Source organism: Haliotis asinina, chromosome 9, assembly GCF_037392515.1.
Source record: "Haliotis asinina isolate JCU_RB_2024 chromosome 9, JCU_Hal_asi_v2, whole genome shotgun sequence".
NCBI lineage: Eukaryota > Metazoa > Mollusca > Gastropoda > Lepetellida > Haliotidae > Haliotis > Haliotis asinina.
Window position 1 is genome coordinate 26011772 of NC_090288.1, and position 72089 is coordinate 26083860.

Sequence of the window (72089 nt, forward strand, 5' to 3'; positions counted from 1 at the left end):
TACTTGTTAAAGTAAGCATTGCTTCTTGAACACATTACTTTATTAGAGTGTTGCATGGCGACATAATATTTGAGTGTAGTACAAATACGGATAGAATGTCCAAGGTGACTCCACGAAAAGCAGTATAAATTAGAATTAATCATAAGGTGTGAACACCGACATGCCTCAAAGATATGCTGAAGCGAACACCTGCATACATATAGCATTTCCTGATATATACACCTATACACTTCTAACACCATCTGTGGCATATACCCACATACCTCTAACATAATCTGTAGCCAACACCTACATACATCTGACATAATCTGTAGCCAACACCTACATACATCTGACATAATCTGCAACCAACACCTACATACATCTGACATAATCTGTAGCCAACACCTACATACATCTGACATAATCTGTAGCCAACACCTACATACATTTGACATAATCTGCAACCAACACCTACATACATCTGACATAATCTGTAGCCAACACCTACATACATCTGACATAATCTGTAGCCAACACCTACATACATCTGACATAATCTGCAACCAACACCTACATACATCTGACATAATCTGTAGCCAACACCTACATACATCTGACATAATCTGTAGCCAACACCTACATACATCTGACATAATCTGTAGCCAACACCTACATACATTTGACATAATCTGTAGCCAACACCTAAGTGACGTTTAGAAGCTGCTATAATGAAGATGAACACCTTTTAATGGATAGACATATTATTAATTGTAATAGATGCAACGTTTCGATGTAGAGCCTATCACCGTTATCAAACTTGATCACATTAGCTTATATGGGACACATAGACATCTGACAAAAACAACAGCACAAGGCGAAGCGAAGAATGAATGAATGCATTTATCTCCTCCAAAAGATATTCGAAGATTAAATATATGTAACATCAGTCAGATACACATATGTACATATGCTGTTTACAAAGCACGGATATTTATAGTTTCGAAAGTATACATCAAAGAATCTTTTGGAGAATAGATATACATGTATATCGAAAAATGTAGTATGATGGTTTGCCATGCTGTATCTTCAAGGCCAGGGATTTTAAGTTTCGTAACACAAGTACAGGGGCATCTTCATCAGCAAGCATTTCAATTAATACATATACATCTACACTCGGTAGGTCAAGTAGTGTCACATAAAAATAATTTCTTTGGCTCATGACAGATTGACAATGTAAGATGCGGTTGGCAAAGCCTGCAAAAGCACACATTCCTCTGAGAATATGGCATTAGTCTAGGTAGACTCAGTGTTTGGTGGAACACGGCGTATCTGGACATATCTTCTCTTATGGAGGGTCTCAGTTTCCATTGAGCTTCTTCATAAGAGAAGATAGAACTTACAACTATTCTGCTCCAAGCTGTCTTTGACGGAAAAATACCAGTTTGCACATGACGTAATACATATTTCAGCACATTGTACTTTTTAAAGTACATAACAAAGTATTGCATATACTGCGTGAGTTAATTCTAAGATAAACAGTGATAAGAATGCACAGAAGAGAGTTTTCGTTGATGAACTATAAGCGGTGTAACATAATCTTCCAAGGAACAGTAGAATATTGTGCAGAAACCTAGGTTGGCACACACCTAATATGTTAACATACGTTTGTTGAACCATTGGATGCATTTAGCGAAATATTGTTGGGTATTTTCCACCAAATCGATATTGTTACCTTATAATGTAGTCATGGTTTCACAGCCATAAAAACTTGTAGGTAAAACCATTCTTTTCCTTATATTTACACGTGTAAAGGATGTAATTCAATACTGTTAAGACCGAATGAGCGCCATGAATTTATGGTTTGCCTGGCCTTTTGACAGTTATCGGAAACTCTGATACTGATAGACATTTACTAATTGAGGTCTTTCAAAAGGAGAATGAGATTGTTTTTGATGTACCCATTAATGCCGAACGCCAGACAGGGACCAACAAGTACCATACTATGACGTCTTTTGGTATCGAACTCGATATTTTCGCTTTCTCCGATAAGTGTACCGCTAACACAGTCTGTGTAGCAACCACATAAGTGCACATGCTGCAAAGGTGTACCGAAAAAGTTATTAGAAAAACCCATACCTCTGATGAAGGCAGCAGCTAGTGCCGACGTTACACCCGAGTCGTCATCATCGTCGTCAGCAACAACCCCAACACCCAAAGCACCTGTCATCAGAAATATGCAGTGAAGGAGTGAGCATCCAGGCCACCATGCAGCAACCATCTCAAACATGTAAATACACAGGAGGCAACACCAGTATAAAATGGGAATATATGACATGAGTGAGTGAGTGAGTGGGTTTAGGTTTACGTCGCATGAAACAATATTCCATCTATCTGGCGGCAGATCTATTTGATCCGGATCTTCACGCGTTTATATGACATGAAGAAAAGTACATAGTTTTGCACGTTTAACTGAATGGCCAATCTTACACAAACCTAGGTTAAAAAGTACGGAAAAAAATTGCCGGGGTGAAAAAGGTCGTCGGAAAAAGTCCCCTTTTTATTTTCTAGCAAGAACTGGACTGGACTTGAGACTACATTTCCACATACTGTTTTGGCGTGCTTGGAGTACACATTGACATTTAAGATCAGTTTAAAACCACCATTGTTGGTCTGAATGACTTAAATGATGGAACTGATACCGCCGTAGGATGCCAATACATGATTTATAGTAAAATCAGTTGTGAGTGTCTCAGTGTTGGTACCGGGAAAACATATTGCAGGGAGTATATATAACGCTTAACATATATGTATTCCCTACAGCATGTTTTCACTGCTACCTAGCTCTTGGTGAGGTGCTTAAGCTTACACACCGAGACACCTACGATTGATTTTACTACAGTTCTGTGGTCTGATCCGTGAGCATATCATGTTTATTAAGACTTAACAGATCAAAACTATAGAACTTCTTTGAGAGGAAGTGGTGAAGATGAAGATGAAGAAAAGCCAAATTCTATGGACACTTGTACCTACACCGAAACGTTATTGCAATGAACAATAAACAAGTTGACTATCCATAGAACTTGGTTTTCCAGCGATTTAAAAATTTAATCTGTCATTATAAGTCATTTCTTCGTGTATTTTGTTAAAACAATCTTGTCAAATGAATATAACTAGATCAGTTTTACTACAAAATGACTTTTTTACTAATGACTTTTACTGATACCTTTTTACTAAGGCATTTTTGCCAACAATCATTATTATCAGCCTTTAATACGTTTGAGTTGCTGGCAGCTGAAACAACTTGGACAGCAATTCAAGAAAAATGTTCTATTTGACATCCGGTCCACATTCCTGTCACGTGTTCATACGTGTTACCATATAAATGTGAATTATGGGAGATTTATAGTTTGAAACATTTGAGTTAAAACTCATGCATTAGACAAGATGCTAGCCTCTACAAAATTGTAATTAACTAGCAAATATAATCTTGGGGTGCATATACAACGCTCTTCAACTTACTCAGTGATGATCAGTGTTATAATCAGACCTTCCAGCTGACGGCGATGGAGTTTCAAGAATAATTGCAGAACACTGAATGCAAAAGACTAAGAATGTATGCGTGTGCGTTTGTGCGTACGCTTTCTTGTACTTATCTTGACACACGCCAGATGCACAGTGCCAGCCAGCCGAGACACCACGGCTGATCGGTGTCTGAAATGTCCCTCTAAAGCCAAGAAACAGGCTAGGTAACAAGTCCCATATTTTAACGTCATTTGAATTTCTGCAGCAAGGGTTCAATCCCCGACGTTTTTCTTTCTTGTCAGACACGTGTCCGCCTGACCACGGTGAAAGCCAGCAGTATTCCAAATGTGTCATGTATGCCTGTATATTTTATTCTTGACTGACTGTCATTGACTACAATAACGACCTCCAGTATTTGAAATTCTAGTAGATAAATTACTCCCGTGAAACCTGTCTCTCCCCACTCCAAAATCCCTTGAAATGCACTTTAATCATTTAAGAAATTTTGGATATATTAACTTGAGTAACTATTTGTTGACGATTCCATCAATAGGCATTAAGAAGGTCTATGGATAAAGGTCGTCACTTGTCAGGAGCAGGAGCGCATTGGTAGTCAAGATACCTGCCATGCTACAATAGTACTACATACCTAGTATTAGTACTGTCAGGATACCAGTGGGACGGTGCATGCCGACTATTGTCTTCCACTGAAACCTATAGAATAAGATAACATGAACAATATTATATAGCATAGTTTCCTAGACCGATAAAGGCGAAAGTAGAGGGACTGTCAGTAAACTATACTTATAACCACTACGAGTATAGCAGACTGTGGTTTCGACATGTGACTATACATATCGAAATGAAATAAAGTCCCTATGTAGTCGAAATGCTTTACCAAACTACGGCTTTAACGAACTAAAATGAGTCTAGCCTTTTGTTCGACACAACCGTGGTTTACAGTACCTCTGTAGACGATGGGAGGTAGTGTCGCTCCATGGCAGATAGAAACACTTGATAGAAACTCTACTAAATCACCTTCAACTGTACAGCCTTGAGCCAAGGACATTGTTTGTCATTCAGCAAAAACGGAACACGAAACCAAACCTTGCACGTTATGAATGATGGAGCTTTTGTTCAGGCTATGCCTCCGGGCATATGCTTCTATACACAACAAAGGGTAGACGTGTCATATTTCAAACATATTGTCCGTCAACAGCATACACAGTAATATTTCAGCCGTCTATACTCGACTGTTCATCTTACTTAGGTGGCATACATTCAAGAGATTAAACTGTGCAGCTCTGCAACAAAACATGAATATTTCTATCGTTGGATTATTGATGAAAACATTTGAGTATCACCCTTGTATGCATGTTAAGCGTTTTCGGGCGCTTAAGAAACATTCGTTGTCGCCTATGACTTAAACAGCTGTAAACAGTGAATTAAATGGACCATTATATACTAAACACAAACCACTATCTGAGTATTTACAATGTCGGTTTCCTATAATCCCTTTCTATATAGGGGAGTAAACCTGACGTAAACAACAGTAAACATATAATCCAACGACACTGGTTTGGGAGTTGTTCAAACAAATAAATATTTGCCCGTTACCTGCGTGAACACAACTGTCTGGTATACCTGTGTGTGGTAGAACCTTCGTTTTTCTAACTGCTTTCTGTCCTCATATTAACTTGGTGTTCTAGATGTACATTTCAACCACATGACAGAGAGCTGTATGACAACGAGCATGGAGACGGACCCTATGACTGACATGTCATGTAAGATAAAAAACAATGTAAGCGCCACGACCGGAAAATGACGTAGGACGTTGTCATGTAGGAGCTCATTTTTTGGCATTTCATATTTCTTTGCAAGACGACGGAATAAAGGGTTTATTGTTATGAGGTACGTGACATGTGTTTTTTTAAATTACTGGTTCAAAGTGACAGTAGATATTAGTATATTCCATGCATGAATTATAGAATAAAATACATTGTATGCAACATTAATCAAATATTCAAGTAATCCGTTAACGGGACATGAAATGGACTGATGCTTGCATATTACAGAATGTACTTTTAGTACAGACATCTTAATTAAGGAACAATCTTCATCTTCGAACAGAAGAGCATGCCATTTATAATTACTGTACATGCCATCTTTGATAGGCGATGTTCGTTATATTGTAGAATATATCTGTTGTATATCTGTTTGCCAATACGAATATTTAGCTGACAATTTCGTAACTATGGGTTTGATGGCTGTGTTCCTTTATTAAACTTTTCGCTTTTCATTAAAATATTTATGGAACATACAGATTTAATCATAATAACGTTTTTGCGTTGTAAATGAGAATCTGATTACGTTAACTTAAAAAATGGAATGACAATTCGTCAAAGGGTTAAAGATTGTGTACAAGCGATACAATGTCGTATATATAAATAACTCGTCAGTCACAATTACTACATTGAAATTTTACGACCTGTCAAATCAAACCAATCCCTTTGACGTGACTGTCACAAGATGAGAATGTGAATTATATCTCTGCGATAATTCAAAGTAGGAGGTTTATTGTGGGTTTTCCTTGCCAGATGACGTTGACAGGAATCAGCTGGAGGTACTGTACCCAACATGACGCTGTTCTTTATTGTGTAATAAAATGTCAGTTGCCGCCATGTTGGGAATGTGTATGAGGCAGGTGTAACAATGGCGGCATGTCTTGGGATTCCATTCCGTGTCAGAGCAGGTCTAATTGTGATGTTTATTTTAAAAATACTGAGAAATAATTAAACAGCAACAAACATTCCAGTCGAAAAAGAATAACAATTTTGAAAAGTGACATTATCATAAAAGCGCAGAAAAGACTCAGAACCTTCTTATCTGTCTGTGAAATGAATAATTGTCAATGGTAATTCTTTGTGTCAGATGACAAACGGGATTCATTATTCATCAGGCAGTAGTATATAGTCACTCCCCTGCAAGATTCGGTTAAAAACGTCATGTGCCGACAAAGGTAGTTATTAAAGGTCTTTGGCGTGTCAGGGGGTCTAACGTGCATGGGGTACATAACCATTGCAGCTCGTAAATTGTCCATTTCACTAACTCGGTGGTAAAACGGTGTGACCACACGCCATCAACGCACCTGTAGCCCCTGGCTGTCATCGACACTTACTGCCCACGTGACCTGTCAGAGTGCAATGTACATGTACATGTTTAGGTCGTGTGTTCAAGCAACGAATCTCATTATGCAATGGTCAAAGTACTGCACATTTTAGGCTAAATATCGATCCATACCTAACAACATTTCTCGTTATTCGGCCAACAAGAGCTAATATGGGTGGAGGTTATTCTAATTACAATAATCGTTTCATGTTTCTTGTAATTTAACATGAAAATAGTCACGTGAAATTCTTTTCTATATTCCAAGCATAAATATTTTGTGTTTTATTATGTAGCCTTTATGAGCAGTTAATATGGGTAACCGATATCATGTATAAACTATTCATTCAGATCTATAGAATATACAACACAGACATTATTCATATAGGAAAGTAGAACACATAAGTATAATAAGAAATTATACAGATGTTTACTGACAAATATATTTGGAGTGGCAGATATTGATTTAATAGTACCTACCTGATCGTTTCAAATAACTGAGCGTTCTGTAACAACTAAACTCCGGGAGAAAACTTTCTACATTACTTGACCTCGTGCTGTTTGACGCCAAACATGGCCGTTGTTTGTGACGTCACAATAGACCGTAACTTATTACTCTATCTCCTGGACAATAGCTTGACCAGTAACACCGAGTCCACTGTGGAATATGTCACAGGTGAGCTGGCTGCTGGACACCTTTCGTGTTACATCAACTGTGACGCATGTAGTATACTGCATGTGATTGGTTGAACGCTCTAGCGGAGGTGTCGCCCACAACCTTTCTACACACATCTATATATATATATCTTACGGTGCATGACGTGAACCATGTCTCAGGAAATTGTTCAACATTTTTATGTAATCAAGCATTTTAAACCAAAACATTAATGTGTGTTTGAAGCATATTTGTTAATAACACTAAGAAATTACACCTTGTAGAGATTAGAAACGTCTATAGTTTGGAAAATTTCAAATGAAACTTTCCTAAATGAGTTAATGGTTTCTAAACAACGTTAACATTGGCAAAATCATTCAAAGGAGAACAGCAAAATTTAGCAAGAGTCAACATCGGAAAATATATATACTAGTAGTAACTTCATTTATCAGTATAATCAGTAAGCTAATATTGCATTTAGTACGGGGATGGGGGTCACATAAATTAATAATGACATGAAATAATAGTATGAATCCTTTGTAGGAGGTAAGTCTAAAATATATCAGGAAAAGGTACCCACCTTTAAAATCGATTTTATAAATTTGAACATTATTTAGGAATTAGTCCTTTCGTTATTTCACATGAAACCGTGAAAACACAGTGCCGTGATACATGGAGAAAGGACGTGAGTCAGTCAGTCATAAGGAAAAGCTCACGGACACGTTTGTAGAAGTCCTAAAGGTTACATAGGTCATGGGTCAAGTGACCACGGTAAGGTAATCCATTGACAATATCGCCTGACATTGTCAAGACTGTCACTTTCCGATACTAGCAGGTAGCGTGTTGCCAGAGTAGGAAGTCATATACCCATGCTCAACTGTGTCCTGCTGTAGTGCTCTATTAGGGATTTAACCTTAGAGGCCCAAAATATCTAAACGTGACAACTATAACTGGAATAATTAGATAATTGAACATACAGACCGTCTGTCATGTCCTTCAACGGTAGAACGGATGCTCAGGTAACTGCCCAATAGTTGCCTCAAAAATGACCGCATTCACGGGCAAATGACCTCATGCCCTCCTCTCTCAACTTACACTGGGCACGCCATTGCTTTGTGTGAGTGCTTTAGGTATGTCATTTCACTGCCATAATTTTATTTAAGTTATTGTAAGTTCAAGTTCAAATTCAAGTGCAGTTCAAACAAAGCGACAGATACTTTAAAATGAAACTTAGTAATGCCATAAATTAAGAGCTATTGTCTGATTACCTGCGTAATTATAGAACTGAGCTTTAACCACTTTCGTCTGTAAGTTTATCTAATGCCAGGAGATATTTGGATAAATTTATCATTTCTTTTAAATTTCTGCTATCAAATATTTTCTTCAATGTTGATAAGTTGGGAAAATACGTATGTCTAGATGATAAATATTTCAGTCTAATAACTGGTAGGGCATCACATTTAAATAAGTAATGAAATTCATCTATTGCCGGTGAGTTGCAAAGATTACCTGTTCTGTTTTCTCTAGCAATACCACGCCAACGACCATTTTTACCGGGAGACTGTGATTACAGGTTCTGTATTTCAAAACAGGATAGTAAATATAAGGTGGGAAGAAGGTAGTTTTCAAATATGGCAGGAAATCCCTTAGGACTTAGGGTCTGTTGATACAGTCTCCACTTGTGAAACCAGCTATTGGCGTGCTTACATTGTTATAAAATACCAGACCGCACTTATCTAATAAATGATCAAAACCATTCACAAAGGTACTTTGTACATGTGCATAATTACAAAACAGGTTTTGTCATTTCTCCTGTATACCAGGATTATTAAATCTATGCCAAAACAAATAACACGCTTAGAGTTGTCCATAGACCATTAATGTGGGTGTAGAATTTCATAAAAATCAAGCTTTCATATGCCCAAGTTTCACATAAATTCTCGACTCGTCTTAGACACACTGTGAGCTTATGTTATATCCAGTACACCGTTTTACTGTAACTGATGTTTAACTTTATGATTATGATTATTATTATTATCATCTGTAGTAGCTGTAATCTTCCATGTGGTAGTAGTCTCTGAATCTGAGTCTCCTGTTTGGTCTCCCACCAATGCCAGTCACCTTCATCACAAACCGGCTCTATAGAGAGTTCTAGTATATCTATCACATTTTTAAGCACTATTTAAAACTTAGTGAAAACGTGATAGTTTTAAATATTGTGTGGTTGTTGATATACAATACTTACTCAGTATCCATGCAAAATCATTAAACTTGTTCCTAAAGTATCACGCAGTCAGGAGTCAAACTGGATGCATGTCTGACTCAACTGCAGCATGATTAATGCATTCTTGTCAAGGCCATTTGTTTGTGAGTAGCGTGATTCGAGGGCTTGCGTGAAAATGAGATACAGTTAAGTTGGCGGACATAATGGTGCTCGTGACTATATTTTTCTAATTAATTGCCTGAGAAAACTAAGTGCTGATGTAAAAACTATGCAGTTCGTCAGAATTGTTTTCTTTGTGGCGAGAACGATGACACTCGTGAATTCGCTGGGTCTTGAGGAGGCCACTTGTATCACGACAGTGTGTATGCTCCTTATATGGTTTGCTGTCAAGACAATGAAATCATTTATGTATAGTACAGTGTATATTGCAGTGTTGCCACCAAAGCTTTTGTGTCATGTAAAAGTTTGTGCCCCGAATATTCATTTTAATATGAAATCATTTTTGGCAATTTCCCTCAATCTTATTACCCTGATGATGATGTGTATGTGGACGAAACTACTCCTTTTTAATTTAAAACTATATATTCAAGAGAATGGACTAGGTACAAGTCATCCTATTTACAATGTTTACACGTAAAGGTGAAACAAACTATTTGCACAGGGATAGAAAGATATATATGCAAGGAGAATAAGACATCACAATAATGTAACAGAAGTGTTCCTACATAGTAGATGAAAGGCGAACACTTGTGGGGGTTTTCAGGGATTTATTCCAGCGCTGGTGTCATATGGGATATGGAGATCCCCTGCTCGCTGTCAGTTCAGATAACCGAACTAACAAAAAAGCCCTGAATGATAAAATATACATAAATTACTACATTTCCTTCATATATGCAATACATATTATGTTATGCATTCAGTATGATTTTCACTGTACTGTTGATACGTCTGATAACTGCCAATCATGCAGATTTAGGCAAAGACATGTACTCTGATCTTTAGTCACATAAATGATAATTATAATTACAAATATTTACAATCGCAATCTAAAATCAGTACCTCACCTCTTCTCAGGAACGCAGGCAGACTAGGCCAACAACAAATTAAGTATGCTGCTTGTATATATATAGATATACTTCATGCATAGCATTAGCGTTCACGTAAACAGTTAACTTACTGACTCTAATACACACATAAAATATGCACATAGAAACTAAACATTAGAATAAACATGTATGATACACATAACTGTATCATGCCAATCATAGAAGAGCTAATACATATACATATACTCACTATACATACATATACATGCTATATATACATGATACACCTAATAGCATCATGGCGGTGTAAAATACCTTACTGTTCACATAAACGCATGCCAGTATACTAGTGTACTGGTACAAAATACATGTACATAATATATTTGGTCTAAAATACTGAGTGTATCTGATGGAGCACTAATCCTTAAAACGATGAAACCTAACACATTAAATCCTAATAGCCCTACTGTAATTTGATATGAAAAGATCTAACTTACCCCGTAATGTGCTGGTGTTGTGCCCCAGGCGAAAGGCAGTACAAAGCTTTAAATATGACAAGAACGTGAAATATGTCAAATATAGAAACCCTGACAACAGGCCAAAGCAGAGATTGAACCTGACACAAATTACTTACTCTTAACAATAGACCCCCAAGCTACCTGCTGCAACTAACTTACCAGTGACTTAGTGAATCAGTGCAAATGTGTAATTAGTGTTAACACAAACCACTTCAGAAATGATTAAGTTTTACACCTAGGTTTTATACCTAAGTTTAAAATGATGATGTTTAACACATCAAAATGACATTTATTTACACACTGCAAATACCATAATACATTGAATGTATACATGTTTCAGATAGCCCTTACCCTTTCACACACCTTCATCTCTCGCCATCTATGTTTCTTAAGTTCAATGTTTCCGAAGCAATGAGACATCATTTATTAGCTTAAAGACAATTACTAAGTGATCTAAATTTTAAAAATCAAAAGATAAGCTACATAATTAGTGACAAACAATGTAAATATTGCTGCAGCATCTGTGTTTGTATATTTATCCACATGTTCACTCTTGCTGACTGAAGCTTAAACGAAATCCCCCCACATATAGATGACTTAATATTGATTAGAATATACGTACAGCATGTGAGTGAGTTTAGTTTTACGCCGAATTCAGCAATATTCCAGATATATTTATAATTATATATATTTGGCGGTCTGTAAATAATCAAGACTGGACAACAATCACGATTCAATGTTGATCTCTGTGAAGACACCTGTTCCTCCATAATATAAGATAAAAGTTTGTGTTTGTGCCTTGTCGATGTACGTGCAATTATTTAGTGTGTATACAGCAACAACATACACGATCTACAGGTGTTTGCCTATAACAACCATTTAATTACCAGGTTACGTCGCCAGGATATGGAGACTGAAACTAAATATCATGTCAGTGTGAGACCAGATTATAGACTCCACTATGAATATACCGACCTTGTTATAAGAAACAATTTGCTCACAGCTGAGTCATTGTACGGCAAGAAAGAGATGTATCTAAAAGTATTAGTTCCTACTTGCAAGGAGATACGAGTACAACCCATTGCAGTTTCGTACAACATGTACATGTATCAATGAACAATATATAAATAAATTCAATCTGTTTTGGTTGTAAACATGATTTTCATAAAAAGGTCACTGTGTCATAATTACCACGAACAATGTTTGCCATTCTATACTTTACCTAGGAGTTTTTAATTCACCCTAAACTTTTCATAATAGTTACACGTTCTTTCACCGAATGGACGAAATATATTGCAAAACAATATTTATTTTGAACTGTATCGCATTGTTTCTGTTGAGATTCTGGAGAGGTGCGTGACAATGTTTAGAATTACTGATGCTTTTTGAGTTCAGTGTAAAGAGGAATATTTTCGATTCTTCAAGATCGGCTAGAAAAAGCCTAATGCAGCATAGTATGGAACAGTTTGAAACTATATGAGGAAGTGCGTGATCATTTGTATCTCTGAATGGTCTTGTGACGTCAACGCTTTCTTAACTGCACTCGACGTTCAAAAATATCATCAGACGTATTAAAGGTTTCGGTGTCAAGAAAATGATGATAAAAACATCAAAAAGAGGGTTTGTCAAGGTGGTAGGAAATTATGTGGACCCACAGGGGACAGGTGTGTCTGTTGTTTGCAGACAGCAATGATGCTGGACTGGACGAGACAATCCAGTGATCGACATCATGAGCATCGATTTATCCATTTGACACCATGAGGATAGATCTACGCAGCGAGATTTCCTCATGTGTCCGGCAAGAGAGTGGGGAACATATAAACATGTGTTCAGTTCCAGTTCTCACAATCACGTCATGTGGGGTGCTATAACTTCAGTATATATTGGATTGTTATTAGTCACTCAGAGGTATTAATAACGCCGTTACGACAGAATGGAGATAAACATACTGTGTTGAAAAGTTAGTGATATATAACAAAAGTATAATAACTCTATTTTTATGTAGAGCTACTATAACTGAGGGTGAGGTTTAAGCAAAGATTTAGAGCTATTTTAATCTTGTTATATACCTCTCATTTTCCAAGGCAGTATGTTACACTAAGTAGCACTACGCAGATACCTACTGATCGGTTCCCAGTAAAATCGTCCGGATACACAAATCATGTATGCGGTATAACAATGAAATGTTCGTTTGTACGTTTGTATGTGTGTCAGTGTTCCTGGTTATAATCCACAGTATGAACTTCAAAGTATATATATACAAATGACATGTTCTGGCAAAATTACTGCCGACGTATGCAAATTCAACATGGTCTGTTAGAAACGCAAGCACTTTTTGTGCTGTTTTAATTTAAAGAGATTGCAAAGACTGCTTCTAAATTGAATAATAAGTATTAAATACTAGTGTCTGTGTATTTAGTGTTACCTATGTATATTTTTGTTCCTATTTTGTTGTCAGTTTGCTTGTCGTTTAACGTCGAAGCTATATTGCTATAAATAATCGACCCGACAAAGAAAACTTAGTGACAGGAATGGGACCGATCTACGCATTTAGATCCAGTTAGTCGCCTTTACGACAAGCATAGATTCCTGAAGACCATATCTCACCAGGATGTTAAATAGAGAGGTGGAGCATTAAAAAACAATGATAAAACACAAACAAACATGCACGCACGTACGCACTCGTCCCCACTCACATGTGCGCACATGGTAAGATCATTTAATGATATTTATTTTTTGTAACTGTGTCTACTCTCATCATACTAAAGTTATTCCGTTGAAAACAACACAAACCTAAAGTGCTTACTACTTTATTAATAATTTTTTCAGTGTGTTAAAAAATACTGCTTTTAGATGGTTTGTTTTTTTCAAAACTGGTATTATGTTTCCTAAAGGGTATATATAATATCAAAACCGGCTGAGCTTTGAAGCAGGGAAGGAAGGTTACAAAACATTATTCTTCCACCCGTTCTGCATTTGCAGTAGACTTTATCCGATCAAGATACATGTTGTGTAGGCAGTGCATCTGTTTGTCTACATAACCCCCGTGACTGATGGAGTGGATCCATAAATCAGTGAACGTATTTTCCCATAGACACCAGTGAAGACAAAAATCGGCCACCTATAGAGGTCTATATTATTTAATCTCCATTGTCCATCATATATATATATATATTCATAACAACATTGCTATGTACAAGCATTTAACAAATCCGGAAATTAATGATCAACAAAGAACATCCCGGAACCAACAGGCCAGATGAGCTTGATAACAACAAATCAGTGAACGCAAGTCAGCGTTGCCTCAGCCATTTTACAGCTATGTTACAGCCATGTAACAGTCATGTTACAGAAACATCTGATCTGTTCGAGGCGTCAGAAATAAGCAAAATAGCGGCACAGCAGGTATTTCAGATACTTTGCAGATATTCAGTGTGTTTTAGAATCGAATATTCCCCCGGTTCCACTTAATCATGTACATTGATGACGCACATACAAGACAACGTTCAGTTCGATGTGACGAAACCCTCAGTGTTTCTTTACAAGACTTCATTCCAGTCGCGTACTTTATTCAGTAAATGAATAATAAACAGATTTACTTTACAGATTACGAGATAGCTTACGTTCAGCACACAAAGCATGTGTTAGCACATGTATTAACTATGTTTTATAGATACCAGAGTTGTTTAGTATTCCGAGCTATAGATGTAGCCATGTCTGTGACGTCATACAGGACAATAGACGGAATGTCATATGATGCCATCAGTCACAGAAATAGAGGTTAAAATGTCTTCATTAAATATTATTTAGTTTACCCCACATAATAATCTATTTTAATCAAATAAAACAAAAATACATGCATATTTCTCTGATAAATAATTCCATAAAAACGAGAATTCGATAAATTATATAACAATGATTAAATAAATAGCGTTCAGAATCGTAACAACAAGGTTATATACGACTAGAAATGGTGAATGTGATATAAGGCACGGTGGTCGTTGCCTCTATTTGTGCAAGAGAAAATAAACCGTTCACAAAACCTGCATTCAGCAAAGATATTTAGCTGAACAGACATAGTAAAGATCAGCATATTGTACCACTATCCCGACCGACTAATTTTCCCATCGCTTGATTCAAACTGAAAGGGGTTTATTTTTTGCATTAGAAGTAATTTATCCCCGTTATAGCAAATTCAAAATGACAGTAAGCATGGCAACTACGACAGAAACTAGTCTATAGTTTGGCAGGGGAGATAACCCGCTTCCTTTTGTGCCCGGGGGATCTGCAAAAACAAAGTTAGAATTACTTAAGGCGTTTTTCGTTGCATGCCTTCGACAATTCTTTTAACTGAAACGGGTTGAAACTGTATTTGTGTGTCAACTGAAAATTCGTGTTTTTAGAGGTGAATGTACATCAATGCAGTTTACCTGTTACTGTAGCTGGATGTTCTTTGGTCGAATCACTTGTATTTACCGAAGCTGAGAACAATAAATAATGTGGATTAGATTTAATTCAATTCTTTCCTAAACTAAATCAGTGTTTCAGCCCATAATGAAAGCTTCTGAAGACAACAATAGTTTCATTAAATTACATATTTTTCACACTGTTATACAGGAATCAGGTTCCCACTTGTTTGTGCATGTATTAAGGCCAATATATTGTAAAAAAGGTCAGAGTAATATAAACGAATCTGCTAACATTTAAATGTGAAAACAATCAAAGGCAGTGTTATTCCAAACAGTAAATGTACTGAAGAATATATTTATCGTCGTTATCAGTTTTAATATTTTATCTATAACATATTTATTACAACCTGTTGAAATGTTATCCATGTCAATATCGAGTAATCTTGTCTCCTTTTCACGTCATGGTTTTAAACCAATGTCCACTAAATATTTCAAGGAAAGCAACAGAGCATTTACTAGGAACTGGATTTATAATTCACTTTCTGCAAAATAAACACTGGACTGTGTAAAGTATATGCGTTCACCTTTGCCAGCCAATTTGGACTTGGGTGTTGCTTTTGGGACATCTGAAAGTAATACAATGTTTTACATAGTCTTGTACATTGTCTTACAATATTACAATATTTAATATGCAAATGGTCAGTGTATCTTCGATAACGCAGTTAATGAGTTTCATTAAAAGTACTAAGACAATTCAAGAAATACATAAATCATTAATTTATGAATGGTGAATCTTTTATAAGTCAGTTAAATCTCTCTGATAAAACGAATGAGTTTCTTGTATTCTCAGAAAATACCTTTATTTTTCGCATTTGATGCTTTTGCTGGCTCGTCTGAAAGTATAACAGGATAAGCATCAATTACTATATATCTGCCACTGAACACAACACAAATCTACAGTGGCAAAATATTAACATATCAAATTCGGTTTATTTCTTGTGATATCGGTATGAAATGAAATACACCTGTTGGCAGGTGATAAGTCAGGTGCATGAATACTTTACGTGTTCTATCGATTTCGCCCAAAGCATCCACTGACATTAATAAAATATTCATATCCACCAAGAAACCGAATACCTCTCCTAGCTATAGATACGACCCGACTTCCACGAAATAGCAATGGTGCACTTAGTTGGAATACTCAAGATCCAGACACTGCAATGTGGGTACAGGTTTCAAGTTACACTTGAAGATGGCATCAAAAGGATTAAAGAGAAGTATCCTTAACAGACAGCAAATTACATAGATCTGCTGACTGTAACCAAGAATGTTGAGCGATGAATGCCCCGAGACATGAGAACACAGCAAATTTATTGATACACTAGGTTTCGAAATCTGTTATGGAGCCATGACCATCCAAGGACGCACAGCTTACCATTCATGGGTTGATGTTTATGCAAGCTGCCCTTCCGGACACTCATGGTGGGATCTGCCTTATCCCCCTTGGCCGCCTTGGATTTGTCTGTACCCGTCACTTTGGTTTTGGCATCAGTTGTTTGGGTGCTGAAAGCGATGTACTATATACATACTGTTTTAATGCAGCGAGAATTTATATTCATAATTTAGCAGCCATGTGACACACGTTATGGTTAAAATAAGGAAAACACCAGGTGGAATGACGGACATTACACTTGATCCCAAGTTACAGAAACTTTAGTATACAGATTCTTGGGTGAGAGAATTTCGGTGTATTTCTACAATCAAGACCACAACAAATGAACGAAAAACACCCAGAAAAAACAACAAAAAACCTCAAACAAACAAAAAGCAAACAAACCCACACAAGAACAACAAATAAAATAAAAACAAAACAAACCACCCCCAATACAAAAAAAACAACAGCAACAAATAACAAAATAAAACAAACATATTCAAAATATAAATATCCGAACGATAACAACAATAATAGTAATGAGACAACAACGAAAAATACGGAAAACAACAGCAGCACACCAACAAAGAAAACACACACGGGGAAGAAAATATACCAAAATCACAAAAAGCTACCCCCCCAAAAAAAAAGCAAAAACAAAAAACAAAAACAAACAAACAAACAAAAACAAAAACAAAAAAACCAAAAAACGAGCAAAAGAAAACAAAACAAAAAAACAAAAACAAATAATCCTTTATTCGGGTATTTATTCAAACTGAAATCAGTAATATAGTTCAAACGGGACGAAGTAGAACATGTACCCTTTATCTTTCTCAGTGGATACAGGGGTTTGGGCAGGTTCTGATGCACTATTCTGCTTTGTTAACGTCTTAGTGGAGGAAGGTTCCGCCGTTGGTGTCGGTGCTTGCGTAGTAGCGTCTTCCCCATACACCAGTGCCGTCACGGACAGCAAAACTGAAGCGACACGACAGTTCTTAAAATATTTTACATTTTTCAGGGCAGATGCAATTGTCAAGCAGTAATTTTAAAAAGTCATACCCTGCACATTTTTCACCCGTGTTATAGTGAGTATGGTTTTACGCCGCTTTTAGCAACATTCCAGCAATATTAGCGCGGGGGACACACAGAAATTGTACCAATGTGAGGAATGGTACTTAGGTCTTCGACGTGACGAGCGAACGCTTTGACCACTAAACTACCCCACCGCCCCCCTCGTGAACTAATTCAGACGGGTATCGAACGATTGAATCATGGGTAGATTGTAGAGGCTTCACGCAATAGTTAAAGGATCCGACAGACAAATAAGCTTAAAGGTGAAGCACTGATTAAGCTAAAATACTTACGTACTGCCGTGATGAAAGCTCTCATTGTCTCTCGGGCCTCAAAAAATGCCCACTCAACTGCAAGAACACACGAAAAGGTTTTGCTACATTTGCGGATCAAAGTGGGACAGAGTAGGTGTCATGGGCTCAATTCCTGGATTCGCCAATGTTCTACACCTACACAAATCAACATTTTTATTAATGAATAGTAATCGATGTAAAATACACATACGGACTCAGTGTTGTGTACATTTGTATACAAGAATCATTACTCCAAGATAAACATTCAGAATTAACATAAAACAGCAATGACACTGTAATATTGGTTACATATTATTATATAGCCATATATGTGTATAGAATACAACAGCAGTGCCCTCAATAGACACATGTCCGAAAATATATCGTATGTAAAGAATATTGAAATTGTTAGCATTAAATCATGAACTATGCAAAGAATAGAACAAGGTTAAAAAACTGTTTTCCACGCACAAATCTCTCCTTGCTTGTGATCACTGTGAGGATTACAATCTATTTGACGTCATGGCATGTCTTACAAACACAAACACATGGAGCTGCATATCTTTCTGTGGAGTACAAATCTGGTTCGTAGACAGCCTGCCGAAAATGCAACTACGGCCAGCGAAGGAAGATTAGATAAACCTCCTGCGCAGTCCGAAGTCACATCCACGGCAGCACAGGTTCTCCGGAAAGTCCATCAGTGATGCAGATGACTCCTTTATGACACGTCAGACTCATCAGAAACATGCGCACACTTCACGAGCCTTGTATAGCACACTCTCTATGGAATCATGTAATGTCCCCAAATCCAAACACTACTGCGTGATCTTAGCCAATGGAAACAATGTACGTTACTTTAAAAGAACAATAAATAGAGACATCAGACAACCATCTTTATCAGTTTTCACTGATACATGTCGTTCGCATTCAGTTTCCCATGTGTATTCTATGGGGAAATAGTGAACACTGTTAACAGATTTTTATGAACGGTTTCCATATCCCCAAACTGATACTTTGCACAATAAACGTATATACTTTGTGTATTCCCAAGAAACTTTGACAACCGTATAAAAATCAACAACGAAACGTCGATATAATAAAGAAGGTAAAAAAGTAAAGATCCGTAAAGTATCATACCTTCAAACTCTTTTTTTCTAACAAAAAACAAATAATAATAGAAAACACCGAAAACAGTAAGCTATTGTGACACATATTAAAGCAGCACGCCCGGGCAATTAAGGGTGTGTAACTTCTCCTACCTCGGTTGCTGAGACACCGCAGGTTCCTCTGTGCGGTCTTCAAGCCTTAGCTCCTGCGAAGCACCTCTTTCTAAGTGTCCCTCATTAGAAAATCTGACAACTACATCGCCTACCCGAGATTTTACACGGGTGGAAAGCCACGTGACACCCCTTCAACCAATCAGCTCATGCAACGTGAACCGTAAACCCAGCCGATTAGTAACGGATGTAACCGGAAACCTTGTAGAGGACCACAGGCAAGCTGGCATGCGTTTTCCTGGGTAGATTTATGGCCAAATGCTCGAGCGCTGTGTAAAGAACAGTCGGCTTTAGGGGTCATTATAGTTATTGAGACAAAGGATGCACCCCGAAGTGTACAGAAGCGACGAAGACTCTTTGCTTGCATATTTTATGAGGACAAATCGTGTCGAGGAGAAATGAACCCCTGTGCATGAAAAGAGAAAGAAACAAGATATTCGTAAAACAGGTGGTGATCCTGTCGATTGAAAATAACTGTTCTACAGCATTCTCAAGTCCTAGCTAAGTTTCAAATCTCCATGCACTTTCTAATGTATTATTTACAAAGGTTATCGGGTTCAACGCTGCTATTTTCCAAACGTCAATCATCTGACTTAAGAAACAGAAGTATGGAACATGCACAACCGACATACTTATAACGTCTGTGAATTTGAAACCAAACAAAGACTGGCATTATTTGTAAATTTCCCTTCGACTTTAAACTGATCGCATTGCTTTTTACGCAAACGCAGGTACGGAAATGTTAACCAGCAGTTACAATTGTGTTTTTCTTCTGTGTTCGAAATGTTTCACGTTATTGTCATTACTCTTTCGACCCACGTACCTAAAGAAGTTACAGAATGTATCTGTGCTTTTATCATTGGGGCACTCACATACTTGAGATATATGACACTTGAATTGTGCATCTGTGTGTCATTCAACTAGTACTTGCATAGTATATATATATATATATATATATATATATATATATATATATATATATATATATATATATATATATATATATATATATAATCATATTACCATATATACCATGTTCCGATGCTCGTCATGTTACGAAGTCAGAGCAAGGTAATTTTAGAAAAACGATTGGTCTCATTGCCTTCAGATATGTGGAAACAGTGCATATATATGCATGCACACGCTTTAGACGTATGGTTTTTGTGATTATATTTCTATTGTATTTATATAGTGAGCTTGATTATTTCCCTGTTTCCACTCAAAGCCTTACACACATTCCAGTAATTGTCTGTTCATATTTTATTCATGGCATACTTGCTAGCTGGCATTTGGATTTGATCTGATACCAAACAACCGAGAGAAACAAAACAAAAATATACTATGGTTTCTCAAATGTATTTGTATGATTTGACTGGTATTACAAACGTATTTGCTTTTAATCTATGTCACTGATAGTTAATTATGTATTCACTGTTTATATTATTTGAATTTTATGAAGAAGTTCACTTCATCCCTAATATTCCAAATACCAGTTATTAATTCATGGCTTGTTCAGAATATCGTCAGCAATGAAACTCTTCGAAATATATTTTCTTTTCCCTTTAGCAAAGTATAAAACATCATCACAATAAACCAAAAGGCAAGAACATCTAAGGTTTTCTTATTATTTCTGTCTGGTTCCTCTATGATTGTGCCAGACTATGTTTTAAAGTTTTGTTTTGTGATTTGGCTTATGAGCATAATAAACGTAACCTTAAGTGATGGTGCCACTGAAATTTATTGGATCTCCCGAGTCAACCAGTCCTTCGTCCTTCTGGTCACATGTGCGTACCACGGGGGCTGTCAGCAGTCATTTCTAGCATTCTTCAAAGATATCCGGGCTATTACTCTAACTATAAAAGTGAAGTATTGTCTACAAGAATATTATTTATCATGCTGGGGTTATTATTAATATGAAAAACATAATGGCATTCGATGGTTCCATAAAATTTGATTTAATTAATCATAATCAAATTTGAGACATCGTTTTTCCATCTCGGTATAAATCTGTCCAACCATTTTCATACATGTACTGACACGTTGTTTCATTTTCTTTACACATTGAAGCCAAACAAAGAAAAGGAAAACGGCAAAAGACATGTAGTAGAAACAAGGTATCAGTTACCAGGAGATAAGACGAACATATATTATTCATAATCTATGAGCGCGTTATTGGGCTTGTATGTATCAAATTTCTTCGAAACTCCATATTCTGTGCAGGTACAGTAGCAATGATGGCGACGGGGCATTTGCAAGTTTCAGAAAGAAAATACAGAACATTTTCTTTTTGAGGTTAGACTTTTCGAACCTATAACAATGTCAGCATGAATCTCGGTTTGGTTAAAACTTCCTGTTTAGAAGAACGTTATGGTTAATGAATGAGAATATTCACATTTATGATATCGTGCAACAAATGTTGTAATTAACATCATTGAATTTGTGTAGGAAATAATCATGGTGCTTTTCAGAAGTAACTAGAATCTATGGTTTTGATGATAATCATTTTACTGTGAGCAAAACATCACCTGGGCAGATAGTATGCCCTGTACATGACACGTGGAGTCTAAGCTATATTGATGAGCGCAGCAAGTTATTCCCTTTTTGTGGAACAATATGATTTTATAAATAGCATTTTTTGTATAAGCACAAAACAAATCTTGTAGAAATTGTATATTAACATCTGCCTATCTGCACATCATTGCACATATATTTACTATTTCATTAAGCCGATATTGAACCTCAACCTAAATACGTGGAACCATACTTAAGTGAATTTCAATATGAGGAAAGCAAACCAGGTGACACTGATGACACAGTTCAGGGTATTATCAGACATGTGCTTGCTTAATACAATCACAGGGATGTATCCAGGTAGGGAAGAACATGGCTGTGCACCATAAGTAGTAGAACAAGATAGTATTTCTGTTAACGCCAAGTATCTCTGTATCATCAACATGCATAGATAGTGTGTCTGAATTTGGTATGTGTATCTATGTTAAACTGCGACAGTTTGCTGATAATGAGCTTCAGTACAGATGTGCGATAGATGATATTTTACAATGTATATGCACATGTCTGCATGGTGGTGACAAAGAGCTCGATTTATGTACATCTGCACAAACACTTAATTACACTTTTATTTAAAGCTGGAACCGATCATCTTTTAATACCCTGTTCATATCCTAAAGCTATATTTGGAGCTGGGGTGTTAAAACATCGCGTTGTTAGGCATTATCAGGGGGATTTTGCAAATTTAAAATCTCACTTCATTACTGATACATAAATATTATCCATGAATAAATCTGCCGTTATATGTGTTATAGGTAAAAACTGTTAAGGCGATGCTAGAGAAGAATTTTTAGAATTGTAGTTTTTGTTCCTCACACTTTCGCTTATGTATATTTTATAGATACACAAATACCATCATTGATCGGTATTCTGTATTCGTGTAACTATACATCCAGACCCCAGCAACAATAATTTCGTTGCGTAAAATTCAAATAAAATCTTTTGAATCTTAATATTGGAGGACAGCAATGTTCTCTTGACAAAGTGTTGTACCTCTTAACTTATATTATGGCGTTTTTGGCCTTTACTACTGAATAGAATAACTGCCTGCCACACTCTGTTAGTGGGCTATGGCAATGACACATGCGCAAGCTAGGACTAGGACATGAAGCGGCAATATAGACACGCTCTCGACATATACGTGAAATAATGAGGTCCTAAACTTCATTTCACTTCCAACTTCAACAATGTATTGTGTGTGACAAGGACGTGTGTTCGGGTTAGTTGCGCTGTGCAGGCGATGCAAATATTTGACCGTTCTTCAGGCCACCGAAATAATGAACCGTGGGTAAATTCACATACGGGTCACTTGGATGTTTTTCAACCGTCACTATTTTATCATTGTGTTCCAGATTTTCTACCCGGGTATCCAACCCTGTTTTTAGAGTTTTCCAGTATCTTAATCATGCATTTTATATTTAAAGAAGGTGACTGTAAGTAATGTCTAAATCTATGTCGAAGACAGTGCAACCTCTCAATCATAAAAGAATAATATATTACCCGTCTCAGCCCCATTTCCAAGTTCTCGATCTCAGCAAAAAATGAGTGAGCCCTAGAGTGACAATCACACAACAGTTACAAACCTTGAGAACAACTGTTCAGTTTACACGAACAATATACGTCACTTATTGATCCAGATAATTTTCAGAAAGTAAGTGAAGCAGATGCACCATGTTTTATTCATTGTAAAGGTACATATGACGACTCCAACGTGTGTTCATGATCGAAAGACCTATTTTATATCATAAAAGCTCAGTGTATATCGGTTCTTAACTAGAAATGTTTAGTTTTTGAAAAGTACAAAGCCATAATATTACAGGTTGTAATACTGGAACTGGTACGTGTGGTGTACAACAAGGTATGTGTTTTGTAGATATGCGTTGTCCTGCCTGTGAACAATAACGGTGTAATATTACAATATGCTCTCTTAAATTCCCCCCCCCCCCCCCCCCACCTGGAAGCTGTTAAACACAGACAATTATTGTGAGTATAATTTTATGTATGTTTGAACCCATTTTATAACATCAGTTATAAAATCTTTCATACATAATTGTTTCCTGTTTACACAGAAAGGCCTGCAATCGCTTGCCTGACGGATACTTCACAAATTATGGTTTCGGCTTGAGTATGAATGTGAAGCTAATTTTTCTAGTGTTTTGAGCACAGTAGTGCTGTAGTGTTAGAATTGTGGGAATTCCACGTTTATTCAATTATAAGAACAACAGTTCCTGTTAACGATGTTCCACCTTTTTGCATATATGTTCTCACACGCTTGTGGGGGAGGTCAGTGATGTTAAACGCATATGGGATTCCAGATCTGTGACTGAGTTCTCCATGATGATTTTTAAGGTCAGATTAAGACGGACCACATACCTGTTCATATCGCTACGTTATTTATGATTTGGGCGAACGTTTAAGTGTGTTAATAGATGTAAACAGGTCTAGACCAGATTTTTTATCAGCATCTTTACGTTGAAAGCTTTACGCGGAGGGCCACACTAGATATGAGTACTAAGAAGTAGAATGACGTCACCCTTGTGTTATGTATTAATGCGCCACTGCGATCAAATAATCAATTTACCGGCTTTATCAATTTCACGAATGCTGAATATGATCTGTACTGAGTGAGTGAGTTGGGGTTTAGCAGCACTATAGCAGTATAACGACATGTTTTAAGGGGTTTACCACCTGGGTTACAATAAACAGCACTGGCATCGTCCTGCCAAACTAGAAACGTTATTAAACTGAACAGACATTTGTACATGAACACAGGTTTCGTACACGCTCTAGGGTGGGAGTAGGTAACTCTGTAAGTTAACTGCGGCGCCTCAGCTCCCAGGGCGTGTTGCCCATCATCTGTAGTGAGCAGGGGATATGCACTGCTGGGAGTAACATGTACATTGAAGATACGTTGTGTACGGCACACGCACACAAACGTGTGGGGCAAGAACACCTACTACCTATACAAGCAGAGTACTGTTTCCACTTTCTTGTTTCACAGCATTCAGTAGCTGTCCTAAGTCTGAGAGAACGACACAGGAAGATTGGGTGGACAAAGTATAAAAACGTTACTCTATCTTTAAATGGATAATAATATCATGACAAACGGCCCATTTGTCAGGTGGAAATGCTGAAATATCTCTCCTTTCTGTACTTTTTTCTTTTGTTACAATTTACTTTTGTAAGCCGTGTTTGCGCAAGTCTTTGCTCAGTTCATAACAGAACTTTGAAATAAATATGAAGCCCAGTTACCATACTGCCGTTCTTGCATCTGTACAATTCAATAAATGCTTTTGGGATGATGATCATAACATTCAATCAATTCGTGTGAAATTCTTCACCTGTGGCGAGATGATTCCGTGTCATCACGTGGATCCCAGTCTTGGCTGGTTCAGATTGGATCATTTACAGATAGTGGCCATATAGCTAACATATTGTTGTGTGAGGCGTTAAACAACACAACAGACTCAGCAGGGTGTAAGTAAAAGGTCGGCTTACAACGTCTCCTCTGACATTTTCTTATATGTCTTTGCGCGCATTAAAGACTTAAAAAACATGTGAAAATAATTGAGGTGACCCCACGACTCGAAATGCTTCACAGTACTACACAACATGACAAGGCTGTACACTTCGGTGTCCCCTGTGGGATATACCACAATAAAGAACTGGTAGGTATTATGAGTGGTGCTCGATAGTCCAGTCACCCATGGTTATGTTTACATTAGGTTTAACCGATTGCATGCGATGATATCGAAGCAGGCGGTTAGGTGCAGCCGTCCGGCCTCGTCATAATGTATTTTACTTGTAGTTTCGAGCATCTCAAAAACTATATTTTAAAAATCTTTAATCCTCGCAAAGACACGAAGGCCTGCGTGTGTACACACAGAATAGACACTAACTAACCGTCACAGTATTGAAAGACAGTTTACAACAGAATGGGGAACTTTTGCACATGAATGATTAGAATACTGAACAGCAGAAGAGGTTTAAATTCACGTCTCTCAGATGCCCTGACGTACAGATTCATCAACAGTCGCCCAGTGTTTTACCTGCAAATGACGTTACAGTAAATAGTACAAGTATGGCATGTTTAGATTTAGGGACGAAGACAGAACATATAGAACATTGGCCACCGTTAAGAATAGTAATTTCTGAGGTGTGTTCTACTGATGTGGAAAGCGCCAACAATCAAACCCCAAGAGCTGCTCTAACGCACAACACTTTATATCTTTAGCTTATATAGCGTTATAGGGCCACCAACCCAGAATCCTCACTCAGAATGTAGAAACCCAGTCGGAATCTACTATTAAACAAGCACCAAGTAACCGCTGTCTGACGTAACAGCTGTAAAGATTGTGTCACTAGGATCCGTTTTTTTAGTTGATGGTACTATACGGCTGTCATAACATCAAGCACTGTTCTGTTTCGTATAGTTTTGATCATTTCAATATTTTCAATGTATAGAAGTAATATTGATTTCTCTGTATAATTATAATTATTATATTAATATTATAATATAATTTCCGTCATACAATCACAGACTGGTATCTCTCCAACAGTATCAGGGAAACAAAATATAGGATTAACAGTCATACTAAGTATTTCCGTGTCAGCACAATGTGAAAATGTCACGATACAGTATAGCTTTAAGCAACAAGTTCATTAGCAACGTGTCGTATATAGTATCACCCTGTGCATGTATAATTTATGCAGTGACGTACCCCTGCTTAGATAGTGAAACCGTATACAATATAATTATTTTCCCATGAACATGTACCTAACTATTTCAGAGTATTTCAGAGATATAGACGCCAGAGGCTTGAGCTGATGCACATTCTCGAAATGACTGGGATATTCGCGATTGGAAACATTTCACATTATCACACCTGCCCTTGTTACTTAAATTTCCGATGTGAACTAGACTGGTGTTCTGGCTTGCTGACTTGTAAACACATGGAGTAAACAACCCTAATGCTACACAGATTCAGATCAGTTAAATTAGTGGCATATTTCCTACCCATGCGGATACCAACTTGTCTTGTTCTGTTCATAGATTTGACCTAGATATCGTCTCTGAGATTACTTCTTCAGTGCCTTCATCGGAATACCTATTCATTTTAAGTAAAACATATTTCCTACATTCATCTAAAATTGTGACACACATTTCAAAAGTGTTTTCTCAGAAACAATCGCTGTTCAAGATTTTGCGAGCTAATACTCGCCGACGAGGTGATACGTGACTGCCCGCGGGGGTTAGTTAGATAGCAGAGCTTGTCATTGTAACATCTTTTCTTAGATAGTCAGAATAAAGTTTGAAACTACCATGACAATTTGGTTTTTCGTCATTATCAATCGCATAGTGTTTTGTAAAATATCTGCATGCACATGGTTTATTAACGTTTACAGTTTCGCCAGGTTCCAGGAATCAAGTTCGTCGTCTAACATATTGTATATATGTTATATAATGTATATATAAATTTGCTTTGCTTGCTTGATTTGGTTTTCCAAATTTCTGGATTCCTTTCTTGGTGGCACAACTGAGTAGAGAGAGTGTAAACCGACCATTTGTAACAGCGAACACTTGATGGCGTATCATTCATACTTCTTTTCCAATGAACAATGACATAACACATTTGCATTACATTTTATTGTTTGTAAGCACATGTATGAGAACCTCAATCTGTATAGATAAACAATAGTCATTTACATATATCTGAGCATGGTGTTGAAGTGATGCTTGGTAAAAACCTGGCGTCGTCTAGTGTGCCATGCAGGTTGATAGATGTCTTCAGAGTCTTCAGCACATGTCACGGGATCTATCTAACATGGTCGGTCAGTTCCATGAAGGCCTCATATTTGAACACATCGATTATGCTGCAGAGAAAAAATGTTCTGAAGTTGCAATTAACACTATAAAACCGTCGCAAATCAAATCTTCATTACACCCCTCAGCGTCTTATTATCACACTATGGAAACACGTCAAAACACTTCTGTGTAATATCAGAGAATGTCAGAAAATGTTCCAGACTGTATACGCATACAACACGGCCATCAAATCTCAAAGTCCAGATTAGCTGAGTGAGTGAAGCGTTTTGACAAATAGTGTAGGTTCGATCCCCCAAAATGTTAGTTTTAAAGCCATTCTCATGGATTCTCACATTTAGTGAAGTCCTATATCATTATGTCCTCATTTTGTGTAGTTGATCCAGTCTACCGAATATGCCCTTCCCTGAAACAAGACACAAGAAAGGTCATTAAAAATGAATATTACTTTGTAAATCACCAATTTGTCAATATTGTGGTTTCAAATGCATATTCCTTTAACGTCAAATTAATCCATATCGAGATATTTAATTCATTCAAAAGGTATCACAACGCATCTTTAGAACTAGTTTGCACAAGGAAAGGATGAGCAAACCCACCACTGAACATGATGGGCTAAAACAACCATTTAGGAACATCTCATAGATTACCTTGTTTCAAGGCCTTTACTTTTCTTGCTCCAAACTGTTTGAGATTTTCCAGAGCTGTTAACAGAGAACATGAAACACTTAGGAATGAAACTTTAATAGGGCGAATACACTTTAGATTTAGATTTGACTATCTTTATATACACCGACGCAAATACTACATGAAGTAAACATGTTAATACATACCTTTGTCCATCACCTTCAGAACATGAGACTTCAGTGAAACTGAAGCTGTTGAAAAATGCAGAAAAGTCACATTAGTAATGTACTTAAGAGTAACAGCTGCATTGGTACGTTAGTCCGCAGATACTCAAGCAACCAGGTTACGTTTTCAGGTGAGGATTTGGCCTCTACATTGTAGGATAGATTAAAGGGAGTAAAAAAGAACCAAATGGTACAGAACATCAGAGTACATGTCATGTCAACGAAGTATGTATTGAATCAATTTTCATTATGGATCAAAACGCATTTTACATGATTGACTTTGACTCATATAAGCAATGAATATACCTTTGGCCACCTTTTGTTGGAGAGAACCTCCTGCCTTGCCATAACGATCAACAGCTGAAACATTAACAGTTAAAGAGTGCACATAAAACATAGAAATTCGCATGTATTATCATTATGATTCTAGTTTTGTAGTATCATGTGATATACATCGACTTCGTTGAACGTCAACGTCATACTTTTGCCACCGTTTGGCAAACGTCATAATTAAATAACGTTGATAATATACGTCTGAATACCTATAAAGATCAATGTCTGTGTAAGGGACAGTTTCCCGTTACCTCTGAATCATTTACAGTAAAGTCTTTTGTAAACACGCTCTGGTATGCATTTATATGAAACAATGACACGCAAGCTCTATGAAAGCTAGGAATATGAAGCAGAATTGTTCTTACCTTTGGTAACAAAGGAGCCAATTTTGTTTTGAATATCAGCCAACTCTAAAATACAAAACAAAATGTGTGTGACATTTTCAAATGCGACCTAAGAGTGGTACACATGTAGATCATCCACTAACATAACTTCAAAACATTATATCACAGCGTGATAAGTTTTCGACTTTATTTGATATCACTTAACTTAATTTTTATATATTCTCACCTTTCATCGACCGCCTTCGGAGAAGACCTTCTATTGTACCGGCGCCTGCCCTGTCAGCTGGAGTATCAGTTTCTCGTTAAAACCACAAAGTATTCTTCATTAACTTCATTTCACCTTTAGCATTATGTATCGTGTACACTATAAACTATCAATATTTAAGAAGTTACGTCTGCGGGAATGATTGGGTTGTGCTTCACTACGCCGACGACTGGCGGTCGGTGAAGCAGTTTCGCGAAATGCCAGCTTTTTACATGGACAAAGTGGAATGAATCCTGATCGGAATGATGCTTATTTTTGACAATGATGTTGAAAATATGTGTTTTGAAGGCGAGTAAACAGCATCAGTACTAACGAGTATAGAGGGTGCAGCTACCCACCTACTTGTCCGATGATATCATCCATGATAGCCTTCAGTTGTGCCCTTCTTGAATCTTTCTCTGTGTAACAGAAGGTATGCACATAATCACTGTAACATACTAACGTTACAAAATGTTCGCCCCAACTCACTGCAACACATTTAAACTTTGCTATGATTGTTCATGAAGCCAACATGAATGAACGACAAAATGAACGGTCAAGCGGAATATTTAACTGAACATCTTTTAATACAGAATACACGTAAACACTTATAATTAATAATTGATATCACATAGGATATGAATAATTTGTAATTGACTTAATATTTATTGAACGGCTTACCGTATATGTTTTTTGTTTTGTATTTGATCTTAACTCACCTTCTTCAAACAGTTTTTGGGCGATTTCCGAGAGTTTTTCTTTGACTGCAATGAGAATTAAATTAGGTTTTAGAGTGGCATTTAGAACTGATGCACATAAGGAGGCGACGCAGGGGGCATATATACTGCCCATCAAAAGTCTACAGTTTGCAAAATGTTCCACACTGTTTCAAGGTACTGTTTACATATGATCTGATCTATATATCGTAAGACGTTGAAAAGATTATTGTCACGCGTTTATTAAATGATTAAACAGTGTGAAAATTGGCGAAGTCTTGGCAAAACTTTACACACAAAGGCAGATGTTCACATGCGCAATATTTGCACATGATTTTCAGCAAATTGATGCATGATTTCCATGCAATTCATCTGCATAAGGTTTGCAGTTCCCCTAAGTTAGTGGAGAAATTCATCTACTATGCAACTATTTGAATATATGTAACATATAGAGGGTGCTTTATGTAAGTCTAAATTTTTGATGGGTAGTATATATTGTACAACAAAAGTAATAAGACAACAAACATGATGGCTAAATTGTGGAAGCAAACAGTTAGCTGGCGAGGACGTGGCAAATGGCAATGAGCCTGAAACGTCTGTGTCCAGTACATTGTGATAACTGTTCGCTATGATAATATTAGTCTCGTCTTCTTGTACGTTTTCTATGACGTTATTGGGTACTTACGTGGACGAAGTGCAGGGTCAACTACAAGAAAACAACGTGAGATTGTTTATGATATCCGCAAAATAAACATGGTATGTGCGTTATGCGAGTGAAAAAGTTCAATACTTGTGGCTTTTAAGGGAAACAAACATTTGTACTGGGTCCTGGAAGTACGTCGTAAGGATTTAGCAATGGCTATATACATTCAGTACAGAGATCTGTGATAAAAAAGACTAGCTTCAAGGAGGTTATTGGTATGGTACAGCATTGTATGGCACGGATAATGTAGTTTTGTCATTTTGTCATCAAAAGAGGAGAAAGCAGTCAATACCTGTACCGGAAACATGAAAATAGACACAGAGGTTTTTACTTCTGTTAGCCAAGCATTACCTTGTTCTTCATCGACAATTTGTTCCATGTCATCAATGGCTGAAAAAAGATGGACGTCATACTTGTACAGGTTGGTGTAATGTCCAGATGATGAAAGGTAGCTGATGAAGGCTACCAAGTGTCAATAGGTCCCTCGGCAAGCAGCGAATGAATTGTTTTGTATATTCTTAATAAATTGCTAAAGAAGATGCCGTTGAAAATGAAAATGATTAACATAAACTTGTCTTGAGGAAACATGATGGTTAATGTTCATACAGTGACACATACGATGAGTGCTATGTAATTGACAATGGGCTGGTAATATGTACGTACAGGAGAACGATACAACATCCATCCATGAATTCATCCATGGATCCATCCATCCATATGCACGTACGCACATACATACGTACATACGTGAAGAAGCGCTGATCAAGGAACAAACCTTTCTTGAGTAGTTCGTCTTTCTTCTCCTCTAGGGTCTTCAGCCCTGGTAATAGAGAACACCACATGTGTTGGGGGGACTGATGCGCGAACTGTAACATATACCTCCCACTTTTCTGAATTTACACCCCTAACTCCTCAAGTATGATGTCGTTGTGGATTCGTATCTCTCTCTCTCTCTCTCCCTCTCTCTCTCTCTCTCCCTCTCTCCCTCTCCCTCCCTCTCTCTCTCTCCCTCTCTCCCTCTCTCTCTCTCTCTCTCTCTCTCTCTGTCATTTTTTCTCACTAGAAAAATCCAACTTTGACACTCAGAATGTGCATTCAGTTTTGATTTTCTACCGAAGAAAAGGTGTAGATGTTCACAGAAATAAGGGCTTTTCGACGTGAAAACCGCCCGTCCAACCCATGAAACAAGAATACTTATGTGACTTTATATACAAAAATAAACCAATTTATATCGTTGACATACGTACCATTCCTTATTGTCTCGATGTCTATGGGTAGTGTGCGGTCTTCTGGGGTGACTATCAGAAAATTAATGAAATTTAAAACTTCATCGCCTGAGAATAATCACTTTCTATCATCTTCGGAGACAGATTCCTTTTGGCTTATAGGTAAACAACACAAATAAGTAAAACAGCAAATAGAATATCAAATAGCATGACTTATCATGATACGGAGACCTAACGAAATATACGTATAGAGACATAAAGTATAGTCCAAACTTGTTTTGTGTCAGAGCAAATTCGACACAGAAAATTTACAGATCGCTTTCCTGAGAAATTCCGGAAGAGGTATAATACATACGAACAGTAGACTCAGTGAAACAGTTCCTATATCCCATAAAGGAGGTACTTGATATTTTCCATTAAAATGTTAAATGATACAGTTCCATCCGATTCCTGGGAACTAGAAACTATCGCGCCTAACGTTTCCCACTGAATGTGAAGAATACACCTACTGTCAGCCATGGTGTCCTTTTGGAAGTCCATAAACGCGCTGATAGCTGGAAACGAAATGTAATGTTAACGAAATTAACACATATCAACAAATCGAGTACCTTAAATTGAAATGATATTATCTATCCCAGCACTCACGACCCGTGAAGGTCCCGGGGTAGAATAGGTCTTCAGCAACCCATGCTTGCCATAAAAGGCGACTATTCAATTCACTCCCTTTATTCAGTAATAAGGCCGTTGGCCCACGTACAGAATAATATACACAAAATGATGCTTAGAGTTGCATACTTGCAATTATGTCACAAATCTGTTTCGAATTTGTTAAGTTTCTTTCACAAAATTTGAAATGGACATCAAAACAGACTGATTTTTACTTTGGAGATTGTAGATCATGATGTCTTCATTTATGTACAAAGGGATATTATCAAAGTGTTTAACTCTTATATCATTATACAATGGACATTTATAAAGGAAGTGAAATTCCTCTTCTATATAGTCTGAATGACATACATGACAAAAGCGAAACTGACGAGGAATACCATCATATCGACCAATATTCTTGTAGATAGGTAATTCACCTAGTCTCAGCAACGTAATCCTATGCCTTACTTCTTTTGACTTTATGTTTACAAGGTAATTTTCTAAGCAGAATACAGTTTTATGTTTAGCGTATAAATGTAATGTTGTATATACGTGTATATCAGCCATAATTGATTGAGCATGACAAGCCGACTATGCTTGTCGAAAGAGGCGACTAACTGGATCGGGTGATCAGGCCTGCTAACTCGTGTTGTTGATCACTGGATTGTTTGGTCCAGACTCGATTATTTACAGACCGCCGCCATATAGCTGGAATATTGCTGAGTGTGGCGTAAAACTAAACAGCACTCACTATTGGCGACCCTGAACAACGTCCTTGACATTTACCCGTAAAGATCCCGCTTAGAACTGATCTTCACTAACACATGCTTGCCGTAAGAGGCCATTAGCAGGATCAGTTTGTCAGGATCGCTGACTTGGTTGACACGTGCAAGTCAATTAACCTGGAGTCAGTCAGAATTAATCCTGGATAACGTGAGAAGTATCCCTGTAGTCAGTGATAATTTACCTCGAAGAAAATGATAATTAAGCGTTATGTCAGTGAGTCACCGTGTAGTCAGTAAGAATGAAGCCTGAGGTCAGTTAGCAGTAACTATGGAGTGAAAACTAACCGTGGAGTCAACGAAAGTTAACTCTGTAACAGCCATTTGTGAACATGTTCCACAACAGCTGGTGTAAGTTTAAACTAACATTACCATATAAACAGAAATATACCATTCATGCGGACAGACCCTAGCCTCTTCATCAGGTGCTCTTCCGCTGCAGTTGGCTTATAGTCTTTACTATGATCTAAAATTTAAATAAAATGAAATTTACATCAGTGAAAACGATTGCTATGGGCCATTACAATTTGCGACAATCTACATGAAGGTGCATGGTCCATGTGGTCTGTGCAGCATCACAACCAAATACAACCGGCTCTGTGGGGACACGGGTTAAAATTAGTCCCAAGTGACTTGAACATTTTGCAAGAGGCGACCGAACTGGTTGGTATAAGACAGTGATACCTCTCTGTCTAAGGCCGACATGATAGATACGCCTGCGTCGAAAAATAACAAACACGCTTCCGATGAGGATACTAGTGAGGCGGCACAACCAGTTCTAATGACGAGAATAAGGTTGAATAATTCATATTTTATATAAAACCTCTTTCGAGCAATAACGACGCTCTGGAAAATCTTTGAAAGGAGACTATGTCCGATTGAACCAAAACACTGTAAAATGTTTGACATTGCAGTCATGAGGCGCAAGAACATTAATCAGAACAGACGGAAGGTTGAACTCACTTACCCTTATCACACCGGGTTTTGCACTGTCACTTTTAACCTAACTGTATTAAATACATTGCAAATGAGTCGCTTTGCCTAGTTTATATGAACTGAACCCATCAATGTTCTGACACGATGACTTTTACAGTCAAGGGATGCTGTTACTTTCTGCTCAAATATATTTCACTTACACGGTTCCAGATCTACTTTCTTCTCTTGGATGGCACATCCAACTGAAACAACAATCAACGCGCAAGAGTCCAGTGTCGGAGATCAAAAGTCGTTAAAACGGCGTGAAAATATATTTTGATGTTATAAACGAACGTTGATTACAATACTTTATTTTCAGAATTCGATTTGCATAATGTACATAAAGATAAAGACAAAGACTTACGACTGGCTGATATTTTCCTCACGTCCATGATCATGGCCTGTTTTTCTGTCCAACACAATATTGACAAATGTGATTACACAAAAAAGGAGATTCTTATAAAGGAAATTCTTATAAACAAGCATCTGAAATTGCAAACATATCACCATTAACAGGATTAAGCGTACACCTATTGTTAATTCTCATATCACAATATTAATTGAACTATATTTGTGAAATGACTTTTCTATTTTGAGTGACCACTTTCAATTTCGTATATGTAAATTTGATGTCTCTTAGTATGTGACGCAAGTGGATGTACGTTATACAAAGTAAAAAACGTTTAGAAAAAATCCGTTGTATAATATTATATTTTTAACGTCATTAATCAACTTAAAAGCAATCTGTGGAAATGTTTACAGGAGTTTTGATACGTACTCCGAGCATTCCCAGCGTCTTGCTTTATGGTGTCGATGAAGTAGCCTTTGTCTGAGCGAACAAAGCAAGAGAATTATTGTGGATGCATAAAAAATAAAACACTTCTAGTCTACAAAACGTTATTATATTTACTAAATGCAAGACGTCTATAGTCGTAACCACATTTTACTCAGAAGACATATTAAACAACACAGTTTTTTCCAAACTTTCATTTCAAATCGTACCCCGATTGTCCACTTTCTGGCTGAGATCATCAAACAGCTTCTTCACTGAAACAGTAACACACAATATTATGGTATATAGAGGTCAGTGCTGTTCACGTCATATGTTCATCGGTGTTGAAGTTATACACTGAGGGAAAAACATAAAGGATCACATGAAGACGCACGTATTCCTTTCATTTTTTCCTAGGTTTCTTCAAAAGCTTTGTATCGCATAACAATTTACGAACCGTACTGTAATGGTAAAGGATCGGGTACAAATGTGGTTCCCATTAAACGTTTAGACTCACTAGTGTAAGTATAGCCACTTACTTCAGGCGTCCCTGGTATGGTGATCTACCTTCAGTCGTTGGCGATCTATAGCCCGTGGTTTTTATTGTATTGTCTTCTTTAATAACTGGAATGTTTTACTTTTCCACGCTAGTTTTATATCCATATCTGTGATATGGATTTTTTTTACTATCCATCGTGACAGGTTTCATTCTTCAAAATGTTTCTATTTTTCTCATATAAATTGTTTTCGTCACGATATGGCTGAGATATTGCCGATGTGACGTTAATTATAACTCACTCACTCACTTACTTCAGGCAACTGTTCTAAACCGAATTTTGCAAAAAGTATTCCATGCTGTTTAAAGGTACTGTTTACGTATGGGCGTATGTATTGTATAACAAATATTGGTAACGTTGAAAAGATTATTGCTATGAGTTCAAAAAGTGATAAAAATCAGTGAACATTCTTAACAAAACTTTACACCAAAAGTCACTGCTCACATGTATGATATCTGTAATTTTTTCAGCATTACGATGCACAATCCTCGTGCAATTAATCTGCATATAAGTTTACAGTCGGTTCCCCTAAGTTAGTGGACAAATCAATCTTTGATGTGACCATATATGTGTAGAGAATCTCACCCAAGTGTCTACTGGTATCAAGTATATCAACATGAGTTGATAAAGTAACAATATCCACAGGCATTAGGTTTTTATCCTCAAAGGGGTTAAAGTACTGTAAAATATTGTCGTCCTGAGGGGGTACGTAAGTTCACAAACATTCAAAGTAAATTAAAACTTTCCACATTTTTAATCGTAGAATATGTGTCTTTTTAGGTATGGCTAGATTTCCTAAATTACTAACGGATGAAGGGATGGTGTAAATCCAGCTACGGTCCATGCAGGAAGCAAATGTACTGTAATTCCCCGTGGTCCCTAGTGTGGTGATCAACCGTCAGTAGTTGGTGATATATAGCCCGTATTATATATTGTCTTGTCCAAATAGTGATATTAGTTTTAACTTTCTACACTAGTTTTTAATTGTAACTGTGATATTCTAGTTGTTTTACTGTCCTTTGCAATTGTCAATTGTGACGCCGTCATCAAGTTCATGACGTCATAGCATTGTCAGGGCATTGTGTAAAATCTACTGTCAAGACGATATCCCTGTGGAACACAGTTTTGGATGAAACACACACACACACACACACACACACACACACACACATAACATAGTAAGTGTTTTAAGTGAGTCTAAACATTTGACGGGAAGTACATTTAATGCTTTTTTTAATTATATGTAATTAGCAGAACAAAGGCATATAAGCAGAACACAATGTTTAAGACTTCATGTACATATTACCACAAAGAGGTAACTGTTTCGCTTGATAAATGGACATTGAATAGTATTAAATGCACACCGATGTCCTTTCAATGAGAAACCTTTATTGCCATAGAAACCTAATGTGTGACGGAAACCTTACTAAATCTTCATTAATAATTCTATCTGACAACATGCACTTTGCAAATTTTGAAATTGATCACACTCTAAAAAAGTGACAATTTTAATTCCATATAGTACACATTTTACCTTCTTTCATGTAATTTCCAGTAACTCTCTCTAATATAGCCTTGGCTGAAAAGTGAATGATAATGAACAATTATTAAGAATTTAACAGACTTTCCAAAGGGACCCCCACAGCTCGCTGCAGAGAAATGTTCCTAATGTGTAACGGACATCACGGACAATGGTTTCTGATTCTTTTGGCTCTGATCGTGTTTCATGATCTGTCAGCAGTATCCACATGCTTCATGGTGCTATAACTGGGTATAGGAACGCTGTCTTATCACTTGCATCATGCAAAGCTGACAGTCGTCATAAAACTCACATGCTGTTCAAACCGCTGTACATTTTTTACAGTCGCCAACGACTAAGGTGATAGTGTAAATCCAGCTAGGGTCCGTGCAGGTAGCAAAGGTACTGTAAGTCCCCATGGTCCATAGTGTGGCGATCTATCTTCCGTTGTTGTGATTTAATGGCTAGTTTTACGTGTATATCTGTGATGTTCTAGTTATTTTACTGTCCTTCGTCGACAGAGATCTTAAAACATACATATATTCCATTTAAATGCTATATGTTCTCGTCACGATTTGGTCGAGATATTGCCGATGTGACCTTAAATATTAACTCACTCACTCACTCACTCACTCAAACCGCTGTAACTCGGGTTCTCCTATTTTTAAAGCGGCGGTCACATCTTATTGACGCAGTTAACCGTAACGGGGGAATGGACGCACGCAGGCAGCAGCCCGTACTTGACCTTCATTTAAACGTAGTTGGACGTGTATAAACACAGATCACCGGAGTTATAACAGTACTTTGTGTTCGACCACAAAATTTTCAGCATGTTCAAAATATCTCACGTTCAATCGAATTACGGTGAACAACGTTTACGGCTATAAGATGTCACTAGGGCCATAAGATGAATTCTCATGAACCCGTGAATTATACGTCCGAATTCTTATCGAAATTCAAAACATTCCTTGACCTTTACTCAACCATGCTTATTGAATCACCGTGTCGTCGTCTTCCCTAATAGTGTAGGGCTTGTTGGTTCAACAACATTTGGTCATATACTAGTTCACATAGCTACCCAATATTGTGTCGTTCTCTACCCTGATAGGTTCCTTTATCGAGACTCACATAGAGTGACTGACCACGTGCAAATGTTAATTACCTTTCTTCAAGTCGTTTCCTGTTGGATTCTCACCGAAATGTTCAACCACTGAAACACATCATCACCATCATCATCATTTACCTCATCATTGAAATGTGTCAGTCATTATGTGTTGTAGAGTGTGTCAAAAGTCAGCAAAGTCAGAAACTTTCTCGAAAACTAAAGGAAACAAATAACTTTTTCGCATTACTTACGTTCCTTAAATTTGTGCAGGCATTTTCCGTTCCATTTGGCCGACACTGAAAATCAAAGTTGACGTTAATATTACAAACAGAACCAGGCTTTTATACACTGATATATGATCATGGTTTAGAGTTTATATCGCTATGTATTTGAAGGCTTTGTAACCTTATGGCAGCTGTCTCGTCTGGATCGGTGGTTCAATACCAATATGCTCGTTATCTCAACCTATAGAGTAAGTGAGTGACTTTAGAATTATACCGAACTACGCAATAATCCAGGTATATGGCGGCGGTCTGTACTTTATCGAGTCTGGACCAGACCATCCAGTGATCAACATCATGAGCATTTGGAATATGATGCGATGTGTCAAGCAAGTCAGGGAGCCTGACCACCCGATTCCGTTAGTCGTCTCCCATGCCAAGTATGGGTTACTGAAGACCAATTCTAACCCGGATTTTCAGGGGTCTAGACCTATATAGCGTATGTGAATGATTTAGACTCACACGCCGTTGAGTCGAACGTGAACGGAAGTTACGCACTTCGACGTATCAGAGGCTCAACACAAAGCTGACAGAATAAATAATACGCCGGGAACAAATGTAGCTGTCAGTTTGACACACCTGTGTTTGACGTGAACATTATTAGTTCTTTTTGCAGAAAGAATAGGATACAGTTTGGTTGTTTCAGATACACACTGCTGGCAGGGCAGGGCAGGGCAGGGCAGGGCAGGGCAGGGCAGGGCAGGGCAGGGCAGGGCAGAGCAGGGCAGGGCAGGGCAATAATTCGTTTTGTTGTACCTTTCTTGGTATGCTTGAATGATCCAAGTGTTATTGCCGTTCTGACTGCAATGAAAACAGTCATTATGTTATTGATGGAAAGTGCAAACGTGGGGAGAAATGATTTAAGTCTTAAATGGATTTTAAAGCTTCCATAGAACTTTCTATCTCAATTAAATATAGATTTTTAACATGTTAACCTTGATAAAAGAGCTTCTTCTGGCACTTACCTTGACCCCCAAGATTGGCCACTCTCACTGGAAATATACAATGGCTGAGATGAAGTTATGGTGTCTAGCATTGCCGCATTACCGATAAAGGATACTTTGTGTCAGCTAATCTTCATATAGCTACAAAAGATCGCTGTCTCATTGAGGTCACTGAGCATCATCAGTTGTAAGAATAAAATTTAGGAGCAAAAATTGGATGTTTCTGTTTATTAGTTATAAAGACGTATACTCGTATTACTTATTGCTATTCAAATGGAACACGTACTTTTCTTCATTAGGATGTCTCGTCGCTTTCCCAGAATGTTAACCACTGTAAGTAAACGAAAATGTGTTTCAATATCAACATGACAGGAAACCATCCGCTATGTCTTACTGCGATAAGTTCATGTAAGATAACTTGACAAGGCATGTGGTATCGTATATGATACGCTGAGCGTATTTCATTTACTCATAAAGGTCACGCAATGCCGTTCTATTTGTAAGCTTTTAACACGTGTTCTTGTATATTACTAAGAAGCGTGTTCATTTATTCCAACTCACATTTTTTGTACTCGTCCATGTATAGTTTCATCATGGTGCTGTCCTCTAGAAACACCAATGGAACATCAGTAAGAAATAAAACTACATGTAAAAACTATACTAACTGAATATGTATGAACATGCATGATTGTGCAGAGAAGAAACAGATGATGTATAGAAAGTAAGAGAAAATGTATCAATGTATTCCATTCCTTTGGGAATGCTTCATCCGTATGGGTATTGCTTATTGTTATATGCTTTAGCATTGGCCAGTAGTATGCTTCCAAAATGGAATATTCCCTGTTGTTTGACTGGTATATTAAATACACATGAGCACTATTTAGGCTCCACCAAAAGTAATTGTCGATCGTAACAAAAAGGGATCAAAACAGAGAAGTCAACCGGTTATATCTAAATACACTTGCTGACTCAAATGCATGCTTTTCATGCTAAAGTCGTGGTACAAGCGACTGAGGGGTATAGAAAGCTCAAATGAAGTATTGTCATTGCTTTTTTATCGACGCATCAATATGTGAACAGTGCCGAAATTGAACAGTTTTGGACATGCCGAGGCGTAGGTTTCTGAAAATACCAGATGGCGGATTATCGGTATGCATGAAGCTGGTTTGTCCTGTTTGAATAGCATTGAGTCCAGATTGAATAGCAATCACACTGTCACTAGTCGCCTTGCAAGGAAACATGCGACCACTGGTTATGTCAAGGATCGTCCACGAGAAAGACCACTCTCCGTGATGACCGTGCCCTAGTTCGCCCAGTGAGACACAGGCCCATGACCAATGCCAAAGATCTCAGAGAACAATGGAGAGTGGGTGTTCTTCTCTCAACCGGCACTATCCGAAGGAGGCTCAGGACCGCTGGACTCCGTGCACGTCGTCCAATCAGACGTCCCTTACTCACTGATAGACACAAGGCTCAACGTTTGACTTGGTGTAATCAACGGCAATACCTCAATCTGAGGACATGGAGCAGGATCCATTGGTCCGATGAAAGCTGTTTCCTCCTTCGTGTTACTGATGATTACCTTGTGACAGATTACCTTGGTCTGCGAGAAGCCCTGATCTCAACTCAATTGAGTATTTATGGGACCATCTGGGACGTCAAGTTCAAGTAAGGGATCCATCTGTTCAAAATCTACAGGAATTAGTCCAGGCTGTTCATGAGGAATGGCAGAGGATTCCAGTGATGCGCATTCGGCATTTGATTTCCAGAATGAGGAGGAGGGTTACAGCAGTTATCCCTGCGAGGGGAGGATACACCAAATACTGATGTCACCATTACTATTGGCTTAGGATTGAACAGTGAACGTTTTTTAGGGCTTTGTGTCCGCTGGACCACAGACATTGTCTGTGTGACCATAGTTTTGGACATGATTATCGATAACGTTTTTGTGCCCCCATATGACCGTCTATAAATTACAGCTGAAAGTAGCAGCAGTGTTGGTATTTGATGGATTCACACTTTAGATGGTTCAGTTAACGAAATTATAACCATGTGTTTGGTTAAAATATCATGAATGGTCAATGTGTTGTGTTAAACACGATGTTATAACATGAAAATTGGTGCTTAATTAATTAGTGCTCACGTGTGTATATAGTGAACATATGACATATGAAGCAGGTACCGTGAAGGTTCGGGTTAGAATATTGGCCTTCATTAATCCATGCTTGTCGCAAGAGGCGACTAACGGGACCGGGTGGTCAGCCTCGCTGACTTGGTTGACATCAATTCCCAAATGCGCAGATCGATGCTCATGTTCAATCACTTGATTGTCTGGTCCAAACTCGATTATTTACAAACCGACGCCATATAGCTGGAACATTGCTGAGTGCGGTGTAAAAATAAACTCACTCTCTCATTCAGCATAAATTAGGTTTTACCTAAAAAGGAACTACAGGCTGCTACCATCTGCGAAGTATATTTTGTCAGAAGAAACGGAACTAGGGATAAGCCCGATAATGTTTGAATTTTAAAAGGTAAGACCTCCAAATACAACAATCCGAATTACTAATTTATTCAGGTGCTGTAGTGTGTCCGTTACATCCTTTATTCTGTTCATACTTTCGACAGAGTAACGGTTTCCAGGCCACATGGTACATTTAAAATAACAGGGAAGTGGATAGCCTGGATGGGTTTTTCTTTTATGACCATTTAAAAACAATTAGTATAATGTGTTTTACTCACTTTCAAAATCTCCAGAGGTGAAGTTAACCATGCCCTTCACAACGTAGGTGATCTTGTTTTGGTCTTGTTGTCGTTTACGTTCGTCAATCATCTGTTTTCTCTTCCGCTGTCTTGCCCTTCTTGCAGCTTTCATTTTCTCTCGTTCGACTTTGCTCAGGGTCATACTACCGCCACCATTACCTCTGTTGCCAAGGGATCTTCGACCTCCCATACCGCCAGGTCTTCCGCCGCTCATACCTCCTATACCACCCATACCACCAGGCCTTCCGCTGTTCATACCTCTCATACCACCAGGTCTTGCGAGGTTCATACCTTCTATACCACCTATACCACCAGGTCTTCCGCCGTTCATATCTCCCATACCATCTGGTCTTCTTCCCCTGTTCATGCCAGGCATACCACCAGGTCTTCCGCCGTTCATACCCATCATGCTACCCATACCACGAATGCTTGCCAGAAGTTTCAGCATACCTTCCATATCACCAGGTCTTCCGCCGTTCATACCTCCCATACCACCAGGACTTCCGCCGTTTATACCTCCCATGCCACCAGGTCTTCCGCCGTTCATACCAGGCATCCCATCAGGTCTTCTGCCGTCCATGCCAGATGTACCACCAGGTCTTCCGCCGTTCATACCAGGCATACCATCAGGTCTTCCGCCGTTCATACCAGACATACCATCAGGTCTTCCTCCGTCCATGCCAGGCATACCACCAGGTCTTCCTCCGTTCATGCCAGGTATACCACCGGGTCTTCCGCCGTTCATGCCAGGCATACCACCAGGTCTTCCTCCGTTCATGCCAGGTATACCACCAGGTCTTCCGCCGTTCATGCCAGGCATACCATCAGGTCTTTCTCCGTTCATGCCAGGCATACCATCAGGTCTTTCTCCGTTCATGCCAGGCATACCATCAGGTCTTTCTCCGTTCATGCCAGGCATACCATCAGGTCTTTCTCCGTTCATACCCATCATGCTACCCATACTACGCATGCGTTCCAGGAGTTCCATCATATCTCCCATACCACCAGGTCTTCCGCTACCCTGATCATCGCCCATATTCATATAATCATTGTCGACACGCCGGCAATACACGCTGCTGTAGAACAGCAGAATCACCAGGCCAAGCCCTGCGACAACAGAGGGCGATTTTTACTAATCGGTTCCGTCATCACTGACAGTAAAACAAACACTCAAAACATATTATTGTTGAAACATCATAAAATTCCAGCCATAAACCCCCAAGAGTAGTGTTTCAGTGTTTAGCTGCATCAGTTTTAAGGTAATATGTATATTCTTACCCTCGATTTGAATCTTAAATATTCTTGTGTAGTATGTTCTGTTCAATCGTAATAAATCACTTGATAATGTGAAAGATCACATGGTGACATTGTTGATTACCTGATGATAAGTTTGGTGAGCATTGCCTTAGCAGGTAATTTTGCACATGAGTATCATATTTGTAAAGTTAATGAATCTTTGGATTCTCTGAACACTTTAATGACAATCATATGCTTTTGAAATATGTATGATTGTGATTCCGTCATCTGACACGTGGTTAACACTAGCTAAACCGGCTGTAAAAGAGCAGCGTATTCTTCTCCTGCTGAAGCAATGGAAGAGGCTGCCGTTGCCAAGCAACAACTATCAAATTGCATTCAGATAATCTTAGACCTTCGTGTGATTGAACCGATCAATAAAGCTACAATGTCTATGAAACCAACCTGTAATATAACGCCTCATCACAACGCCTGCTGGTACTACTTCTCTTTGGACTGAGATACTCAAAATCTGGAAAAAAAATATTAATAAAATGAGTGGTATCAGAGGACAAAAATGAAATGACGTAACTGCTTGATGCAGCTGATTGTAACCCACTGAGATCTTTTAATAATTCTTTTATTATCCATTCTATTCATGCACATTTGAACAGTAAAACACGGTGAGCACGTGTGGTAGGCCTCTCCATTGATGTCACATTCAACTGTTTAATGACGCCGAAATACAGAAACAATGGTCCCTAGACAACAGAGATGTGTGCACATTATAGATGTATGCTTCTGTCGAGGTTATTTTGAAGATCGATAAGCTCGCTATCGTCTATATGACATGTAAGCAAAATGACGCCTGCCTCCCGACTGGATTTTAAAAATCAGTGAAACCTATTCTGACAAGCCTAAAACGCTCCAAAATGATTAGTTATGTTTAACTTGAGAGTGCAGTCAATGTAATGTGTTGAAATAGTTTAAATATAATCACGCATTGAAAGTCGGTAAAATACATCTGTACTTAGTGAAATCAAAACCAGCTGACTGAACAGTTTTTGAACTCTGCATGCGTCATATTATGACGTCATACCACTGTAAGCGATGCACCTTCTCGGAGAGATTAGCTGTCACCGTGGCAACGGGTAATATTACTTTCAGTTGTCACCCTCCTGGAAAAGCGACATTGCCCAATGAAAGTAGAGTATTTTACATGATGGTAAGATAAATTATATAAATAACTGCTTAGGTTTCACCATATGGATAATAAGTGTTTGTGATTTTATGCGTTTTAACTTTCTACAGTTTTCCTCACCAGTTACTAATGCTTAACTACCGTGTACCTTATGGCGGATTTATTGTAACTGGTTTGTTCGTAATCGTTGAGTTTGTTGTAAATGTAGTATGTCGGGAAAGAGCTCTAGCACACTCGCATAAGCTATGCATTTGAATGTGATGACAGACTTGGTCATTATCATTCTGAACATGTGATAAAGAGACGTTTTCCGCTGTGTTGGAACCCACAACCATAGGAAGCATGTCTCCCAATAAACGCGTCTCCGCGGTGATAACGACGCCTCTTACCACTGGGTCAGTGATATACTACTGTCGCTGGTCAGAGGGTATAGATGGGTGAAGTTGACCACATGGATAAACCACGAATACTTGCCCATCAATGTCCTCCACAGTTAACAACACCAAGCTACAGCTGCCATGACTCTTTCTTAGTAAGGGGAACCTCAAATCCGGACGTGTTAGCCACAACTCCCATTGAATTTAAGCATTCCAAATCAATATACTATCTAATTCGATTAGGATGGTAGGGTAGCCCTGGGGTTATAGAAGACACCGAGGACCCGGGTGCAATTCCCTACATGGTTACAATATCTGATGCCCATTTCAACCCGTCCACCGCCGTGATATTTCTGGAATATTGTAAAATGTGGCGTGAAAATAAATTCTCACTAGCTCCAAGTCTATTACCTGATCCACTTTCGATGATTACTAGACATCTATAAAAACATTGAGATGGGTGGGCTATGAACAATTTACAAACGTTTCTCATCAGCATATCTGACCGTTATTTTCCTATTATGCGATTCGAGACGTTTGCCCGAAACTGACCTTCAGCTCAAGCAGTTACCGAAGTAAATGCGTTGAGACAATCTGAATATAATATGCCAATGCGAATTTGAAATTCCCCTTACCGTGTAGACGATGAAGTGCGCTGCGATGATGATGTAGTGGTGGGATGTTTTATACGACCGTATTTATAAAGCTCTGCGTACGTACTTTATCACGTGACTGTTGCGATCTGGCATGTGTGTTACCATGGCATACGAAAGACGATACACGGTTGTCCCGATACACTTTATTTGTTGGTATAAATACATCTAAAGTCAAATATTTGTGTAAATGTGATATCTGTTTTGGAATATATTTTTGCAAAGTTCTGTCAAGGGCTGTGAATAATTAATTATCCTCAAATATTCGTATAACATTGGGGCTTTAAACTACTTTGTTTTTAACTTATGTAAATGTTTTAACAAAGATCTCATTCTGGGTTGGTCGCTCAACATGAATTGAAGACAAAGATCTTCTGCCAGTGCAGAATGTGTAGCTGATCACCAAAACACGCCATGGATAGTCTCCATGTATCTCTCGGAGTAGAACCACATACCGCTTGTATCATTCTGATATTGTTACCTTTAAGGATGGTAGATACATCTCTGTGCATCACCAACAATTACCAACATGACAGGGCCTGTAAAAATCCGGGCTAGCATTGGTATTCAGCTACCCATGCTTGTAGACTAACGGGATCGGGTATACATGCTTGTAGACAAACGGGATCGGGTATACATGCTTGTTGGCGCGAAAATAATCGATTCAGGAACAAACAAACCAGTGGTTGCAGTATGAACAACAATCCACCCCGTGAAGCTACGGGACGCGCAGTCCTCCGAGCCTGCCCATTTGATCGATTTCACCCATAAAGTTTTATGTATTTTCAGAAAAGGTTCTAAATGTACCCTTTTATTCCCACGGAAATCTTATGTGGTAGGTAGGTGCGGGTATGTATTTTCATTGATTTTTACAGATTGAGGTCACAAGAAATTCTCCATTACTGATCTTTCGTCCCGGCTTGACCAGATACATCAACGCAATCGCTAAGCGGAGTGTAAAGTTGCCGTTGCTGAACCCATGGTCCCTAGTATGGTGATCTACCTTCTGTTGTTTGCGATCTATAGCCCGTGTTTTATAATGTATTATCTTCTTTAATTACAATGTTTTAGTTTTTCATGCTAGTTTTATATTTATATCAGTTATATTCTAGTATTCTTAGTGTCCATCGCCGACAGGTGTTTATAGTGTACATATTTTCCATTTCAGTGTTGAATGTTCTCGTCACGATATGGCTGAAATATTGCCGATGTGACGTTAAATATGAACTCACTCACTCACTCACTGTTGCTGAACATAGGAGGTGTGTTTGCTTCAGCCGTCACCACCATACACATTGACGTCTGGACCAGATCTTGTTTTTACTATTTATTAGAGGCATGTAGTAATGACATTTACGTGATATTAATGTCTAATACGTGAACTACTGACAAGTACAAGAACGTTGAATTACTGATATGTGCGTGGTATTACTGACATGTATGTTGTACTACTGTCGTGCGCTGTATGTGACATGTGCGTTATATTACTGACATGTACGTAGAAATGCTGACATTTAGGTTGTATTACTGACATGCATGTTCTATTGCTCGCATGTATGTTGTATTACTGACATGCACGTTCTACCACTGACATGTGTGTAGTATTGCTGATACATATGTTGTATTACTCGGCTGTACGTTGTATTTCTGACATGTGTATTGTATTTGGCGCATGTACGTGCACGTAGTATTGCTGATATGTGCGTTGTGTTACTCGCATGGAGTGAGTGAGTGTATATTTCACATCTTGCAGAAGTACACAGTCAATGTATATGTCCCAGCTCTGTGTGTATTTTGTACATTTCACGCCTTACAGAAGTTCACAGTCAATGTATTTGTGAAAGTCTGTGTGTCCCGTACATCTCACACCTTATAGGAGTAAACAGTCAATGCATGTATCAAAGTGTGTGTGTATCTTGTACATCTTACAAATTACAGTAGATACTCTATGTTAATGTATTAAGCCTGTGTGTATCTTGCACATCTTACACCGTACAGGAGAACATCCTCAATGTATGTGTGAAAGTTTATGTGTATCTTGTATAACTGATACCATACCATACAGTCATTGTAGATGTTCCCAGTCTGTGTGTATCTTGTACATCTTACACTTTACAGAAACACATCGTGAATGTTTGTGTCAACATTTGTGTGTTTCTTGTATAAATGACACTTTACAGAAGTACACAGTCAATGTATATGTCCCAAGGAACTGTGTATGCTTTACATCTCACACCTCACAGAAGTAGAAAGCGAATGTATGTTTGAAAGTTTGTGTGTCCCTTGTTTATCTCACACCTTACAGAAGCACACAGTCAATGTATGTTACCTAAGTCTGTGTGTTTCTTGTACATATCACACCTTACGGACGTACACAGTCAATGCATGTTACCTAAGTCTGTGTGTGTCTTGTACATATTAGACCTTACAGAAGCACAAGTTAGTGTAGTCAATGCATGTTACCTAAGTCTGTGTGTCCCTTGTTTATCTCACACCTTACAGAAGCACACAGTCAATGTATGTTACCTAAGTCTGTGTGTGTCTTGTACATATCACACCTTACGGACGTACACAGTCAATGCATGTTACCTAAGTCTGTGTGTGTCTTGTACATATCACACCTTACGGACCTACACAGTCAATGCATGTTACCTAAGTCTGTGTGTGTCTTGTACATATCACATCTTACGGACCTACACAGTCAATGCATGTTACCTAAGTCTGTGTGTGTCTTGTACATATCACACCTTACAGAAGCACACAGTCAATGCATGTTACCTAAGTCTGTGTGTGTCTTGTACATATCACACCTTACGGACGTACACAGTCAATGCATGTTACCTAAGTCTGTGTGTGTCTTGTACATATCACACCTTACGGACCTACACAGTCAATGCATGTTACCTAAGTCTGTGTGTCCCTTGTTTATCTCACACCTTACAGAAGCACACAGTCAATGCATGTTACCTAAGTTTGTGTGTCCCTTGTTTATCTCACGCCTTACAGAAGCACACAGTCAATGCATGTTACCTAAGTCTGTGTGTGTCTTGTACATATCACACCTTACGGACGTATACAGTCAATGTATGTGTCAGAAGTCTCTGTGTATCTTGTACATCTTACTCCTTACAACAGTACATGGTCAATGTATGTGTCCCAAGTCCCAGTGGGGCTATTGACACGAAATGTTACTGTCCCATTAGACACCTCACTGGCTCGAATAATTCAAGATAATTTATATACAATAAATCAACGCATGCGGGAACATTTCGAGTATTGATTTCACTATGAAATAGTTTCTAACTATTGACTCCTACACTGGAAAAAAAGTTCACTTTTACAAGCTTGTAAATCTTTTGTAAAGATGGTGTTTACAAGACATTTACAATTTTGGAAAGATGATGTTTACAAGACATTTACAATTTGTAGAGATCCACAAGGGGAGATAACTGGTGGGTGATGGTAAAACGGTCTGCAAGGCCTCAAATTCACACCTAATAAATCCCAAAGGCTATTTACAGTTTGACCCCTCGACATAATTAATGAGGGAATTGGGGCGTGAAATAAGATTGGGACAGACCACTGTTCAGTGGACAGGGGTCACTCTGTTAGGGGTAGGATGCTGATGCTCTTACTACAGTGTTCGGTGGAGTTGGGTGTGTCTTTCACTATGCGCAAGCTGTTTAGAAAAGAATTCCGACTCAGTATCCCACTTATTTTGTGTTTGAGAACAGTGAATAACAATAACCATAAACAATATCATCTTGTCACTTCTGATAATATGCTAAATGATAGAGATTGTGTTGTGATAACATAACACATGACAGTATATGTTGCTATGAATCATGTGGTCGATCCAACTTTTACCAATAGTACCAGTGAAACAGATACAGGTGATAGGTCACCTTTTGAAATATTTCACAATCATATTTGATTTTTGTTGTTTCTGTTGATTCTTCCTTTCTGTGGTCAGCCAAGCAACAATCCACCATAATCCCATAAAATCATTGAGGCATGAAGTCCCATAAGCCAACTGAATAATTTTAGGCTTCGTGGGACTACACCTGTTGTACACGGGCTAGTTGCAGTTAACACATACTGCTATATTTAACATAACTAAACAATAACCTTCAGGAATGGAAGCCCATGACAGAAATGTGTCCTGGACAAATAACAGGTTGGAGGTTGGCATGGGAGGTTAAAGTAACTTGTTGGAAAAGCCCATCCCAACGTTTTCGAGATGATAAATTTCATGTTGGACTGGAGACGCAAATTAATAAACTGAACATGGTGCAACATTGTGCTGGCCAGACACTGCTCCCAAAGAAAAAGAAACATCAAGACCTCCAGAGAGAACTGCCCACCCTGGAACATAGGGCATTATTGATATGTTTATTGATTTTATTTTGAGAGGTTATCTCATGGAACGAAACTTTCTAAAAGGTCACATGAAAAAGGAAAACACAACTTTGCAGATTCTGATACCTTTGGGCATGCAGTTACCGAAACAAATCATAAAAAATGTCAATTCAACCTATAAAGAAAAAAACGCGATGGAAAAAACCCGCGAATTCGGAGTTCAAGCGATTCACTAAATTTCCCCCAGCGCTGGGGGAAGAAGTTGTTTCAACAGTTGTGCTGCGCTGCGCCCATACCGCATGCGCAGTGAATAGATTCACGGAGCTTGAAACAGTATGCATGCCCGGAGTATGAGATCGTGAGCAGTAGTCTAATCTTGGTTGTGTACACAAACAAGTAAATAATCTACTCGTTACATAAAAAACATGTTGATTGTTAAAAGAAGCCTCTATCACAGAGAAAGCTTAATGTCTGGTTTATTGACACCTAAATGTATGGCTGCCTGTCTGATAAAGACAATATGCAATACACAGCTTCAGTCATTGACCACATGCAATTTAAACTTAACACCTATCAGGCTATACGCCACAAACAAAATAAATTGATTGATGACTCATGCATCCGAGTCCTGTCTCAGCCACATTATGTAATTAAGCAGGTGTGATACTTGTACATATGACATGTTTTTATGTCTATGGGTTGCAAAGAAACTACATCCGCTTTTCTCGGATGACTGGATCTCACGGAAACTGGTGCAAACGCTTGTCAGTTTCAAGTCCTGCTTTGTACTTGGACGAATTACAGTTTCCAGTCGTTCACCATCTCTACTGAGATGATTTTTGATTGGATTCAGAGATGGGTTTACAAAACCCAACATCTCTACATACATTCTTTATGGATAACAACATAGTGTATATGACTTTGTTAGACAACGGTATATCAATCAATAGTGAAACGACGCATCATATACAATACAAAAAGTTGTTATCCATAAAGAATCTTTCTTTCTTGTGACTCGCCATACTTCTAAAATGCCCATCAAACACATCTTCTTTCTGAACACACTATGGGCCCCACCTTATGAGCGCTCGGCGTATCAGCAAATGAAGCAGACAGTCGGTAGCCGTCGTTACACTTGAGTGCACATCCACCATCTATGACTGGGTTTGGTCGTTACGAGGGACGAAAGTCCAAGTACAACCAGGGATACTCTACAATACTCTATATAGGCTCCCTGGTACAACATATTGCACTTCTGAATCGCGATTGTATGCTTGTAATTTTATTATTTTCTTACAAACAGCAGAACTGATATAATGAAATATATGTTACTAATACTTATAGTGGTGGAATATTTGACATGTTGATATTTCATATGTTTTGGTTTGTTTTTTTTATCTTGTGATCAATAGTGGTAACGCCAAATACTAGTAAGTTCTTATCCACCTTGTGCCTGTAAAACACAGAATGGCCTTCGTTCGACTTTGTGCATTGTCAGTTTATTCACATGGCATAGGAACCATATTTGAGGTGTGGTGAGTCACACTGCTTCCATTTCCCTCGCTACTCTGCTACATCTTTATTGGATAAAAAATTGGATAAAAAAACAGTTTGACATTGTTTCTGAGGAGTTGTAGGCTGGTTTGACATCTTGCAGTGTCATCATCGCGATAATGCGCCGAGGAGTGGGTTGTTTAGGTGGTGAAAGTTGTAATGTGCTGAATTTGGTTTATGACGCGTGAACAAGGAATTTAGCATATCATAACATTATCAAAATAAATTTGATGTTCGCTTGATAGTGCTCCATGGTCAATACTGCACTGTTGATGGAAATGGTATTCTTTAATGCGGAATTTGTTTCACGTTTATAATACTCCCGTCTTTCATGCAAATTAAATGATCCCAAAACAAATAGACAGTGTCAAGCTTACATTAGATGTTTATTTACAGATTATAACAAGAGGAAGATTAAATTTCATACAAAAACATTCCATTTACAAATTTACGGAAAATATGTGAGTGAGTGAGTGAGTGAGTTAACATTTAACGTCACATCGGCAATATTTCAGCCATATCGTGACGGGAACTTAACACTGAAATGGAATATATGTGTCATGTAAACACCTGTCAACAAAGGACAGTAAAAACACTAGAATATCACAGACATGAATATAAAAGCAGCATGAAAAACTAAAACATTGTAATTAAATAAGACAATACATTATAAAACACGGGCTATAAATCGCCAACAACAGAAGGTAGATCACCATACTAGGGACCATGGGGACTTACAGTACCTTTGCTACCTGCATGGACCCTAGTTGGATTTACACCATCCCTTCAGCTGCTGGCGAGTGTACGAAATGCTAGCCAAATTTAAAATGACAAGAATACTACGATTAAAAACCTGGTAAACTTAAATTTACATAAAATGTTTTGGGACTTACGTACCCTCTCAGGGGGACAATAATTTTACAATACTTCAACCCCCTTTGAGGGTACAGCCACTAACAATACAAATTACTAATCTAAGCTACCAATGATTTAACAATACATCTATTTACAGAACATATTACTCAAAATTCAGCCAAAAAATCAATTTCTTTAAAAAAAAACAATAACTAAATGAGAAGCAACAGTGGTAAATGTGAGTGAGTGAGTTAATATTTAACGTCACATCGGCAATATCTCAGCCATATCGTGACGAGAACATTCAACAATGAAAACGAGCATATATACATCATAAAAACCTGTCGACGAAGGACAGTAAAACAACTAGAATATCACAATTTCAATTAAAACTAGCATGGAAAGTTAAAACTAATAGCACTATTTAGACAATACAGTATAAAAACAGACTATAGATCGCCAACAACAGAAGGTAGATCACCACACTAGGAACCATGGGGACTTACAGTGCCTTTGCTACCTACATGGACAGTAGTTGGATTTACACCATCCCTTCAGCCGCTGGCGATTGTATTAAAAGTTAGCCGAAATTAAAATCACATGAATACTACGATTAAAATCCTGGTAGACTTAAATTTACTGTGAATGGTTGTGGACTTGCGTACCCTCTCAGGAGGACAATAATTTTACAATACTTCAACCCCCTTTGAGGGTACAGCCACCAACAATTCAAGTTACTAATCCAAACTACCAATCATTAAAATACATCTATTTACACAACATAACATTCAAAATTCCATAAGAAAATCAATTTCTTTTAAAAAAAACTATAATTAAATATGAATTAACGCTGGTAAAAAGATCCTTCATTTAACTGTAAAATATTTATCCCTTGTGATGGAGAATTCAACACAGTCAAGCAGAATATGCTTGACCGTGACTCTCTCATCACAAGGGATACAAAATGGAGGATCCTCACCTTTTAACAGGTACGCATGAGTATACCTAGTGTGGCCAATACGACATCGTCGTAAAATAACCTCTTCAAATCTGGACTGACAACCCAAGTGGGTATAACCAATGTAAGGTTTTATCTCATGTAAATTATTTATACCCACTTGGGTGTCCCACTAAGATCTAATGTTAGCTGTATAATCAGTGTATGGAATAAGAAGTGGTGTCACAGATTTGTTGAGTGCTGCCTTGGCAGCAAGATCGGCCATTGCGTTACCAGAAATGCCCACTTGTCTTGGTAACCAACAGAAGACGATGTCGTATTGGCCAGTAGCATGATTATTATACAATTCAATAATTTCAATCAAAAGTGGATGTTGACAAGAAATATTTTTAATAGCCTGAAGGCAAGAAAGAGAATCGGAATAGATTATATATTGTTTACGTTTAGGGTGTCTTTGAATATATTTAAGAGCTGTTAACATGGTGTTAGCTTCAGCTGTAAAAATAGAACTATTATCTGGTAATCTAGAAGATATTGTTCTGGATCCAATGACAGTGGAACAAGCCACTGCGCCACCGTCATTGGTTCCATCTGTAAATAAGGGTTTGTAATTGCTATATTTATGTTTTAATTGATGATATTCTTGTTTATATTGTAAGTCATTTGTTTCTGATTTTTTAAATGATGTTAATGTTAGGTCAACTTGTGGCCTAACCAATTGCCAAGGAGGAGAAGAAAGAAGACGGGAAGGTGATATACCTTCCAGCTCAATACCGGCAGAAGAAATAAATGGTTTAATTCTATGCCCAAGAGGTGGAACAAGGGAAGATTTTTTTGTTGTACAAATCCTCATAAAGGGGATTGAACACACAGTTATAGGCAGGGTTGGATTCATTAGAATATAATTTAGTAATGTATTGTAAAGACAATTTTATACGACGTTGAGTAAGAGATGGTTCATCGGCCTCAACGTAGAGACTATCAATAGGTGAAGTTCTGAAAGACCCAAGACAAAGTCTTAAGCCTTGATGGTGGACAGAATCAAGAAGTTTCAGGTTGCTTTTGCAGGCTCCACCATATACGATGGAGCCATAATCGAGTTTCGAACGTACGAGTGATCGATAAATGTGCAAGAGGGATGCTTGATCCCCTCCCCACTTGGAGTTGGAAATAACTTTCAACAAGTCAAACGCCTTCAGGCATTTAGGTTTAAGGGACTTGATATGAGGCAGAAATGTTAAATGGGAGTCAAAGATTAGGCCCAAGAACTTGGCCTCCTTTACAACTTTGATGGGAGTGCCATCTAAAGATAGTTCAGGGTCCTTATGTGGTTTATATTTTCTGCAAAAATGTATACAATTAGTTTTGGATTTAGAAAATTTAAAGCCGTTTTCAAGACACCATTTATTTATTTTGTTTAAACAAAGCTGCAGTTGCCGTTCAATAATATGCATATTTTTACCACGACAAGAAATATTAAAATCATCCACAAATAACGATCCATCAACTGAATCGTTTAAAACTTTTGATAAATAAATATTTATCTTTATGCTAAAAAGTGTAACAGACAAAATACTGCCTTGTGGAACACCCTGATCCTGACTGTAATGATCAGACAGGGTAGAACCCACTCGAACTTGAAACTGTCTGTAATTTAAAAAGTTGGCTATAAATTGAGGTAAACGACCTCGCAAGCCGAAGTCATGTAAGTCTCTTAAAATACCATATTTCCAGGTTGTGTCATATGCTTTTTCGAGATAAAAAAAGATAGACACAGCATGTTGTTTTTTAATTAGTGCATTTTTCACAAATGATTCTAAACGCACTAAGTGATCGACAGTACTTCTGTTTTTGCGGAAACCACATTGTATATCAGTTATAAGGTTATTTGTTTCCAAGTACCAAACTAGTCGATTATTTATCATGCGTTCCATGGTCTTGCAAACACAGCTAGTTAACGAAATCGGACGGTAATTGGATGGATCCGTATGATCACGTCCAGGTTTAGGTATTGTTACTACTATGGCGTCACGCCACGATGGAGGAAAGTTACCCGATGTCCAAATATCATCAAAAATATTTAGGAGTGTTTCTAGGCAGGATTCTGGTAAATGCTTCAGGAGTTGATCATGTATGTTATCAGCTCCTGTAGCAGTGTCGTGAGCTTGATGAAGAGCAGTATGGAGTTCATGAATAGAAAACGTTTCATTATAATCTTCCCCATTATCAGAACTGAAATTAATAGTTTTCTTTTCTTGTTGTTTTTGATATTGCTGGAATGTTGGTACATAATTTGAAGAGGAAGAATGTTTAGAAAGGGTGTCACCTAGTTTATTAGCAATATCTGATTTATCAGTAAGCAATTGATCTCCATGTTTAAGATGATGGACAGTAGATTTAGTACCTTTACCTTTGATTTTCTGGATCATGTTCCATACCTTGGACATGGGTGTCCGAGAATATATTTTGGATACATAATTTTGCCAAGATTGGCGTCTATTTTGTTTAAAAGTACGCCGTGCTTTAGCATTTAAAATTTTAAATTTATTTAAATTATGCACCATGGGATGGCGACGGAAATAATGTTCTGCTTTTTTCCTTGCCTTCCTAGCTTGTTTGCACTCATCGTTGAACCATGGTTTTCTTATGTGTGGAACTACAGAGGACTTTGGTATACATTCATCAGCTATAGATTTTAGTTCTTCAGAAAACCTTTTGATAGCGTCAAACATCAATAAAATATTCAGGTTGAAGCCTGGCAGCACACAACGTTTCATATAAAGGCCAGTCAGCCTTTTCAAAATTCCATCTTGATGATGGAGGAACATCAGATGGTGTTACAGATTTCAGTATAGTAGGAAAATGATCACTTCCACAGAGGTCATTGTGGACTGACCATTCGAATTCATTTAGTAAGTTGGAGTCAGTTAATGACAAATCAAGAGTTGTATATGTTTCTGTGCCAGGATGTAAATATGTATTGGTACCATCATTATATTTACATAAATTATTATTTGAAATGAAATCCTCCAGAAGCTGACCTTTAGTGTTCGTGATTACACCACCACAAAGTGGGTTGTGCCCATTTAGATCACCCATGAGTATACATGGTTTGGGTAATTGATCGTAGAGAGTTTGTAGATCAGCCTGCATAAGAGTTGATGATGGCGGAATGTACAATGAACATAAAGTAAGCGTAATGTTCAAAGTCATTCGCACTGCAACGGCTTGAAGATTAGTTTTTAGTTTTACAGGACTGTGAATAACACCATGTCTTACAAGGATTGAAGATCCTCCAGTGGCTCTATCACCAGGTGGGGAAAAGTGATGATATGCATAATATTGTTACAAAAGTATTTGTCTGCTTTAGATAAGTTTCTTGCAAGCAGAATGCTGATGGTGTGAAGTCTTGGACTAATAGGTGAAGCTCATTAAGATTAGTCGTTAGGCCCCTGCAATTCCACTGAATAATATATGAAGAAACTATTTCTTTGGGGGATTTATTGGGGATCTACCCCTTGATTTCCTAGAGGGTGACAAGCTATGTGCCCTACTTTGGATGTTTTCGGACACATCCATGTCTTCTAAGGATCCAAACTTATTAAAAAGTTTGATGGTGTCATTTGAACCTTTGGAGGTTCTGCTACTTTGACATTTTTGTATGTCATTTTTGGTTTTGATTTTATTTTTGGTAATATCTTTCCCATTATTTTGTGATTGAGGCTTAGGCATAGGCTGTGATGATGAGGACGATTGTTCTTGAGAAGATGACCGTGACTGAAATGGAGCAAGTGATTTTGGAAGTGATTTAGCGGTCTGGGTTGACTGGTTGGGTGTGTATATTTCAGGTTTCTCTGTATCCACCCATGTCAGATCAGTTTGGCACTCCATTGACGAAGTGGATACAGTTGCTTTGTGACTGGCGGCAGAGGGTATTCTCGTAACTGAGGCATAAGAAGTGGTCTGGTCTGTTGGGGAAAGAACAAGTTTCCAGATGGGACATTGTTTCGAGAAAGATGAATGTGACCCAGAGCAGTTTGCACATTTTTTAATGTTGTTATTGCAATCCTCAGTAACATGAGTTTTCTCACTGCAATGAGCGCATGTTACCGAGTTAGTACATGTAGTGATACCGTGTCCATACTTTTGACATTTGAAACATCTCAGTGGATTGGGAATATAGGTATCAACACTGATATTGCAATATCCTGCTCTTACTGATTTTGGAATGGTTGGTGAAGACAAAATGGAAAAGCTAAGTATTAGTAGGTTTTGTTTCAGAGTTTATTCGTGTTGTAAATCTTTTGACAAAAATCACTCCTTGCTCTTTCATTTCTGCCGCTATATCAAGTTCTGACATATCAGAAAACAGTCGATCTCTGTCTCTGACAATCCCTTTGCTCGTATTCAGCGTCCTGTGAGGGGAAATTGAGAACGGAACTCCAACGAACAACTCGGTAGACATCAGGTTGGTGGATTGTTGTTTCCGATTACACTCTATAAGGAGAGAGCCAGAACGTAATCGCCTGACATTTCTGACCTCACCCGCAATACCATGTATACCTTTTGATACTGCAAAAGGATTTAATTTAATAGGTGATTTGTCAAGAGTTTCCATAACGAGAAATCGTGGCCAATATTCGATTGAGCTGGACGGTCGAGGTTCATCATCATCATCATAGTCAAGGTGACGTTTGTTTCTTTTTAGGGGGGTTGTGTAAGCCATGGGTAATTTAGTATGGTTCATCATCTGAGCTCCCCATCCACCACGGAGTATCACAAGGACAATGCTAAAAACAAGTGGGCCTCCGACCAAGGATACTCAGATGATATACTCTAGCGGAAGAATTATAAATAACTAATCCACCAGATTGGCCCATGAGCCACCGCCTTCTGGCATAAGACTCTAGGCAAAGTTTAAATACATATTAACATTTTTCCAATTCCAAATCATTGCAATGTAATAATAAGTCCAAGTCCGAAATCAAACAATTCCAAATACGATTTGTGCATTGACATGTAAACAGTCCATACACAGGGCTTGGCATGACCAGCCGATTGGTTGAACCGGGCCCATTCAACCTCCCGTCTAGGTGAAGTAAGGGTCGAAGAGGTGTGTTGAGCAAAGGGAACGCGGTCACAGGTCCCCAGTGCTCTCAACCCCCAGACTCCCGTCCTCCACCGACACAGGGCCGCAACCCACGGCAAACGGGTTGGTGGACCAGATATCCCCCCGGGTCCACTACGGGGGTGTCGGCGAGCTCTTGGCATTACCCAGCACCCACCACGAGGGGGTGGCTCGGCACGGGTGCCACGGAAAATATGTTACACATTATTATCAAATATACAATCAAAAACAATGGGGTAGCATTGTAGTTGTCCATTCTTTAATACTTGTTCATATTTTGCTTTCTTATGGCTGGGGAGGTCTGCCTGTTGCATCCCTTCGACTCGATTTCTGAAGAAAACAGTCAATATGATTATACTTGCATTAAGTGAATGGTAAACCAATGTGAAAATAGAATCAATGGTTATTCTCATAATCTCATAGCAGGTATTATTGATACTTGTGTATTTAATGCATTAGAACACAGGTGTTGTATGGTACAACCTTTTTTCTCCTTTGAAAGATCACACGGATTAATACTGTGGGGTGATTGTTACTGTATCTCCCAGCCTTGAACAAAACCTCAACACATAACAAGGCGTAATCCCTTGTTCATTGATGAGCGAGTCATGTCAGTAAGGGTTCATTAATTAACAAGGCCTAATGCCTTGTTAATTGATATCATCTCAGTTCATCAATTAACATACATTCTTCCTTTCTAATTGATAGTAAGCCAAGTTATGTAGTGCATCCTCTTAAAAAATTTCATCTAATTCTTGATTCCCGAAAACTACTTAAATTGGTTTTCATGTTTACTTACTGTAGTTTTTCTGGAACTTCTTCTCATGACATCATTGTGTTTGTTTTGGTTGTTTTTCTTTCTTGAGACGGTTTCCTTTTTCGTCTGCTAACATCTTGTCATAGCCACTGCAACAAACAAAATACAATACCCTGACAGAAACTTTATGTTTCAATAAAACTGACGTATATTATAGAGTGATTACAGAATTATAGCAAGAAGTCGTCGCCAAACACATGCACCCGATTCAAACGGTTGCACAAAATCGCCCATGAACATCACATTTTGTTACATAATTTTACTGTTTGGAGCTCAAGAAATGAGCATTCTTAATATATGACAGTGGGTTGTTTGTTGTGCACTGATGCATATAGGACAGAGCATTAAGCAGAACTGCAGTACCTTGAAACTCAGCGTGCGGAATAACAGGGAGAGCTGCCTTAGCGTCCTTATTCTGTCCTGTTTTCAAACTAAAAAGATACAATTCTAAATTCATTGTCAGCACAATGAAGATAAATTCATGTCGAGGTTATTGTAGAAACACCTGAAGTTGTACTTGTTGAATGGTTTAATGCATTGAAACTCTTGCAGTTACTGTATTTAAATCATATTAAAGTATATTCTTACGTCTGATGTGGATTTAGGGTCATTCCTTCTACAGACTCAGCATTCCGTAGAGCCTGTCTCACAGTTGTCTGTGAAAGTAAATTCATGGGGAAAATGCAATTAGCATTTTGAAAAACCTAACAAAATGACTAGCAGGTATTACAACTAAAGTCTTAAATAACGTCGAATTACTGCTAATACAACATCGTATAAGAATATCTTGTCTGAAAACGTTACAAACATTTACAAAGGAAAACACAATCAATTTAGTTTTTAAAATATATTTGTGTTAAATTTGATTTTGAAATGCCTTAGCGGTTTTGAAAAGGATATATGTCTTAAAGTCACTGTTCCATCCATATAATGACGTGTGATATCGGAACCCAAAATACGTATATGCATAAATACTGGGATTAGTCTGTATTGCTCCGTCATTGTTGTTTTTGATGAAACCTATCTCTTACAACATAAAACAGAACATTTTACATCTGTAAGAATATGTCCAAAATCAGTCTTATACTGATTATACATTATGATTGAAATTACATGCAACAGGTAATCCTTCAGCTCAACCACAAAAACAGCTCTTGTTACCTGGGGAATATATTCAACCCCATAGCCTGATTAAGTCCCAGGAAGGATATTTATGACATGTAATAAACCTTTGATCAGCCAATTAGTCGGGCTGTTGTTCTCATATCGTGATTCAATATACTAAACACTTACTGAATGGCAGGGATACTCTACGACTCTGTATATTGAGCTCCCTGCTAAATGATATGGTAGTCTTGAGTGTAAGATTTCTCAACAACCATGCTGCTGAAGGAACACATGGCATCATCAGGGTTGCCTTACTGATTTTACAAATAATATACTTGCATCATCTGCAATATACTCACCTGAGCTGAATGTGCCCTCTGAAGAAATATCTGACAGACATTCTGAACGGCTTTGTAGATGTAAAGTCTCAAATTCACGATAGCAAAAATGTCCGTATGCTGGTGTGCAATGATCCACTGCATTTTCCCATCGGGTGTTCATACATGTATTTAGATCTCAAAAGGTCATCAAATTACTTTGAGTTACTCTTCCTCTCTGCAACTTCTCCAACCAAGAAATACAATGGACAGTGCACGTGTACACAACGGTTTGTGAAACATGTAAATACAGGTATGTCACTTTAATATGAATTTTACCAATTGACCATGTTGTTGAAATAGACTATTGTTCATCAAGACTAAGCGTTATCAAAACACTAACTCAAATCGGCCAAATAATCCCACTAGTGGTATCCTCTTTGGACTGAAGTTGTTTATTTTAAGAGTAAGAGAATTATAAGGCATGCTCAACTGGGTTTGGTCGTTTAATTAATCCCACACAGCCATCACCAGCAGAGGGAATGATTTACACATCTCATTTTTGTACTTAATCATTGTGTTTGTTTTTTATTGATAAAAACTGACATGGGATTGTAAATAGCTTTACAGTTTATATCGACACCGGTACCATACAACATACAATACAAAATTTAAGTGCAGCATGTGTTGTCACATATGTATATAAATTTGAATAACAAACATGGGTAAAGCTTGAAGACAATCTTATATGGAAATAGTGAATTATCTGATCTTAATAATCTGTCCATCTTAAGATCTGCCTACCTCTTCGTCACTGCTTCTTTTAGATTTGATACTATATATGATTGAAGAATTAACCTCGTGGTTTGTCATATGATAATCTTGTATTAGAACTTTGGTTTATTTACCTTTGTAAAGTGCATTCCACACATACAAACTAATTGTATCAATATAGAGCATTTACGAGAATGTTATTGGTAAGATAATTAGTTTTGGTGTCTTGATGGTAAAATTGTGGATGCTTAAAGAAGTAACCATAGACTTAAGACAAAAAAACATCCTCAAGCAGAAAGGAAGACCATAACAGAGTATGGAAAAGTTTTTTCCCATCTTGTTGGGTCAGTTGTGTATGAAGTGAACTATCACTGTTGACACTGATGATGTATGATTGTGTAGCACTTTAAGAATTTCTTATATTCACGAAAGTCACCAAATGCAAAGCAGATTGTACAGTTTTGTAAGTTATGTTTTATGTATGAATAATAAATTAAAAATTTATGTACGCCGAACATAAACAAACAAATGATAGACCGACACGCATCATGTAAATATTCTGTAACATAATTCTTGTAAATGATTATATAAATCTTGTTACACAATGATTTTTGTCAATTCACATGAATACTTGCTCCAGTCCACACGTACTGATATCACAACCAATTATCTATTGACATGTTTATGAGATTTCTTGAATACGCCAATTGCATAACACCGTTAATGAGCACCAACATAAAAGGTCTAGTGACAGGTGTTATTTAGAGAATGCATATAGTTCCCATGGAGTAGAGTGGTAAAATCATCGGAATGAGCTTGGAATGATGATTTCGAAGGCAAGAGATCTGTTTTAACAGGCACAAGTATTTGGTATATGGATCAATGCTGGCCGTACACATGAACTTTCATGTTTTCACGCACCAGACGCAGTTGCATTGATATGAAACACAAATGGACTACACAAAATATGGCTTATTTCTTCAGTTTTCATGAGCACACCACAACATCCACCAATGCATGGTGCACCGCCACCGGCATACATGAGTACACCACAACATCCACCAATGCATGGGGCACCAGCACCCTCATACATGAGACACCACCATCACATCCACCAATGCAGGGCGTACCGAAACCGACATACATGTGTACACCACAACATCCACCAATGCATGGCAAGCCGAAACCGACATACATGAGTACACCACAACATCCACCAATGCACTGGGCACCACCATCGGTATATATGAGCCACCACCATCATATCCACAAATGCATGGCGCACCGCCACACGCATACATGAGTACCCAACAACATCCACCAATTCACAAGAATGACTGCATAGAAAATAAAAGTCACCGGAACCGTTATGTTGAAAGAAAACGTGTTTAAAGTCGGAATGAAATCACATCTGATCTGAACGCCCCGTGGTACAACTTGTCGTGTATTTGAAAGGCATTAAATCTATCGCTTCTCCAGTAACTCTTAATTTGCTTTCCAGAAACCGCTGACACAAATTGCATAGTGTTATTTCCAAAACAGCCCCCGTCAATTTCCCACACTTAGGTTCGGCTCGTGTTAAAGACGTCATTCATGAGTGGTGCCTACAAAGACGAAAGTTGGCACAGGTGAATGACGAAACATTGATTATAATGTAGAATGTACAAAATGTACCTTATTATTTAGCATCATTTCATTTCTGAGACAAGAAGCTTTATACAAATATTCACCTAAATTACACAACTGTTGCATTGTACTAATATGGTTTTATATGTTAGTAATATGGCATCTGTAGTAATATGGTTTTATGTACAGTTTTTATGTACTCAGCATGCTGTTTCTATAGTTGAATTACGAGAGTTACGTCGGAATTTAGATAAATATTTCCTGAAGATGTGCGGGATAGCTTTACATAGGTAATACAGCAGAGTGCAAATATCAATAATATTTATATAAATTACACATTCTGATCAATTGGATAAATAACAACAATCTCTTGAGATGCTTGATCGAAACTTCGTATGTAAGAAGGTAGGTATGCAGGACATACTTCATCTCTATGTCATAATTCATTGATACCAATGTTAGATTAAATATTTTTCACCTGATACGCCCAGCTATTAACACGACGGTTTTTTGCTTCTCACAAAAGACATTCATAATAATTTCGAAGGATAAGATCATTTGTGTGAAGCAACTTGCACCAATACTTAATCATGTTAAATTATCTCTGATATATGCGAGGGAGACGACCCAATTCTGCATAAGCCATAGAATTACATGTATAGTTTTTTAACTTCAGTGGAGTAATTCAACAACGAATCTAACTGCTTTTGTGAACCCTCAACTGATTCAGAAATTAGGACACGTCGTCTGCATACAGTAACAGAAAAATACTTAGGGATTTACATTTATAAGAAATTCAGTTATCTTCAAAAAAGGGGGTCTCAAAATCACTGAGATAAAATGAAAATAGAATTGGAGACAAAACATCGCCTTGCATTAAATCCGAATTATTCTTAAAGGATTCACTAAAATAGCCGCCAACGCTAACAAACGATCTAACGTTCAGATACAAAGAATATATAACTGACATTAATTTTCCATTTACATCTAACTTTGACAACTTACCACAACTTACACCTGTCTACAGTGTGCAATACACCCTGAAAGTTGACGAAAGCACGATAAAATACGCTTATTATTGTTAAGGCTATTGCTAATTAATGTGAAACTATGTTAACGACACAAATTGGAATGTTGGTATTCCCCGAACGGAAGCGAGGGATATACAGATATTTAGGCACGAGCGTGCCTATCTATTACCAAATTCAACTTCAAACATGGGCTGGTTACCCACAATGGCCTCATTTAGAACGCAACGTTATAGAGGAGACGTGGCGTCCTTGCATTGCTCACGACATCCCCTCACCATGACAAAGTAATATTTTCCCCTAGGTCATCGTATGAAAATTATGAACCCCGATATTTTCGACCTCGTAGTTAATATGGCTCATGGGCCAGTCTGGTAGAAATATTAATATTAATTCTTCTGCTGGAGTAGATCATCCGGGTATCCTTGGTGCTGTAAGTTGGAGACCCACTTGCTTTTAGCATTGTCCTTGTGATACTACGTGGTGGGTGGGTGGCTCGGATGATGAACCATATTACACTAACCATGGCTTACTGCTATGAAATTCCGCCCCAAAGCCCAAAATGTCCACTTGAAATGGACCCTATTGATACTGATCACAGACCTTCTGCATCGATTGAGTATTGGCCGCTTTTCCTTGTGATCGAGACTCCTGACAAGACACCGTAAAAGGTGAACCCCTTTGCTGTATCCAAGGGTATTGAAGTAGTACAGGAGGAGGCAGCTGAAAAATCTGATGTCGTAGCCTCCCCAGTACTGAGTTTGTTTGACACTATCTTCAGTTAGTATGATGTCTTTGGCTCATGAAAAGGCCTTTAATACTCAGGTTTTCATAGGCCATTTTATGTGGTGGAGGTCTGTGAGCATTTTCATGACATTTGGTTTGCTGGCCGACAACATCTCAAAGTTAATCATGGATAGTTTTACTAATATCAATCTGATCACTGTCATTGTGACTTTTGTGTATTGCTGAAGGGTGTATATGTTTTTTGACATATATTTGCTTTTGAAAATAATGAAAATGACCGCCATTTTGAATTGTCTTCTCGGCAGTTACATTTACATAAAAATTAATACCGAATGTGTCCATTTACGGCCAATGTTGATACTTTTTATGTTTTTTTGACACTTGTATCTTCTAGAGTGGTGACTCGGGCACAAAACAGGTGATTTTGTATGGTCATGTCGTGATAATATGTTTTACAGCTTACTCTTTGAGACGAGATTTTGTTTCCTGTTTACTTCTAGAGTGACAACATGTTACATGGAATAATTGATATTACTCAGAATTCAAAAATGGCTGCCAAGATGGTCACCATTGTAGTTTTAGTGCCTATACAGACCAGAGAACTAAAAAACAATTCATTTGGTGTCACATGTTTAACACAGTTTAAAAAAAAACAAACTTCAATGTTATGGTTAATAAAAGCTATACATTCCTAAACTATTTGATGAAATAGCAGTATCCAAAGTATTAGAAAACTATGCTTCACGATCGATAACTGCCTCTAAGCTCTCGTAGTAGCTATTCAAATGGTCTTTCAGATCACTTTTGATACATTCAGAAGCTTACATTGTGTTCAGTTTATCTGCTTTGATATAGATCTCTCTCTGATGGCATACTGACATTATTGCATTTACTCTGTGTCAGTTCAACCAATCCATGGGGAGCAGCATCTCTCGACATCAGAACACCAGAACACCAGAATAGGGATAAGCTGACCATCACAAATGCTCCAACCATGGTTAACTGGTTAAGGAATATGATTGGCAAACGTGCACTTGATTGTTTACTTGCGCAATGTAATATTCTAGACTGTTGGATGTTGGTGGGAGCTTTTCATTTAATGTCTTGTCTCATCTACAGACACCACTGGATTGTTTAGTAAATACATTGAACTAAAGGTCTGTGCGATGTGATCTAGTAATGTTGATAGGCTTTTGTATATGGCTAAAAACAAGCACTCCTACAAGGCGATAAAGTCGTGCACATCCGATTTCCATGGACAAAAACAATTCTTCTCGAGTTCACAAGTTTCACAAACAAAACAGAAAAACAAACAAGTACAATTGGACCAGCTGTGCGGATGATGTTTTATTAATGTCATCATTCCCAACATGGAACAGTACCAAATCCTCGAACACAAACACCAACATTGTTGTCGCAGAATGTATGTCTAAATTGATCTTGATCAAATTTGAGATTTGAACAAGGTCAAAGGTAACTGAAGCCCGACACGTAAAACCAGAGATAAAAAAACATTTTTGCGGAAAAAAAACTCTGGAACCGTGTTCCCTCAACGTATGCAACGCTACCTATTCTACTGGAGGGTTTACAGTAGTAGAGACGCAGAGTACATTGTCACAAAATATCCGAACAGTAACAGTTCACCAAATGTAACACAGTAAAACATCCAAATCCACATGAATCCAGAAGAATCCTTGATCCACTTCTATCCATGGAATATCTTCTTGGCAGTCGTCCTGCCTCTGGGGGACTTCAGGGTCCATTTCCGCCCCCAGGAAGATGGCATCCACGCTCCTGATAATAAAGGTAAACATATTTTACATCATTTGTACTGTGTGCATGAATGCAAAATATATGATTCCACGAGAACATATCTCAAACACGAAAATCAAACTAGGCAGTAGACGTCATTGTACACAAGGAGACACTTTATGTTTTCTTTAAAAGATCGTTTGGAAGAACACAGTGGCTTCTGCTAATAAAGGTAAACAGTATTCTGTATCATAATTTATACTTCCAGCACATATTAAGACTGCATGAGTGTCGGTTTCACACTGCTTTTACCAGCATACCAGCTATATCACGGGGAGAAACAACAAATATCGGATCCACACATCATTCAGATATGGAAAATCGAAATAGGTTTGTTTTGAGCGTCATGAGCGAACGCTTTAACCATTCGGTTATTCGACGATCCCCTTACATTTAAATGCAAAGCAAATATGTCGGGACGTGAAAAACAAAATTTCATCTAAGTTTTAAACTGAAATAGTGAATGCTTTACCAGCAGGTAGGCCAGTACACTGACTTTCAAAGTGACCATCCGGGATTAGCTTTGCCTCGAACTACCTATTGAAAGACGGAATGGTGGGTAACACTAAGTTATACTATCTATAGATAGCATCGTACAGGGCATGCACGAAGGGGGCCCTATCTACACTAACCCCTAATCTACCAGTCAAGTGCAGTCAGCATTGGGTCTACTGGGGGTGCTGAAAAGACTGGGGCCACAGAGTGTGCCAACCCTAAACTAGCTGGGTTGCTATAGCAACCATCCTGACTGTACAGTCAGGCCCTAGCACCGAACCTACTCCATGTACGCTCGGCAGGGGGCTACGCGGAGAGCAGACGCACAATGGAGCCACCATGAGACAAAAACTCATCCCATCGGACCCTTGGAAAGTAAGTGTACTAAAGTCCAGGTGGAAGGGTTTAGAGTGACACAACACCAAATCCAGAGTGTGCCAGGGTTCCTGCGTCTGAAAGAAATGATTCATGCATAAGCATCAGTAATCACATTTCTCTCGGATGTAGATTGGATTAACAACAGCGAGTAAGTGTGGTTTTCTGCCGCTTTGGACAATTTTCCAGCATTAAGTAGGCGTGGGGCATAGTATTTAAGTGAGGACTCGAACAATGGTACTGAACATGACGTGCCAACACTTGAACAACTAGGCTACACTACCACTCCGTTTACATGCAGAAACCAGTATCAACCCTTCCCATCTATAACTAAATGGCTGTGACTATGCTGGTCGTAAGAGGCGACTAACGGGATCGGGTGGTCAGACTCGCTGACTTCTTGGTTGAAACATGTCATCGGTTCCCATTTGCGCAGATCGATGCTCGTGTTGTTGATCACTGGATTGTCTTGTCCAGACTCGATTATTTACAGACCGTCACCTTATAGCTGAATATTGCTGAGTGCGGCGTAAAACTAAACTCACTCACTCCTAAATGGCTGTATACTATGAGAGAATTAGTGTGCACAATATATGAAACAAATATTTTCTTCCAAATAGAGTTGAAAACACCTGCCTGTCTGGTCCTCTGTCACCCTTCCGAAGAATAGTTCGTCCAGTTGTATCCATGGAATATCTTCATGGCAGTCGTCCTGCCTCTGGGGGACTTCAGGGTCCATTTCCGCCCCCAGGACGATGGCATCCACGTTCCTAATAGTAACGATAACGAATAGGTTAATGTTTCATATCACTGATACTTACTACATAGATAATAAATATTAAACGCATATGCTTTTTGGTCAGGAAAACGCTGTAACCTGAAACACAAGTTGTAACTTGCTCATGACGTCATTGTCAACAAGAATATATTGTATGCTGTCTTCAAAAGAGTTTGGAGAACTTGCCTTCCTGGTAGTCTGGCGGCTTTGTGGTCGTTGTCCTGCCGCCAGAAGAGACCGGAATATCTTCTTGGCAGTCGTCCTGCCTCTGGGGGACTTCAGGGTCCATTTCGCCCCCAGGTAGATGGCATCCCTGCTCATAACAGTACAGAGAATATAGTTTACATCGCTGGCACTTACTGTGTGCATAAATGTAACTTATATGCCTACACGTAAAATCTCAAACATGAAACTCAAGTTGTAATTTTGCAGTAGACGTCATGATAAACAAGGATGCATTGCATGTTATGGTTTATTCAAAAGATTGTTTGAAAGGAACAGTTGCATGCGTAAGCAACGGTTCTACTTAAAAAGGCAAAGAAAACTTTACATAATTTATGTTTCACACACAGATTATGACTGCATGAGTGTCCTTTTACACCGCTTTCAGCAATATACTAGCTATATCACGGTGAGAAACAACAAATATATGCTTCACACATCATTCAGATATGGGAAATCGAAATAGGTTGTTTGGAGCGTCATGAGCGAACGCTTTAACCATTCGGTTATTCGACGATCCCCTTACATTTAAATGCAAAGCAAATATGTCGGGACGTGAAAAACAAAATAAATTTCATCTAAGTTTTAAACTGAAATAGTGAATGCTTTACCAGCAGGTAGGCCAGTACACTGACTTTCAAAGTGACCATCCGGGATTAGCTTTGCCTCGAACTACCTATTGAAAGACGGAATGGTGGGTAACACTAAGTTATACTATCTATAGATAGCATCGTACAGGGCATGCACGAAGGGGGCCCTATCTACACTAACCCCTAATCTACCAGTCAAGTGCAGTCAGCATTGGGTCTACTGGGGGTGCTGAAAAGACTGGGGCCACAGAGTGTGCCAACCCTAAACTAGCTGGGTTGCTATAGCAACCATCCTGACTGTACAGTCAGGCCCTAGCACCGAACCTACTCCATGTACGCTCGGCAGGGGGCTACGCGGAGAGCAGACGCACAATGGAGCCACCATGAGACAAAAACTCATCCCATCGGACCCTTGGAAAGTCAGTGTACTAAAGTCCAGGTGGAAGGGTTTAGAGTGACACAACACCAAATCCAGAGTGTGCCAGGGTTCCTGCGTCTGAAAGAAATGATTCATGCATAAGCATCAGTAATCACATTTCTCTCGGATGTAGATTGGATTAACACCAGCGAGTAAGTGTGGTTTTCTGCCGCTTTGGACAATTTTCCAGCATTAAGTAGGCGTGGGGCATAGTATTTAAGTGAGGACTCGAACAATGGTACTGAACATGACGTGCCAACACTTGAACAACTAGGCTACACTACCACTCCGTTTACATGCAGAAACCAGTATCAACCCTTCCCATCTATAACTAAATGGCTGTGACTATGCTGGTCTAAAGAGGTGACTAACGGGATCGGGTGGTCAGACTCGCTGACTTCTTGGTTGAAACATGTCATCGGTTCCCATTTGCGCAGATCGATGCTCGTGTTGTTGATCACTGGATTGTCTTGTTCAGACTCGATTATTTACAGACCGTCACCTTATAGCTGAATATTGCTGAGTGCGGCGTAAAACTAAACTCACTCACTCCTAAATGGCTGTATACTATGAGAGAATTAGTGTGCACAATATATGAAACAAATATTTTCTTCCAAATAGAGTTGAAAACACCTGCCTGTCTGGTCCTCTGTCACCCTTCCGAAGAATAGTTCGTCCAGTTGTATCCATGGAATATCTTCATGGCAGTCGTCCTGCCTCTGGGGGACTTCAGGGTCCATTTCCGCCCCCAGGACGATGGCATCCACGTTCCTAATAGTAACGACAACGAATAGGTTAATGTTTCATATCACTGATACTTACTACATAGATAATAAATATTAAACGCATATGCTTTTTGGCCAGGAAAACGCTGTAACCTGAAACACAAGTTGTAACTTGCTCATGACGTCATTGTCAACAAGAATATATTGTATGTTGTCTTCAAAAGAGTTTGGAGAACTTGCCTTCCTGGTAGTCTGGCGGCTCTGTGGTCGTTGTCCTGCCGCCAGAAGAGACCGGAATATCTTCTTGGCAGTCGTCCTGCCTCTGGGGGACTTCAGGGTCCATTTCGCCCCCAGGAAGATGGCATCCCTGCTCATAACAGTACAGAGAATATAGTTTACATCGCTGGCACTTACTGTGTGCATAAATGTAACTTATATGCCTACACGTAAAATCTCAAACATGAAACTCAAGTTGTAATTTTGCAGTAGACGTCATGATAAACAAGGATGCATTGCATGTTATGGTTTATTCAAAAGATTGTTTGAAAGGAACAGTTGCATGCGTAAACAACGGTTCTACTTAAAAAGGCAAAGAACACTTTACATAATTTATGCTTCACACACAGATTATGACTGCATGAGTGTCCTTTTACACCGCTTTCAGCAATATACTAGCTATATCACGGTGAGAAACAACAAATATATGCTTCACACATCATTCAGATATGGGAAATCGAAATAGGTTGTTTGGAGCGTCATGAGCGAACGCTTTAACCATTCGGTTATTCGACGATCCCCTTACATTTAAAGACAAAGCAAATATGTCGGGACGTGAAAAACAAAATTTCATCTAAGTTTTAAACTGAAATAGGGAATGCTTTACCAGCAGGTAGGCCAGTACACTGACTTTCAAAGTGACCATCCGGGATTAGCTTTGCCTCGAACTACCTATTGAAAGACGGAATGGTGGGTAACACTAAGTTATACTATCTATAGATAGCATCGTACAGGGCATGCACGAAGGGGGCCCTATCTACACTAACCCCTAATCTACCAGTCAAGTGCAGTCAGCATTGGGTCTACTGGGGGTGCTGAAAAGACTGGGGCCACAGAGTGTGCCAACCCTAAACTAGCTGGGTTGCTATAGCAACCATCCTGACTGTACAGTCAGGCCCTAGCACCGAACCT

At 38.3% G+C, this 72089-nt stretch overlaps 3 protein-coding genes across 5 annotated transcripts in view; all 3 read right to left on the reverse strand.

Annotated features, from left to right (window-relative positions):
• The window catches only part of LOC137296870 (uncharacterized), a 14483-nt gene extending 7145 nt beyond the window's left edge, over window positions 1-7338 (reverse strand). The window contains exons 1-3 of one of the 3 annotated variants that reach the window (XM_067828747.1): window positions 7150-7338; window positions 4154-4218; window positions 2119-2202 (exon numbers count right to left, since the gene is read on the reverse strand). In XM_067828747.1, the coding sequence (XP_067684848.1) occupies window positions 2119-2202; window positions 4154-4193 (124 nt within the window). In that variant the 5' untranslated portion in view covers window positions 4194-4218; window positions 7150-7338. Of the gene's footprint in view, window positions 1-2118; window positions 2203-4153; window positions 4219-5121; window positions 5229-7149 lie in introns of those variants that run through there. The other 2 variants (XM_067828748.1, XM_067828749.1) reach the window with 2 other exon arrangements.
• A 7958-nt stretch (window positions 7339-15296) lies between these two features.
• LOC137297177 (uncharacterized) lies at window positions 15297-18342 on the reverse strand. The gene is made up of 7 exons (XM_067829191.1): window positions 18318-18342; window positions 17775-17928; window positions 16957-17084; window positions 16379-16414; window positions 16106-16147; window positions 15543-15593; window positions 15297-15397 (listed from the first exon to the last, which is right to left on the reverse strand). The coding sequence occupies exons 1-7, from the start codon at window positions 18340-18342 to the stop codon at window positions 15297-15299; spliced, it is 537 nt and encodes a 178-aa protein (XP_067685292.1).
• Window positions 18343-28342: 10000 nt separating this feature from the next.
• LOC137297178 (uncharacterized) lies at window positions 28343-44469 on the reverse strand. The gene is made up of 26 exons (XM_067829192.1): window positions 44451-44469; window positions 42729-43856; window positions 40548-40592; window positions 40273-40317; window positions 40008-40034; window positions 39799-39843; window positions 39013-39057; window positions 38819-38866; window positions 37672-37716; window positions 35811-35855; window positions 35587-35637; window positions 35173-35217; window positions 34970-35011; window positions 34225-34299; window positions 32913-32957; window positions 32425-32475; window positions 31953-31997; window positions 31529-31567; window positions 31160-31180; window positions 30478-30522; window positions 30118-30177; window positions 29741-29797; window positions 29144-29197; window positions 28820-28864; window positions 28637-28690; window positions 28343-28392 (listed from the first exon to the last, which is right to left on the reverse strand). Exons 1-26 carry the CDS (start codon window positions 44467-44469, stop codon window positions 28343-28345), a joined length of 2271 nt encoding a protein of 756 aa, XP_067685293.1.
• Between the last annotated feature and the right edge of the window lie 27620 nt (window positions 44470-72089).

Excerpts from the sequence above, each read along its gene's own strand:
- LOC137297177 (XM_067829191.1), bottom strand. The coding sequence starts at position 18,342 with ATGAGAGCTTTCATCACGGCAGTAC. Across the intron at positions 16,415-16,956 it reads TAAACATCAACCCATGAATG|ACGAGCCAGCAAAAGCATCA; the intron begins GTAAGCTGTGCG and ends TTATACTTTCAG. Across the intron at positions 16,148-16,378 it reads ATCAAATGCGAAAAATAAAG|ATGTCCCAAAAGCAACACCC; the intron begins GTATTTTCTGAG and ends TATTACTTTCAG.
- LOC137297178 (XM_067829192.1), bottom strand. Across the intron at positions 39,844-40,007 it reads GGCCAATCTTGGGGGTCAAG|TCAGAACGGCAATAACACTT; the intron begins GTAAGTGCCAGA and ends TTTTCATTGCAG. Across the intron at positions 31,181-31,528 it reads AATTGTCGATGAAGAACAAG|TTGACCCTGCACTTCGTCCA; the intron begins GTAATGCTTGGC and ends GTTTTCTTGTAG.